Source organism: Marmota monax, unplaced genomic scaffold (assembly GCF_021218885.2).
Source record: "Marmota monax isolate L192 unplaced genomic scaffold, Marmota_monax_Labrador192_F-V1.1 WCK01_AAM20220418_F8-fsc01033, whole genome shotgun sequence".
In the NCBI taxonomy this organism is placed as follows: Eukaryota; Metazoa; Chordata; class Mammalia; order Rodentia; family Sciuridae; genus Marmota; species Marmota monax.
Window position 1 is genome coordinate 1 of NW_026693187.1, and position 72,089 is coordinate 72,089.

At 40.2% G+C, this 72,089-nt stretch overlaps 2 protein-coding genes across 9 annotated transcripts; both read right to left on the reverse strand.

Moving 5' to 3' along the window:
* Nucleotides 1-42: 42 nt before the first annotated feature.
* On the reverse strand, nt 43-40,961 carry LOC124100498 (uncharacterized). 8 transcript variants are annotated; one of them, XR_009227953.1, is made up of 8 exons: nt 40,633-40,961; nt 36,286-36,460; nt 29,914-30,012; nt 27,130-27,272; nt 26,186-26,380; nt 12,695-12,766; nt 5,201-5,275; nt 43-900 (listed from the first exon to the last, which is right to left on the reverse strand). XR_009227953.1 is itself a non-coding variant. In XM_058583045.1 (6 exons), exons 2-6 carry the CDS (start codon nt 36,360-36,362, stop codon nt 849-851), a joined length of 375 nt encoding a protein of 124 aa, XP_058439028.1. In that variant the 5' UTR covers nt 36,363-36,460; nt 40,784-40,961; the 3' UTR covers nt 43-848. The 8 variants fall into 8 exon arrangements, 4 of the variants coding, with proteins under 4 accessions (XP_058439028.1, XP_046311986.1, XP_058439026.1 ...); XR_009227954.1 differs by lacking the exon at nt 27,130-27,272; XR_006854326.2 differs by lacking the exons at nt 27,130-27,272; nt 29,914-30,012.
* A 20,290-nt stretch (nt 40,962-61,251) lies between these two features.
* LOC124100495 (olfactory receptor 9G19-like) lies at nt 61,252-62,178 on the reverse strand. Its single transcript, XM_046456028.1, has one exon. It carries the CDS (start codon nt 62,176-62,178, stop codon nt 61,252-61,254), a length of 927 nt encoding a protein of 308 aa, XP_046311984.1.
* Between the last annotated feature and the right edge of the window lie 9,911 nt (nt 62,179-72,089).

Consider the following 72,089-nt stretch of genomic DNA (forward strand, 5'->3'; position numbering starts at 1 on the left):
ACAACAAAAAAAAGCAAATGACATTTTCAGATATGTGGACACCAGAGGCTGAAAGGAAGGGAATACAGGAAGTGAATGCTGATGGGTGGAGGGTGTGAAGGGGGTCTCTTTTTGTGGTGGTAAAAATGTTTTAGCATTAGATACTGGTTATGGTTGGACACCATTGAGAAGGTACTAAAAGCTGAACTGTATATACCTCAAAATATTTAAAATGTTGAGTTCATTAATTTCATCTCAATCAAAAAAATCCAAAGAGCCCAAGTGCAGTGGTGCACGCCTGTCATCCCAGGCTGAGGCAGAAGGATCATGAGTTCAAAGCCAGCCTCAGCAACTTAAATGAGACCCCCTGTCTCTAAATAAAATACAAAAAAAGGGCTGGAGATGTGGCTCAGTGGTTAAGGGCCCCTGGGTTCAATCCGCAGTAACTGCCCCACCCCAAAAATTTTTTTCAAGATTAGAAATATTTCAGTGTGTTTAAACACACACACACACACACCCCCTAAGGAATTTTGACAGCAATTTCACAAAGACACAAGTAACTGTGTCAACCTGGTTTTTGTTTTTATCTCCCACCTGGTGGACACAGGTCAGGGAGAGCAAAGGAGGTGGCAGGGTGAAGAGGCAAGTTCTGACAGGTACCACCACCACCTGGAGAGGAAGCCAGGCAGACACAGCCAGGGCGGCCTCTGCATGGGGTTCAGAGTGAAAATCAGTTTTCAGTCTGCTTTCCTCCCAGGAATGAAAACCAAACAGTCCTCCACACCACAACCAACCTCCTCCATGGCGTAAGTGCAGAACTGCCACAGGAAAAGCAGAAATGTTCCTTTAGCAGAAATGTTGCTTATGCCTCAGACAAAATTACTGTTGCCGTGGGAACTGTAACTGGAGTTTCCTGGACTTCTAAAAAAAAAAAAAAAAATTCTCTAATGTGAAATTCGACTGGCAGACTCTGCTCCCATTTAACAAAAGGCTGTTTCTTTTTCTGAGAACTATTTTTATGAAATTAGCGCCCTCGCTCCAACCCAATCCTATTAAAAGCTTTCCTGGAGTTTTATGCTTTCTGATATTAAGGACAAATGGCTCTGGTATTATCCTCAGGACAAGATGCAAATAAATCTGCTCTCTGACAAATACTTTAATTGAGTTAGATCCCTTTAATCAGAAAGTATTAACCAACTGAAATTGTGCTGTAGGACCCAAGTTCCCAAAACTCTAGAACTCTCTCTCTCTCTCTCTCTCTCTCAAAGCCCTGATATTAAAGTCAGGCACAAAACAAAACCTCTTCCCAGGAGACCCTTCCAAGGGTGACACTCAGCAAAGAAGGGAACTGGAGTCTGAGAACTCAGGGCACGCCTGTGTGACAGAGAAGAAGAACTCAGCTCCAGAGGCCAAGTCTAGGATGACAGGTGTCTGAGCTGAAAACCACAAATCTGCTATTTCTGCTGAAAGACACAAAGTACAAAGAGCAGCTACTAGACAGACGGACCAACCATGTCTTCAGTGACATTGCCCCTGCCCTCTACTTCTGGGTCACCCAAGAAATCGATGCCTGATTCATCAAAAAAGAAAAAAAGGAACTTGTCCCAGGTCACACCTGCACCAGAGGCAGAGAAGGATACACACCAGATCTCCACTTTTCCTTTCTGCATTAGTCTATAAACTAGTCGCAACAAAATTGTCTCCTCAAACTCACATGGCCTCACAGTAATCATATTTTGCTTACTTTTCTGATCCTCCACCTGCTCAAAAAAGGGAAATAAACCACTGAACAGTGTGGCACATGCCTATAATTCCAGCAGCTCAGGAGGCTGAGGCAGGAGGAATCATGAGTTCAAAGCCAGCCTCAGCAACTTAGCGAGGCTTTAAACAACTCCGGGAGACCCTGTATCTAAATAAAATACAAAATAGGGCTGGGGATGTGGCTCAGTGGTGAGCTCTCCTGGGTTCCATCCCTGGTACCAAAAGTGGGGGCAGGATAAAATACTGAGGGACTAAGGACTCTCAGATGTCAGAGTACAGCTCAGTGGTACGGCACTTGCCTAATATGTGAAAGGCCATGCGTCCCATCCCCACTGCCATAAGCAAGCAAAAATGAAGTTTGTAACTATTAGCACATTTTCAGACAATGTGTCAGTGCTTCCACGTCACCTTGGAACAGCCTCTGGGACACAACTTCACAGGGCACAGGAGACACCTAATAATTACTCACAGAACACGGGACACATTTTAATTCTAAATTTCTGCAAGGCAACAGTACCTATCAGAAACACATGTTCTTCTAAGCTGATCAATGGGCACCACTTCATGGATGGAGATGCTAAAAGCCTTGTTGGGTCAGAATGGGAAAAATGTCCTTTGACTACAAAGTGACCCTCATCCACTCTCTGCTCATCCTCTGTTGTTCTCTCCTCCATCCTTCATGTAGACCACAAAGGAAACCCAGAAATGCCTGCAGGGTGACCGCAAAATCATCTAGACTCCTGTTCCCCAGAGATCACGCTGCTAACCTGTCTGCAGACACTCGGTCCAGGCATGCAGTCTGAAAACCTCCGAGAAAATGAAAATAAAGACCCTTTCATTTCTGTTGTCTCAGAGAAATCACTGCCCAAGTCAGATGGAGACTAACTTCAGGCCAGAGAGGTTGCCAATGCTAACCTGCATTTTCCAAAACTGAATCGGAGTGAGAAGGGAGTCAGTCTCTCTCTCCTATACATATTTCAACACAGTCTAATGGAATAGCAGGAACAAGGCCAGACAGCCCCACTGCTACTGGCACTGGGGCCAGGGAACAGAAATTTATTTTTAGTCAGCAGAGCAAGGAGTGATTCAAGTGCCACAGGCCCGGGGTGCAAGCTGGGGGCCTTCCTGCCTCTGGCATGGGATACCTCACAGTCACCTACCATGCTCCTTGCTCCAAGGGCAGGGGGTGGACAAAGAAGCCTTGGAAGGACACACTTGTCCCATCTCAATTCTACCTCTCCATTTTGCAACTTAGTATACATTTGGGGAGTCGCACCTTCTTCTTTAGCAACTGCAAGATATGCTCTGCTATCCTGGCTCCCTCACCGAACAAGAAAAGGAGGAATGAGTGGCCAAATGGCCTAGGAGCTTGTTAAAAATGTGGTTTTGGGGGATGTGGCCCTGCATTTCTTCGTTTGGGGTGGTGTTGGGGGTGGGGTGTGCCAGGGATTGAACCCAGGGACACTTGACCACTGAGCCCCATCCCCAGCCCTATTTTGTGTTTTATTTAGAGACAGGGTCTCTCTGAGTTGCTTAGTGCCTTGATTTGCTGAGGATGGCTTTGAACTCACCATCCTCCTGTTGCAGCCTCCCGAGCCTCTGGGATGACAGGCAGGCAACACCGCACCCGCCTGGCTGTGGCCCTGCATTTCTAATGGGCCTGATGTGGATATGATACTGCTGGTGCACAACTTGGGCTCTCAGGATTCATGAGCATCTCCATGCACTTGGCTTGAGGAACACTCTGGGGGTTTCCACATCCCCAGCTCACCTCTCCAAAAGCTGACTCATTTAATGTAGCCCACGATTAGGCACCTTGCAGGTGCTGCACACAGAACAAGTGGGCACAAAAAAGAAAGTGAACCCTCTGCTCATACTTAAGGGCCATGGTTTTCCTGCTTTCAATATTCATTCCTTCTTCACAGGGAACAAAGACCGTCCTACAATGCCTGTGGGCCTACAGTGAGGTCTCATCAAGACCCAAGGAGTTATGTGAGAACCAGCCACCATTAAGAGCCACCAAGTATCACATATTTGCTAAGTGACCCTCATGATAGCAAGTGCTTCATGTATGTTCTGCTTCCTTCTAGGCCTGGCCCTGTCCACTTGTAATCCCAGTGACTCGGGAGGCTGATGCAAGAGGATAGCAAGTTTAAGGCGAGCCTGGGCAACGTAGTGAGGCCCTAAGCAACTTAGCTAGGCCATGTCTCAAAATATAAAAGAGTCTGGGGATGTGGCTCAGTGGTAGGGTGCCCTGGTTCAATCCCTAGTATCCCTCCCCTCCAAAAAAAATGTCAGACTCACATTTTTCTTTTATGAGATTCAGAGATGACGTTAACTGTCCAGGATAGGGTGAGCCACCACCCAGCCCCTCCCCAGGCTTTCCTGAAGAACCCTCAGCAGACTGGAAAAAGGTTCAGCTCCAGAGCATGTTTCAAAAGGCTGCTCCCTGAACACAGGGCCCGCAGCCAGCCAAAATCCAAGATCAACACGCTAACCCGAGATCTTTTTAATAGTGCCTTCCTGCCGTATCCCCCTGCTCAGCCTGCTGAGTTCCAGGGTTCCAGAGAAAAGGACGCACACAGGTGAGCAAACGAATTGTAAAACTAGCAAAATCAAGATAAAGTAAAAATGTGCAGGGCTGCAGTGTGGACAGGAAATTCAGTAGGAAGGGGGTACTCTGCTCAGGAAGCTGCCCAAAAAATCTGGTGGAGCGCATGGCTGGACTCCCAGCTGGGAAGACCTGTCAGGCTGCAGGAGCAGGGCCAAGCCAGGTGCCTCGGCCCCAGCAAAGGCAAAAGGCTCAAATGATCACACCCCGGGGCTTCCTCACTGCATTTTTTGGTTAAAACCATTTATGTCCTTTTTGGTTTCCTCTGTAAGAACACCCAGATTTCACTTCAGTCTATCATTGACCATTACAATGAATTCCTCTTTTTTCTGCTGATTTCTGAGGCCAGGAGGCACTTCATTATTTTTATATATATATTTATTTATTTTATTTTAGAGCCCTAAAAGTAAACTGAGTCTCAGTCCAAAATTCACTGGCACAGAGCTGAGCCTGCTATCTTATAATTCACACAGCTTCCTTTAATTCCAGTTTATTCACCTGAGCTGCAACTTCATGGGTCAGAGAGCAAGTAGAAAAGTCCTAGCGTCCCCCAAATGGGAGACAAGTCAAGGGCTGGAGAGTGGCTCAATGGTAGGGCACATGCTTAGCTAGCATGTGTGAAGCCTGAGGTTCCATCCCCAGCACTGCTGGAAATAAATGGGTGTGGGGGGCAAAACCTCCAGCTTTTGATTCTGCAAAACCCCAGAACAGCAAACAAGGCATTTTCTGTGATGAAGGTCATTCTCCACCAGTGAGCAAGCATGCCACCACAAGTTCTCCTGCCACCAGTGTCAGCAAGCCAAAACCACGGACCCACCATGGCCCAGAGCCCCAGATGGCACTACTCACAGAAAGAGTGACACCACGTGTGGAGAGGCAGCACCCAGGGATGGTATGGCCTTCAACTCATTATTATGGAGGTACCTGCAACAAAAGCAAGAGGGAATGGATCATATGGAGCACTTAAGTTAAGCATTTAGAAACACAAACATACAAGGCCAATCAAAACCACCATGAGCCAGGCGCGGTGGCACAGACCTGTCATCCCAGCAGCTTCGGAGGCTAAGGCAGGAGGATCATGAGTTCAAAGCCAGCCTCAGCAACTTAGTGAGGCCCTAAGCAACTTAGTGAGACCCTGGCTCTAAATAAAATATAAAAAGGCCTGGGGATGTGGCTCAGTGGTTAAGCACCCTGGGTTCAATCCAGCTACCAAAAAATAGATAGATAGATGATAGATAGATAAATAGAAACCCCCTGCTGCATTCACCACAGGAGGTGTGAAATAAAAGAATCCACAAGTGAGTTTTTAAAGAGAAAGAAGTTCTACGAAGTCACAAAGCCTAACTATTCCTCACACCCCTGGTAAGAAATTAATACTAGCATCAAGTTCAGAAAAGAAATCAAGACTAACAGACATCGAGTAATGAGAATAGGCCCAGATACAGGTTCAGGTCAAGTGTGGCCCCAAGTCCATCCTGGTTGGCTCAATCAATCAGGAAGGGATCTGGAGAGGAAAGACTGTCCCCTCCTGGTTGCTCAGTGCTCTGCCTGAACCACAGGGTAACATGCAGGAACAGAAAGCTGGAGCCCAGTGGCTCACTCCTGTGGGGTTCTGAGATGCTAGTCACATATGGGACCGATTATTTCAATGTCTTCACTATGAAATAACAAAGGGGCTGGACTCAGAGATGCTCATCCATTTGAGGTTCCAGCTTCCCTGGACTCTAATGGAGTCTCTGGATGGTCTTCCAGGAAAACAAACATATACACATGCTTTCTGCACACAGACATTGTGAAAACCCTCTGCAGACAGGATGTGCTCTCCAAGTTCCCTTCCTGCTGGAAGGTCCTAAAATCTCTCTTTCCACCATTGATATCTCTTACTGGAAGGGAAAGCCCATGGACACAGCTTGCCTGGTCTGCCCCCAGAGGCTGTACAATCTGGCCTCCTTACATGGACATGTATTTCCAAAGCTGGGAAGAGAATCCAAAAATCAGACTTGCAATGTGAGCCCAAGAAACCTCAGGAAAGCCAAAGCAGTGTCCAGGCATTCTGCTGGGTGACGGGCTTGAAAGAAATTGTACTTGAGATGCAAAGTCAAGGGAATAAAACTGGATTATCTTGCTCTCGATTTTTTAAGGGAGGTACATCTTACACACAGGGCACTCTCTGAAGACAGGCCACTGGCATGACAGCTGTATTCATACAAGTAGAGAACCCACATTTGCCTGAACAGAATCGTCTGGTTGTCTGCCATCTTTTACAGAAATGAACAGAAGTGAAAAAAAAAAAAAAAAAGAAAGAAAGAAAGGCCTTGAATTATCCCATTTGCTTTCTTCGGGGCCAAAGCCAGTTAGGGATGAGGCTTGACAATTACTGGGCCGTAGGACACAGAATGCCTGTTTAAATAGCTTCATGACTGAAGCATCTGGCAGAGAGAAAGCAGATCCATATCATGTGGCAAATCCTTGTTTGTGTGTTGAAATAGGCAATTAATTATTTTAACAGTCTGTTATCTGACGGTCCCCTGAATCAGATGGTTTCTGCTTCTACCTTTTATCTCTCCCAACCCTGCTTCGAGATCCATTTCCCATCACGGTACTGAAAATTCTCCATCAGTCTTAATCATGACCAGGAAAATTTCACAGTACCTATGAGCACACATATCACGAGAGGACACCCTCCGTTTTCACCAGAGCAAGAAAAGCTCAGCTCAGGCGCCTGCTACCACCAAGGTGTCTCCTAGAGATTGACTCTTAAACAGAAGATGAGGTAATAAGAAGAGTAGCAGGTAACTTAACCAAAGGCTTACTATCTACCAGATGAAGCTCTAAGAGGTTTTCAGCCTATGGACTCATCTTTTGGACCGTAGAAGTGGGTCCCAGGAATGTTTCCATTGAAATAAGAGGTGTTAAGTAATTGGACCAACATCACTAGCAGAAAATAGCAGTGGCCCAGGAAATCTGGCCCCAAAGTCTGTCTGGGTTGTTAACTACTATCTTCTGTTTTTTTTTTTTGTTTGTTTGTTTTTTTATCATTATCCCCTCAGGGGCACTCGACCACTGAGACTCATCCCCAGCTCCTTTTTTTGTATTTTATTTAGAGACAGGGTCTCACTGAGTTGCTTAGGGCCTTGGTAAATTGCTGAGGCTGGCTTTGAACTTGCGATCCTCCTGCCTCAGCCTCCTGAGCTGCTGGGATGACAGGCATGCATCATCACACCCAGCTTGTTTCTTTACGATTGTAGTGAAACCCCTGTATGTATTATGTAAAGTAATCATCACAACAACTTTGAGTTAGTTTCCAGTTATTACTGCTGATTCCTATATGACACTCATTTCCCAAGTCAGTTTAAGTAACCGGCCAGGGGGACATGGCCAAGAGATGAACAGTGGCCTCAAATCAGAGAAGAGCAATGAGCAAACAAGCCAACAAGCATGAGGCTGGCCAGAAAGCTCCTAATCCCTTAGGTAACACTGAAGTTGTTTTTCTGCCTTGATTTGAATTGGAACCTAAAACTGAGTATGTAAAAACTCTGGCTAATGAGCCTCCAGCCCCCAAACGAAGCTGATTTCCATCAAAGGCCCTAAAACTCTTGCTGAGATATCTGGCTTCTATAAAACTTTTTCTGATGATTCAGGACCAAGAAGTGCCTCAAATGCTTCGGACTATGAATCACGGCCCAACCCAGGAGCTGGAAGGAGGTGTAAGTTAGGTCACTGGGGGCTGCGAGGGTTGCCTGACCCCAGAGCAGAACCCGGACAAGACCTGACCCACTCAATCCTTAAGGTCAGCGGGGACTTGTGGGTCCCTGAGTTTTCTCCCCAAACTTACACTTACTTAGCTCGGTTCAAGGGAAAAGTTACATTTAAATGTTACAAAGGACATTTCACAGTACATCATCATCATTTATTATCTTAATGAAGTTTGGCCTTTTAACCAACAATATAAAACCCACCCAAGGAGTACTATGGGGTTATAGCATCTTTTTTTCCTTGCCAGACTTATTGATTGAATAGCTGACAGAGGCACACAGTAAAGATTTCAAACCATTTCAAAAAAGAATACACGGAGTATACAGTGAAAAAAAAGTTCCTGTATCCTTCAGTCTCCTGGCCTGCCTCCAAGGGGAACCTCCTGCTGCAGGCTATGAGAGATGTGCATGTGTTTTTATTTTACACAAACTTGTGTCTTGTGGGCTATTCTGTACTGCTCTTTTCCCCTCAGTAATATATCTTGAGGAGGTCTTCACAAGTCTTTCAGCCAGCTGCAGAGTAGTCCTCTGCTGGTATGAGTGGTTTTAAAAAAAAAATGGACCCTTTTCTTTACTGATTTATTTCGCCAATTTGTTCTTGGTAGGCAGAATGGTTGTTCCAATTGCTCCCAACTAGACACAGATCCAACTACTAACAATTCGAGTCAGGAGGAGGGCTGGAACTTTGGTTTCCCTTCTTTTTTTCCCCTTACTTATTAATCTATTTATTTATTTATCGTACTAGGGGTTGAACCCAGGGCTTCATGCATGCTAGGCAAGTGCTCTACCACTGAGCCACATCCCCTGGTTCTTCTGTTTTTAATGTATTTTGAGACAGGGTTTTCCTAAATTGCCTAGGATGGCCTTGAACTTGCCATCCTCCTGCCTGAGCCTCTGGGGCAGTTGGGATTACAGGTATGCATCACCACATCAGCTTGGTTTTGTTTCTTAAGAGGAGAAAGCCATCAGGAGCACACAGGAACATGATTTCAAGAGACTTAATAACTGAGGTTATGCTTTATCTACTGGAGAATAATGCATACTAAATAATGGCTTTAGCAAGACTTCACGATACATAATTTCTAAAATTATTTTTGTATAATGACAAAGAATATATAGCTCTCCCTTGGTATCTGTGGGGTTAACTGTAGGAACCCCCCCTCCACCAAAATATGCCCAAGACCTTTACAGAAAACTGTAGCAGTATTTGTATAAATCCTATGCATCTCCTCATATAAACTTTAAATCACTTCTAGGTTACTCTGAATGTTATCTAATGTTGCATAAAGGCTATGGAAATAGTTGTTACATTGTATTTTTAGGGAATAATGACAAGGAGAAAAAAAAGTTTGTATATGTAAATTTTTCTCCAATATTTTCAATCAGAAGTTGGTTGAATCCATGGCCATTAAACCCATGGACATGGGGAGGACTGGCTGTGGTCACTTTAACAAGTGCATACAATAATCAGGGTGAACACGGACCCAGTGCCAGGAGCAAACCTGAATGGCAAGCCAACCCTTTCAGGAAAATAGGAATGATCATCTCACCCCAAAAGAAGAAACTGAGACAGAGTGGCAGAAAAGGAATTTTTTCAAAGAAAATTACACAGCTTGCATTTTTTGTTTGTTTGTTTTAGTTTGGTTTGGGGGTTTTCTTTCTCTTTTCTTTCTTTCTTTTCTTTCTAGTACTAGGGATTGAACCTAGGGGCACTGAACCACTGAGCCACATCCCCAATCCTTTTTCTATTTTATTTAGAGACAGGGTTTTGCTGAGTTGCTTAGGGTCTTGCTAAGTTGCTGAGGCTGGCTTCGAACTTCCAATCCTCCTGCCTCAGCCTCTGGAGCTGCTGGGATGACAGGCATAAGCCACTGAGCCAAGCCAGCTTATGTTTTAAAATCGGATCTCATCGTTCTCAAAACTTGCAGTACCTTTGTTTCCCTTTTCAACCAATGAAAATAATACAAGTGCCAAGCTTATAGGGTCTGGGCAGGTTACAGCTGAAATAATGAAACATAAAGGTTTAGGATACAGATACGTGGGAAATAACTAGCAGGTGGTAGTGATTCACAGCCAAAAATAGTGCCTCAGAGCAACCCCTACCCCACCTGTGCCCAACATACAACCATCATGCACTCTCCTCATGCATGTGCATGATCATGGGGAGGCAGCGGGCAGCAGCCTTAGATGCTGGCAGCACAGCGAGCCATAAATACCCAATAGCAGACACAGGCTAGGCTTCCTCACCCCTCAGAACATTTTAGGTCAGTGGCTCTGGTGAGCACATAGGGGTATCCACAGCAAGGAATCTCAGCCAGGCAGCAGTATCGTGAGCTGAGCACCATTTTCACAGAGGACTGTATAAACAGCCTTCCTATTATAGAAGAGCCTCGGTGTCCAGCACCCTCCTGGGTGGAGGCCCTCCTGGTGGGCCCTCAGGGCTGTGGGAAGTGCAGACCATGTGGCTTGGAAGCAGCTGTCTAAGTGCCCCCATGTCCTCCAAGTGCCTCCAAATGGCTGGCTTTCTCCCTCTAACCAACCCACAGTATTATGTGGTTCGAGGGCCTCCAAAATTAAACCACTGCTAAGCCACCCCCGGCTCCTTTGCCAGGCCTGGCTCTGACACTCCTCGGGGTTTGGGAGAACTGGCTGCCCCCTGGGAAACACTCAGGCCCAGCTAATTCTGATGCAATTGGGTATCAACTGCGATTCTTGAGGGGTTTTTTTTGTTTTTTTTTGTCTTTTCTTCCACATCCTTTCCCATCTCCCCACCACTCACCCCTGACACCTCTTATAATCTCCAGGAGTATCAGAATTCCTGCAGGAAAAGCCCCACAGGCTTTCAGTGAGGAGTTCTGCTGCTCTGGGTACCATGTCTGGAGAGTCCAGGGAGTGGCACCAGGGAGAGAAGGAAGTCACAGTAGGTAAAAGGTTCAACCTGTCAGTCTCCAAAAATGTGTTTCTAAACTAGCACTCAGCCAGGGCTGCCCAGTTTCAAAAGTAGCAAAAGAGAAATGATACTCAGTGAGCCTTTGCCATAGCCAGGGCCAAACCATCATCTTCAGTTAATAACTACAATGATACTGATCGTGTGTCACTATGTCGATGGCACAGAGGAGGCAAAGGAAACACTGAGGAGCTGTCACTTGTCCAGGGACACAGACTCAAAACGAGAACCCCAAGGGGCAGAACCAGAACTCAAATGTCAAAATCCAGTTCTGCTTGCCACTAAAACAAGTGTTTCCACCCCCACTTCACCCTACTGTGTCTGTAATAGATCACCTTGGTTTTACAAGGCCCACTCAGGAAGGCAGTGCTGGGGGTGGGGGGATTCCACTCTTAAAACAAGGAAACTAGAGGTTGGTGGTCAAGAGAGCAAAACCCAATGGAAGTCGAAAGCCTGTGTGAGCAAGGAACAAGAACTAGGGAGCTAGCAAAACCAATGCTGAGAGCACCGTCTGAAGCATCCACAAAGAATGTGTTAAAATAATGTCTCTTTTTTTTAAAATGTAAAAATGATGGTGGGATGGGGAGGCTGAGGCAGGAGGACCACAAGTTTAAAGCCAGCCTCAGCAACTGAGAGAAGCCCTAAGCAACTCAGTGAGACCCTGTCTCTAAATAAACTATAAAAGAGAGCTGGGGATGGGGCTCAGGGGTTAAGCTCCCCAGGGTTCATTCCTAGTAAGGAGGAAAAAAAAGAATGCAAAGTAAATTCCATTATGAACAAAATATCAAAAAAGTTTAAATCCAGACAGTGTCAGCAACGGTGCTATGTCAAGCCATGCTGGAGTCTTGGGCAACAGGAAAATGATCAGTAGTACTGATTCTGCCTCAGTTCAAATTTTTTATATTTTGCCCCTCGTAGATATTTTAGAGAGGGGGGGGGTTAATTTTGATTTTTTTAAGCATTGCATCAAAATAGCCATTACCTCGATTGCTGAGTTTGGGGTGCCCTCAAAATTTCTATGCCGGAGTCAAGTGCCCCACCTTCCTCTCCTGAGCCCCTTCCCCATTTTCATGTCTTATTCAGGCACCCAGGACAGTGCCTGGCATAGAAAAGGTGCTCAAAGAAGTGTTAAGTGGAAGCCCAGATGATGTCAGAGGAAATGCCCCAATTTTAATTTTTGTTCAACTCTAAAAAGAAACCACAGCCAGGCTTTGGGGCCATTATTAGGTACATAAGAGTTACTTGAACTCAAGCACTTGTAATACCATGACAGTCAACCTGAAAAGTGAGATGACTACCGAGTGACAAACGGGAAGGTAGGATATACAGCATGGAGACAATGGGAAAAGGGGTAAATCATGAACCATGCAGAGGAGCACAAGATTTCATCACACTACTCATAATAATAATTCACGTCAATTTAGAACTTATGAATTGTTTATTTCTGAAATTTTCCATTTGATATTTTCAGACTGTGGTTGACCACAGACAACTGTACTGTCTGTCATTTGACAGTAAAGGCATAATGATGCAAATACCCCTTCACACGGGAGAGTAAGGAATGCTGCAAAATGAAAGGATTTTCTCCAAGATCTCTCCACCCCTCTACCAACCATACAGAGATTTAGGGAAAGCACTCACATTTCCTGTAGATTTAGCAAGTCCTCAAAGCCAGCAGGGTCAATCTCAGAGAGTTTGTTGTAACTCAGGTTTCTGGTAAAGGAAAGGAAAAAAATAATCTATACTTGGCAATGTGCACCGAATTGACAAATTTTATCCTTTCCCACTTAATCCCTTCCCCCCAAAAATCCAAGCCCTCTTCCTCCTAATTCCCATTGTCTCATGCATTATTTTAAGTAACATTTTTGCTACTGAAATTTACAAATATACCTCTCCTGCACACTTGCATCCATAAACAAGGCACTGAAAGGCAAGCAATGAACATGCCAACCACCTGAGGCAATGGATTCAAGCAATATCATTTTATCACCTAACAACCTGTAAAGAATTCCTAAAGTGAGCCAGACCCCTATTCACATTAAGGTGTCCTGGTCCAAATACTCTGCACCAAATACTTTGCAAAGTCCAGGGCTATTCTTTTATACATACATGGAGTCTAACTTCCCATTCTTGTGGTTGGACATGATGTGGAGTTTCCCTGGTCGTGTGTTCATATATGAACATAGGAAAGTTCTGTCCCATTCATTCCACTGTCTTTCCTATTCCCATCCTCCTCCCTTCCCTTCATTCCCCTTTGTCTCATCCAATGAACTTCTATTCTCCCCCCAACCCTTATTATGAGTTAGCATCTGCATTTCAGAGAGAACATTTGGCCTTTGGATTTGGGGGATTTGCTTATTTCACTTACCATGGTAGTCTCCAGCTCCAACCATTTACTGGCATATCAAGGCTATTCTTAATGACATTTTTTATTAATGTTTGACTAATGCATCAACATCAAACAGCAGTAAAGAAATGAAGAAAAGGTGGTTCAAGCCTTTTATTGTCTAAGCCAGTGGTTCTCAATCAGGAATGATTTTACGCTGAACCCCCCACACCCCCCATGGGGAGACAGCTGGCAATGTCTAGAGACATAAAGACAGAGGCGAATGGGTGGTTCTGGTGTCTGGTGGGTAAGGGCCAAGGCTGCTATTCAACATTCTACTGTGCACAGGCACTGTCCCACAACAGAAATATCCAGCCCTACATGTTAATACTATCCTGAGACTGAGAAACCCTGGTCTACACAAGAATTCAGGACTCAAAATTGCTCAAACGCAATTTGAGTGGTTGTTACAAAAAGAAACTACAAGATTCAGAATTACAAGGCTCTTTATGAGCACAGTATCCCCATGCCACGATCATCACACAGAAGAAGGGAACCAGGTGTTAAGACATTCACACTGGTATGAACCCTAGGCAGGGAAAGCTGGCAGAGCAGCCTTCTCAGGTAATACCAGCTGTCTCACTAGCTCAGAATCACACCTTTCTTTCCATTCATCCCCAGCTGTACCCTCCAACACCAAGAAGGGTGAGCTTCTCTGATCACAGCCTCAACCTAGACCAGCTTCATCTTTTGGGGACAGAAACCATGAGATGTGATCTCCAAATCAGCCCCAGCTTCTCACTCCATACTCCTGCTGCAAAAGTTAAGTCCACCCAGCCCGAGCAGGCCAAAGTGGTTGACGTTTCTCATTTCAGCTATTCATTCCACTGACATTCCTGACAATGAGCAGCCCCAGTTATCAGGAGTTTAAAGTCTGCCTCTGAAAATGTCACCTAAGTGGCAGCTATCTTTTAAGGTTACTCCAGAGACATTTCAGTCAATACTAACCTAGAACTGAGAGCCATTTCCCTATAACATGGAAGACATTCATCTAAATAAAAGCCAAGCTGCACTGGAAACTAATGGTACCTCTGTGTTTGTGTCACAGCCTGAATTAAAGGCCATTTGTCCAGAAATTAAGAGGCCGTAAAGACTGAAGGTGGTAACTTTTAAAAAATATTTTTAGTTGTAGATGGACATAAAAATAAATAAATAAGCAAACGTGTTATGTGGTGCTGAGGACTGAATGCTGAGTCTCACACTTGTTAGGCAAGCACTCTGCTGCTGCGCTACAGCCCCAGCCCAGGTGATAACTTTTAAAGCCAGATACTGAAGTCAAGTGCGGGCTTGCTTGTACTCGGGGGTATTTATCAATGGGTAAATAGAAACCAACAGGCTAGAACTGAGAAAGAAAACCCACAAAGGGAGAATTTCTCATGTCAGAAAAAGGACTGAGATTTTCTTCTACTCTGAGTGGATTATCATGGCAGGTGAAGGGGATGGTGGCTACCATTTCTACAGGTAAAGATACCGCAAGCTTCAAGCTATAATTCATGTCATCACAGGCAACTTGAGAGATGACCTGGAGGAGACATGAGAGAAGGGCTCTCAGAAACCATGGAAGCAAGAGATGCAAAGAGCGGATACTTCATGCAGCTGGCAAAATGACCAGGACACCAGCACACTTAACAGTTGACATTTGCTCTCCATTTCAGAAAAAAGAGCCAGCATAGGTAAATCTTCTTCATTTTCCAGAAAGGCTCAAAATATGAATTCTTACGGGAAATTCTTTGTTTTTGGCGGGGGGGGGGGGGGGGGACTGAACCCAGGGGTGCTTACCCACTGAGCCCCATCCCCATCCTCCTGCCTAAGCTGCTGAGATTAGAGGTGTGTGCCATGGTGCCCAGTTTAGTCTAGAATTTTTTTTAAAATTTCCCATTCTCATAAAACCTTACGGCATGGGTCTAGGGAAGGTCGTGTTGGTAATTTCATTGGAACTTAGTGTGTACTGTGTGTAATTCCTCAGAAGGTAAAAACAGCAGAAACAGTCTCACAAGCTTAAAGGATTAAACAACTAATAGGTGATATGGTCTTCCTCACTCGCACCCCTTGAAATCTTGAAGGGGCCAGTCGCTCCTCCCCAGTTCTTTAAAAGCAGGTGCCTTCTGCAGTGAACAGGGCAGGTTCTGAGGTGGAGGAAGAGATTGGCGACTGGAGCCTGTGATGCCCCAGAAAGCATGTTTCCCAGGCCATCTCTGGGTGCCCACTGGTGCTCAGGAGTTGGGTCACTGGGTTGTCTAGTCCCCGTTTTCCAGCTGTGGTATTCAGCTGAGCAAACATCTGGAGGCTTCAACTATGCAAAAGAAGATGACGTTCAGGAGTCCACCCAGGATTGAGAAATGGGCATAGGCTAGCTGGGAAACGAGACTGAAGAGGAATACCTGGTTCTAGACTGGAAACCAGTCCTTCCACGGGGAGCTAGCATCTCATTCTTGTCCAAGATGGGACCAAGCATTTTGCTATAGAGGCAGTAGTCCATGGGCAGCACGGGTTTGTTGGGACCAAGTGGGCTTGTTTTCCCTGCCACCGGTTACTCAAAAATCAACGGAACTTCTCGTCTCTCCACTTCCAAGAAGTCAATGAATTATTGTTCAGCAGCTCTGAAGAGCGTTTGCCAAGTTTATAATATGTGGTTCAGGCCGTAATCCAGGAAGGTGCTGGTCAGATTAGGTAAATACCTATTAAGCCTATAGGATTACGCTCAGGGCAGTTCCGAGTGGGAGCATCTTGCAAGAGACTTAAGCCTTCCCGAGGCCCTTTCCCCTGTCAGGATGGTCTTTTGTGTGCTTTAAAGGGCTTGCATCAGTATACACCCCACCCCACCATATTTCATCACCCTTTTCAACAAATATCTTGAGTTATGAGGAAATGAATATTTATCATTATAATCATTGTTTTTAGCAGCGATGCAGATTGAACCTAGGGCCTTCTGCATGCCAGGCAAGTGCTCTCCTACTCAGCTACACCCCAGGCCAGGCCCCTCCTTTCTCCTCCTCCTCCTCCTCCCTCCTCTTCTTCCTCTAACCCTCCCATTCATCATCTTTCTCTGTGCTGCTGGGGAGTGGAACCCAGGGCTTCACGCATGCCAGGCAAGCACTCTACCACTGAACTACACCCTCCTACCCTTGAGATTTATTTTTAAAGTTCAAGTTTCTCCTGTAGGTGCTGTTTTACTTGAAACATTTATTGGTTATCCCCAGGTTTAGAAATACTGCTTGATTATGATTTAGATCCAGCTCAGTTGGATGGATGGTGATGATGGACAGCCCCGTCTGCATCATGGCATGAGGTCACACACAGCTCCTGAAACCTTGACATATGGCTAGTGAGGACTGGAATTATAGCTCAGTGGCAGAGCACTTGCCTGGAATGTGTGAGGCCGTGAATTCGATCCTAAGCACTATATATAAATAAGAAAATTAAATAAAAGATCCATTGGCAACTGAAAAAAAAAAAAGGAATTCATACATATTTGTTACCAGGGATTGAATCCAGGGTGCTTAACCATGGAGCCGCATCCCCAGCCCTATTTTGTATTTTATTTAGAGACAGGGTCTCACTGAGTGGCTTAGGGCCTCCCTAAGTTGCTGAAGCTGGCTTTGAACTTTCAATCCTCCTGCCTCAGCCTCCCGAGTTGCTGGGATTACAGGCCTGCACCACCATGCCTGGCTCTGAATTCATAATTTTGTGTACTCTTACGTAGTTTAACTATACATGGCCACGTGGCTAGTTGGCTAGTTTTAGAGAGAGATGGGATTTCTCAGCTATAGAAAGACTTCAGCTCTTGACATTCCGTGGCTCTGCGGGGTCTTTCCAGGAAGCCTGCTTTTTGAGCACCCTCTTGTCCTACCCTGTTACACAGTTTGCCTTTTCTGATATGCCTGGGTAAAACCTGAGCTGTTCTCTGCCGAGGTGCCTCTTGTGTGTTCTGCAAATGGTGGGCCGCACGGTCCTCTTTGAGCAGATTAGCTGAAAGAATATCTACGGCTAGGCTTGGGCTCCATTGTTCCAAGATCTCTGCGCCCTTTGTGCAAAGAACAGGGAAAATTTGTGTTATGACAATGGCTGACAAAATGTTTAACAAAAGCTGCAACTGGCAGGAACTAAATACCCCCCCCCCCCAGGTTTCTTTCCCCTCCAGCTCTGGGCTCCTTACTGAAAGGTACAGGCATGCCTTGGATGGCATCTGTCCTGCAGACAGATGAATTGTTTTGACAGGAGAATCTAAAACCTTCAACTGAAGACCCATTCAGATGTCAGGCCTGGGAAGGGGCAACCATGTTCCTAGAAATAAGTGAGATGCTTTAGATGTGTGTCATGTCAGCTGCCACCTGGAAACAGAGCCCCAGCTGAGGTTTCCACTGGTTAGCTCACTGATTGTTCCTGGGGCCTGAGATGAGAACTCACACCCTTTGTGCAGAGCATCTTTCCTTAATTGATGAGAAATGAGTTGACAGTAAGCATATTGATCAAAGAATTAAAAAACAATAAAAGAAAAAAATCGTATTTAAAAACCTCTTTAACATTTTTTTAAGAAAACACACCAGTGTTCATAACAGTGTTATTCACAGTAGCAACCCAAATCTATGGATGACTATATACACAACATGTGGGACATCCATACAAAGGAAGACTATTGAGCCTTAAAAAGAAACTCTACATGTGTGACAGCATGGGTGGATTTTTTTTTTTTTGGTACTGGTGATTGAACCCAGGGGCACTTAACCATGGAGCCACATCCCCAGCCCTGTTTACATTTTCTTTTGGGACAAGGTCAAGCTAAGTTCTTAGGTTGGCTTTGAACTCATGACCCTCCTGCCTCAGCCTCTGGAGCTGCTGGGATGACAGGTGTGTACCACTATCCAGGCATGGCTAGACCTCGAAGGCACTGATTTTAGCAAAATCAGCCAGGCACAGGAGGAAAGGTACCATCTGGTTGCAATTCAAACAAGGAACCTGGAGTGGCTGGCTTCCAAGGGTGGTGGACACATGGGGCAGAGTCCCTGTTTAATGGTGCGGAATTTCTGCTGGTGATGTTGAGAAGGTCCTTGAACTGGGTGGTGGTGATGGTTGCCTGACGTGTGAACGTAGGCATGCGCACAGCCCACTGAGAAATGGCTAAAATAGGAAGTCAACTTTATGTTGTACATATCTTCCCACAATTAAAAAAATCACATGGGGAGTTTTTCTCCCTGCACTGGGCCAATGAAACAGTGCCTGTGAGGATTGTATGTTTGTAGAAGGGAGAACACAGTCAATTATTTTCCCCGTTGCCTGATGGAGCATTTGAGGCTCAGCTGCTTGTTCTGGGTTTAGAGACCTCTTACTTCTCGAACTTGAATGCTAGGGCAGCTCCATCCCAAGGCAGTGGCTGTTCAGGAGACACGAGCTTTCGCCCTGGGTTTTCTCTATGTTGCCCACAAGCGTCCAACAGGAGACTCTCCAGGCAGCCCTGACACTTGTTCATATGTGCCTTTTCCAGTTCATTGAAACACAAAAAAATTTCCTGCTTCTGGGTTGACCCAGCGGGAGCTCATGTTTCCACGTACACAGTCTTCCTCTCTGGGGCTCTGTCCTGGAATCTCACTGTCAATCCTGATGCTGCTTGGCCTCTGGATAATCATGTTTAGGGAGGACTCTCTTCTCAGGTAGCCTGGTCCAGGAAACAGAATGTTGACAGCACTTCTGGACTTTAGGGAGATGATTTTGGCTCTTTAAAGGGAAATCAGAGGGTGGTGGGGCTGTGGATGGTTTTCTTCTAAGTAGCTGAAGGATGTAGGTAGACACTTGCTAGGGAGGAAAGAGGGAAGTGACTTCAAAGCAGAACCATCAGGAGATGGTGCAAGACCCCGTGAGTCCCAGCTATACTCCTGGCCACATAGGGAGCCAGAAACAAGCCCGTCACTCAGAACTACTTCCTCAAGAGCCAGTGGCCCAGATCAGGTCAAAAACTGGCAGTCTTCTGGCCAGATGTGGCTGGCAGACAGGTTTTGCTGGGCCTATCCTGGATTACTTTTTGTGTCCCCCCTCCCCCAAGTAATTAAAAGATTCTACTGGGCATGGTGGCACTTGGCTATGATCCCAGGGGCTCAGGAGGCTGAGGCAGGAGGATGTGAGTTCAAAGCCAGCCTCAGCAACTTAGTGAGGCTCTCAGCAACTCAGTGAGACCCTGTCTCTAAATAAACTATAAAAAGGGAGGGGGATATGGCTCAGTGGCTAATCACTCCTGGGTTCAATCCCTGGGGTCCAAAATATATTAATGATAATAATAAAATAAAAAATCCTAGATTACCAGATGTTCTTTTTTTTCTATAGTGATGCTTTCCTGCCTTTAATGAAAACCACAACCAAACAGCCTGAGAATACACATTAAAGGATTATTATAGAATGATAAAACTGTACCTTAAACTTGATCTTCTCCTAGCATCCTCATCCCAGGATTCCTGCTCAGGAGAAGATGCTGTACTTGCTGCCACTCTATTAAGTAAGCCAAGCAGTGTATGTTCCCTGCCCTGGGGTATGGAGACAGATGACATCCCGTGTAATATCAAGCAAAAGAATGAGTTCAGTCAGGTGTGGTGGTGTATGCCTGTCATTCTAGGAGCTCAGGAGGCTGAGGCAGGAGGATCGCAAGTTCAAGCCAGTCTCAGCTACTTAGCAAGGCCCTACATAACTCAGTGAGACCCTGTCTATAAATAAAAAAAAAAAAAAAGGGAGTCTGGGGGCTGGGGATGTGGCTCAGTGTTTAAGCGTCCCTGGGTTCAATCCCTGGTACCAAAAAAGAAAAGTGATTTGAATCTCAACACCATTCATACAGCTCATTTTGTGAGCTTTGGGTCAATTACATTTCAGAGAGTTCAGTAGAGAGTCATGATTATTTCAATTTGTGAAAACATGACACAGACCATTCTCTGCGGGAATGAGGGAGGTGACTCAGGAGGAGATAACACATATCAGCCATATAAGGATTCAAAGCCACTGCCTATTTTCACTCCTTAAAATCTCCTAAGCAAATCAGTGTGGGCCTCTGAAGTATAACACCTTAGACGTTAACTGCCTGTGTGACTCTGTGAGGTCCGAGGCTTCTCCACCCTAAGTTCATATCTCTCTCCCTGTCCTGTCGGACAGACACATATCTTCTTTCTCTGGTATCCAATAAAAGCCAGACTGGACAGATATTTGAGCATGCACTTACCATGTATACTTACACTGTCAAAAATTATGATATAAATTAAGGTAAGATCAAGTCCCTGACCTGAAGGACCTCATAACCTATGGGTCAGGTAAAGACTGCTAACCAAATAACCGTAGTCAAAGACCCTCGGGTGGCAAGCATAGGGTAAAATGAAAATAGGTAGCTCTTAGGCCAAAATCAGGATGCAGGGAAATTGGTTTCTGATTGAACACGAGTTGGAAACGCCTGAAGTTTTCCCAAATAAATCAATAAATATTTCAGTTTCTTTTAAAAACCACAGCTAGGACAGCATTGCTGATACCGACAATGGGCTCCGTACGCTTGGCAAGCAGCCCATGTGCCAAGACCTCACCACTCCTTACTGCCTCTCAGCCAGGCCCTCTGGGATCACTGGCAGTTAGTTATCCAAGTGGCTGTTTGAATTTGTCATCCGTGGTGTGGATAACACTGAGTCCAGGTGGTGACATCCAAAGCAGGGAAGAGCAGTTGTGATGAGAAAGGCTTATCAGAAAAAAAATGCAAGACCTCTCTAGGCTGACCCTGAAAGAAAGGAAAAACAGCACTGTTCTCTCCAGAAGAGAGCGGGGAAGGGTAAAGCAAGGCACGGAGCCTAGGAAGTAAAACTAACAAATAAAACGGCGAAGAAACCAGGACCCCCTAGAGAGGGAAGAGCAAGACACACCACCAGCGTTAGAGCCAAGAGAGAAGAGGAGCTCATGCCCCCAGACCCTCAGCCCAAGCGGCAGGTGATCCAAGGGTGCTATGAACCCCCACCAATCCCAGGGCCAAGTCCCTCATTAGTGTTCATCTATAGGGCCATTAAAGTTGACTTCCATAGCAACAGAGTATCTCCTTGTACATCTACCTAAAACCTCCAAACTAAATAATCAAGAGGCCCAAACCATTTTTCTTCCCATCACCAAAGGCAGTGGATCATACCTTAAAACAGGAGCGTCTAGGATCTGGTTTTCCTACCAAAATTGTAGTCTGGTCCATGAAGCCATTAAGTGTATCATGGGGGATTCTGTTATTTAGGAGGGCTTGGTGGAGGCTGGTCCTGGGGGCATGCGGGGGAGCCTACAAATCTCCCTAACTGTCACTCATTTACATGGTCCGTGCATCATCAGCCCCTAAAAATTAATTAATTTAATTAAGAAGAGGCACCCTGGCACACTGGCCCTGCAGCTGGTGAATACTAAACAAGCAAACGGCCTTTGGGCAGGGAAGAGCTAGCTACCTGCCACGACCTGACCCTCCCAGGGCCTGACCCTCCCAGGGAACGTCCCTGGGATCATCAGCAGTAAAGATGCACATAAAGCTGCCATTTGGGTTTGCCATTACAGGGAGGTTCAGTAGAAACGGCAAAGGAGAGCAGAGGGCCAGAAGTGAGTCCTGATGCTCAGGACTGCCTCCCTGTTCTACAGGCTCCATAAAGGAATCCCAAAGCTACCCTTTCAGAGTCTTTAAGCTCTACAGGACTTTGCAAATCTACCACTCACACCACAGTTTCCCCATCCTGGACCTTGTCCAGCAGAACTTAGGATGGCCATGCCTCCCTGTCCCCAAGGAGGCCATGCAGGCCCGAGAGGCGGCACCCATGGCACCAGAGGGGAGCCATTCTGATCCCGGGAGCACAAGGTGCTCAGCTCTGGCTCAGAAGCTGGAGGTCCTCCCAGCTGAGGGATGGAGGAGTCTCCTAAATGAAAACCATGCTCAGGAGGCAGGCAGTGGAGACTTTTGCCTCTGAAGTAGTGAAAACAACTCAAAGTAGACAGGAAGCGAGAGATAGATAAGGCTGAGGAAAAAGATGCTTCGCTCAAGTAGATAAATTTGGAATCTGAGGTTCTCCAAGTGCTTCTGCTTACAGATTATGGTTCTTCTTTCTTAACACCTCCGCCTGTACCCTCTGCCCCTATAAATGTGCACTTTCAGGAGTCCACCTACCTTCACAACCACCAGAGTAAGATTTGGTCTATCTGTTACACGTTGCAGCTTTAAAATTAATTCATTTGGGGTACATCCAGAAAGGATGCAGACCAATTATCCAGAATACAAGCAACAATAATTGTTGGCAAGGATGTGGGAGAAAAGGTACATTGCTGGTGAGACTGCAAACTGGTGCAAGCATTATGGAAATCAGTATGAAGATTCCTCAGAAAACTTGGAATAAAACCACCTTTTGACCCAGTTATCCCACTCCTTCGTTTATACCCAAAGGACTTTAAATCAGCATACTTCAGTGACACGGCCACATCAATGCTTATAGCAGCTCAATTCACAACAGGTGAGCTATGGAATCAACCTAAGTGCACTTCAAAAGATGAATGGATAAAGAAAATGTGGTACATATAAACAATGGAATATTACTCAGCCTTAAAGAAAAATGAGATTATGGCATTTGCAGGTAAATGGATGGAACTGGAGACTCTCATGGTAAGTGAAAGAAGCCAATCCCCCCAAAAAACAAAGGTCAAATGTTTTCTCTGGTATATGGATGCTAATTCACAATGAAGGGATTAGGGCTAAGAAAGAACAGAGGTACTCTGGATTAGGCAGAGGGGAGTAAAGAGAAGGGATGGGATAAGGAGGTGAGAAGGGCAGTGGAATGAATCAGACATTATTACCCTATGTGCATATATGATTAACAATCAGTGTGATTCTACATCATGTACAACCAGAAGAATGAGAAGTTATACTCCATTTATGTAGGATGTGTCAAAATGCATTCTACTGTCATGTATAGCTAATTAGGGCAAAAAAATGCAAACCAGTAACCTTTGGGAAGACTTCCTGGTACCATGCTTCAGAACTGCATACATTCTGACTCAATCACCCCCTAGGAGATCCTGTGATTGAGTTCCTTCTCCACCACTAGCACAAGTCTGTTTGTAACACTCAGGATTTCCCACACTCTGGGCCCACACCTGGGGCACAGGGAGGAAAATAACTATTTTAACATAGCCTCATAAAAGTACTCCTGGCCACAGGAACAAGATGGCAAATGCCAAGCCTGTCTTTCTGGCAGAAGGTATACCCCAGGATTTCCCTGAGATAAAAGGATAAGAAAATCCGATGCCACTAACTGGACTCTTCAGGAATTGAACCCCTAACCATGTAATACTCCTCCTCTGGGTGCCAAAGACGGAGATAAAAAGGTCCAAACAAATTTTAAAAAAAACCACTCTCTCCCTCTGAATCCTTAAAAGTCACTGTCACCCAGGAGTTTCCAGGAATCAGGAAACAGTCAAGGCATTTTGTGCCTTTTTCACTTAACCTCCATTCTGACAAATTCACCAACATAATCCAATCAGAGGAAATATCAGTGTAAAACCCTCCTATTACAGAAATGTGTGCCAAAAGATTAAAAAAAAATAAAACTTGGTGGTGACTCGATTCTGGACACACCAGTGATCAGAAGCTTTTGTTCTTGTTAGTAAAGTAAGTAGTTAGGTGGGGATTCTAGCCAGATCTACTTCTGGATTACAAAGGGACCAATGTATCATAAGTGGCCTGTCTCCCTCCCTCAAGCAGACAAAGAAGGAAATGAAAGTGGATTGTCTTAAGCAAATACATTTGTACAAACAACAGCTTACCTTAATGTTACTGGACTCTCCTTCCTCCCCCACCTCTATACCAAATTACAAAAAAAATTAAAGGACAAAAGAGTGAAGCCATTCATAAGGAATCCCCTGGAGAAGAAAGCCCACAGGCCCACAGGTGGCCCCATCACTTCCATTACTTGCCCAGGTCCTTTATCTTTAAATGTAAATCACCCCCACAACATCTCCGTGACCTCTCTTCATGCCTGTGTGAAGCCTGAGCGTCTAGAATCTATAAAGCAAATATAAAACTCACGCTGTCCTGCCCTGGATGAAGCGCGAGGTTCCTTCAAACATTTTCTAAGCTTAACCTGTCTCCCTTTTCTGGACTCTCCCACAACCAAAAAATGAAGGCCACTTAAATCCAGAGATTCAAGAGACCTTCAGCAACTCAGTGAGACTTTGTCTCTAAATAAAACATAAAATAGGGCTGGGGATATGGCTCAGGGGTTGAGTGCCCCTGGGTTCAATCCCTGGTACCCCCCCCACCAAAAAAAAGTGGATCTTAGCAGTAAATTCTACTGCCTAAACTGTATCTCAGCCAATAATTAATACTGTACCTACAATAATTAATACTGTACCAATAATTAATACTGAAAGCTCTCAACCAACCAAATGAGAAAACAGAATCTACCCACAACATTTCAAGAGCTGCACGAGTATCTCTGGCTAAGTATTTTAAAGAAGATGAAGGGCTGGGAATATGGCTCAGTTGGTAGAGTGCTTGCCTCACATTCACAAAGCCCTGGATTCAATCCACAGAACCAAAAAAAAAAAAAAAAAAAAAACAGAAGATGCAGAGGTCTGCAAGGTCAGCTGCCCAGTGAGTCACAGACTTTAGTGGCTGGGTTATCAAAGTGGGATCTCATGCTGCCCATTTTTCCGTGGGGCTTTTTAAGGTTTAAATGTGCTATGAAATGCTCAGCTGGAGCCAAAAGGCAAAAGTGTTTCTTTCTATAACACTATGACATAACCAAACACTCTCAACTTGAAAGACGATTTTCCCCACCACGGTGGGGCAGTGGGAAGACCTCAACTGCTGGGTGTTGAAATGCTAAGAAGATATGAAATCGGGTTTGACAACACGGCATTTCAGCAGGCACTATTTTACAGACTGGTTTCTGATTAAAATATGAACTTCAGCACACCTGTCATCCCAGCAGCTCAGGAGGCTGAGGCAGGAGGATCATGAGTTCAAAGCCAGCCTCATCAACTTAGCGAGGCTGTAAGCAACTCACTGAGACCCTGTCTCTAAATAAAATACAAAAAAAATGGCTGGGGATGGGGCTCAGTGGTTGAGTGCCCCGGGTTCAATACCTGCCCCCGAAAAGAAACTTCACATGCCATGAAATGACAGGGATAAAGCATCAGATATTCTGTGCGACCTCCATCCTTAAATACAGTCAAGCTTTATGTCAATTGGAAACCTGGCTGTGGTTTTCTTTGGAGTTCTGTTTGTTTTGACTCATTCATTCACCAAGGCCTCTAAAAAGATGCCTCACCTCTTCCATATGTTCTGTATCTACACTCAACAACATTCGTGTGCAGTTCCAGGTCATTTACTCCCAAGGCATTTGTCTTAAGAGTGGATCTTGTCAGGTGGGCATGGTGGCGCACACATGTCATCCCAGCCACTCGGGAGGCTGAGGCAGGAGGATCACAAGTTCAAAGCCAGCCTCAGCAACTGTGAGATGCTAAGCAACTCAGTGAGACCTGGCTCTAAATAAAATATAAAATGGGGTCAGGGATGGGGCTCAGTGGTCAAGTACCCCTGAGTTCAACCTGGTACCAAAAAAAGTGGATCTTAGCAGTAAATTCTACTTCCTAAACTGTACCTCAGCCAATAATTATTACTGTACCTACTGAATGTGAGTCCTATTTTTTTTTTTTTTAACAAACCACCTTACCAAAAGACAGTCCCACTTACAGAAACGTAAAAAACACACCCTTACCCTGTGGATCTGTAGATACTCTATCCTCACTGTGCTGACTCAGTTCACAGGGCTTCTTCACGTCTGAGCAGGAATCAAACCCCATGGTTCACACCAAGCCCAGACATCCATTGCAGCAGCTGCCCTGGGAACACTGGGAAGTCTCTGCTCACAGCTTTCTATTCAATGAACACAGTCTCCAGTTCTAGCCATCACCTTTGCAAGAAGACAAAATTAAGTCTGAGTTTGTCAAAGCCCCTGCTCATCTTGTCCTGTATCAAGGAACTCTTACACAACTTTGCTCCCACAAGAACAACAGCCTTGGGGTAAGTACCGATTGCTGCTGCATACTTCACAGGAGCAAATCCAGCACCCTCTTCCATTGTAGGCTGGTTCTGTTCCATGCCCCCAAAATATAGGAGATGAAAGCATGGTTCAGGATGCAGGCCCAGTTGGCTCAGAAGGGCATCCAGATATCAGATTCGACCCTTATTTCAGCCAAGTCTCCAGGACTGGCCTCCCACTCTGAAGTCCCCCCCCCCCCCACTCAGAGCTCCCACCCCAGATCAGTCTGTGTGGTCACACAAGCATGACTTGGCAAAACTGTGCTGTAAACATTTACTTGCAACAAACACAACTGGGATCAATAAGCCAAAGCAAGTTTAGATATGGTTAGGCTAAAGCTTGCACAAGCCCAAGATGAAAACCACCCACTCTCAAATCCCAAGTGGCAGCACAGAGCGCCCCTGCACTGACTTGTCAAGGTGGTTTATAAGGTCACGAGCACCTGAGAAAAGAGCTTTTCTTCCTAGGGGCAGGAGACAAATGGTAGGCCTGTCCCACCATTGGTGTCAATATTTATCTACGGCCTGGGCATTCACGGCCATATAAAACCAGGCACCCTTTACAATCCACTCATTCACATCATTTGCCACTACAAAGCCCCCAAACAGAGATTTATTTACAGCTTGAGTTTCCTCTCTGCCACTGCTGTAGAGGCTGGCTGGTTGGCTGCAGGGCCCGTGGTCTATGTTGGCTGTAATCCTGGCAGTTTGAGAATAATGCTCTCCAAGTATTGCAGAACAGCCAATATCAAGTGGCACTGCACCTGAGGACAATCAAGAGGCAGGGAAAGGAGACGAGGCACCTGCTCTCTCCCTTCCCAGGTCAGGCATGGCTCATGCACTGGAAATGAGCAAGGCTTAGACCCCGCAGGAAAGAAACTGAACCCAGGCATTTCTGAGTGTCACTTCCTCACCCAGCAGGCAACTCCAGCCAGCATGGAAGAAGCTATAAAGAAGCCTTCTTTATGCTCAGCTCCAACCTTCCTCAACATCTTCCTCCTTCCCCCCTTCCCCTTTAGCCTCCCATTTTCTGCCCCCCGCCACACACACCACTAGTACCACTCCCAGTAAAGGTGAGTCGCAATTCGTCTTTCCAGGTAAATGTCAGATGAAATCATTAGCCCATTAATCTCAACTGTTAACTCAATTCACAATAGCTAAACTATAGAACCAACCTAGGTGCCCTTCAACAGATAAATGGATAAAGAAAATGTGGTACATATACACAGTGGAATATTACTCAGCCATAAAGAAAAACAAAATTAGGGAATCTGTCCGTAAAGTTCCAAATGGATGGAACTGGAGACTATGATGCTAAGTGAAATAAGCCAATCCTCCAAAAATCAAAGGCCGAATGTCCTCTCTGATAGGTGGATGCTGACTCACAATAAGGGGGGCAGGTAAAGAAGAATAGAAGTACTTTGGATGAGACAAAGGAGAATAAAGGGAAGGGAGAGGGATGGGAACAAGAAAGACAGTGGAATGAATGGGACAGAACTTCCCTGTGTTCCTATGTGAACACACGACCAGGGAAACTACACATCATGTCCAACCACAAGAATGGGAAGTTAGACTCCATGTATGTATGATGTCAAAATGCACTCTACTGTCATGTATAACTAATAAGCACAAATTAAATATATATCAACTGTATGAGGCTCTGGGGACTCTGGAAATATCTGTGCATAGTGGAAACCAGGTTCACAGATGGATTTTTCCCAAGTCTCTCCCCAGGACTCAAAGTCTTCAACGGGGTGCTAAGCTGGAGCTCTGTCAATGAGCTTTCCTGGCTTCCACCAAGGGGACACCCTTCTGTGTAAATCAAAGCCATAGTGGATGGCTCTCTGTGTAGTGACAAATTAAAGAAGGACCTGCAAGCCCAGGGCAACTGACAGGACAGATTTCTCAGGCTAGCTCTCACCGACTTGCTACACTACTCTTCTGATGACACAACCTTCCCCAGCAGACGGGCAGCCCTCCCATGTCCCTGTCCAGGACTCTGGGCACTGGTAAGGAACTTATACCTTCACCTTTATGCCTCCCAACAGGCTGCAAAACACTTCCACTGCCTTCTAAGCAAAATGTGACTGCGAGTGATGAGCTGACATGATGCCTGTGTGCCCATGTGCCCGTGTGGTCTGCCAGTGGCCAGCCTCCTGCCTCTGCTGAGAGCAGGCCCACAGCCGAAAAAGGTAGCAGCCGAGGGTCTAGTCAGCTTTCATTTCTTTCCTTATATAAAAACTATATATAACATTTAAACAGCCAGTATTTCCTCATGTACACTCCTGTTAATAATTCACAAACCCACCGACTTTCACCAAGGATCAGAAATTTTAAAGGTGGTTTGTGCAAACACTCCTTTTCTTGCTCTCACTGAACAACTGGTTCATTTAACCGATGGCTTCTGTGGCCATTAGGAGCAGGCAGCACTGCAAGCATATGAAGCCAGGCACACCACAAGCCCAGTCTCTTGGCCTCTGGGTTACACAGTCCAGGTATAAACATTGCTACTAAAACCATGGAAATCTTAAGTATCATTCCCTATGAATCTGCTCCTCCCAACTGCTGGGTCCTCAGGCAAGTGACTTAATTTCTGATACCAGTCTTCTTATCCAAAAATAATGAAGAAATTCAGTAAAAGTTCTACATAGTACAAACGCTGATACAATTTTTAAAATGTTGAAGTGCAGGAATAGAAAAGACAGTACAATTAATAAAGAAATTATATACCAGACTTGAACAAAATAATTACTATAATCCTGTGATAAGACACCATAACTATGGCAGCCAAAAAAAAAAAAAAAAGCAAGATCTTAAACCACACTTTCGAAACATACATGAAAGCAATCATTGTCTGTGTCATAAGAATATTATTAAATTCTCATTCTCTAAATATTTGTATGAGCTACAAGGTTACTCTGTGAAGTAAAATATTCAAATAAGTAGTACACAACATTAAAAATCCATCCTATTGAAAAGTAAATTATAGACATGCCAGTCAAAAATGAGTGTCTAAAACTTCCAGCATAAAAATGGAAGGAGCTATTATGTACAAAAAAGCCCTCTGAGAAAATGACATTCAGGCTTTATAATTTAGCCTTGACTTCCCTAGCTCTTCTGAAGGCTTACCAATTGGGCAGGGGCGGGGGGTGGGAATCAGTAATTTGGGTATCTTCTAAAGCAAAATTATCTAAAGAACATGAATTTGGATTTTTACTCATGAAAGCAGAATAAGGGCAGCACAGGGTGGTGTGTAAAGGAATCAAACATTCGAAATGGAAACTAATTCTTTTTGGTATTCATTTGGGAAGAATTGAGAAAAGTGGGGAAGATAGAATAAAATTATTTGACCACTTTTTCTCCTATTACCCAAGAATAGAGGACACGCACATGGCAGCCAATTACCTGATGCTACTGGGTGACCCTTCACTTTTCAGATATGGTTGGAAAGTAGGATCCCATCCCTGGAGTATTGAGAGCCATGATTGGATTTTTTCCCTATAGCTGGTAAGACATATTGGAAAAAAGAATGGATTAGGTCTGTATACTTTATGCAAAGTCTGACCACATTTAATATTTAATTTCTAACTAATCAACTTTTCCAGGGAAGAGTAATTTTACAAGTTTCCATGGATTGCAGCTCTTTCTGTAGCTATCACCAACAGCATTAATTTTGCCCTCATTTATTACCCTATTGTTTCTGACACTAACTGTAAGCTGGTCCATTAAATATTATCACCTAAAAAATTAAAATCAACAATTCTCTGAAATGTCTTTATATTTTTCATTTAATGAATATAATATTTCCACCCTGTTCTACACCAAAATTACAGTCATAGAAACAAAGTTTATAAAAATATCTTCAAAAAGCTGAAATAAAATTATAGTCCATTTCAATAAGAAAAAAAAAAAGATCCAACTGTAAATGTAACTCAAAGTCTACCTTTTATGTTAAGTGAGGAGTCTGTATTTCATGAACTGCAAAATTCCATAGTCCAAACTTCTTAAAAAGGTGAAAGGTGAAAAAAGTGCTTGTTTAGAACTAAAAATATTAATTGTATGGATAATAAATGAATGAACAATAAACATTCCCTGGCTCCTACAATGTTACATGACATTGAGAATAAAACTGTCATGTGAAAAACTTGTTCTTTTCCTTTTAAGTCCACATGCTTTTCATCGTCACCTTCCCAACCAGAGCCATCTTTCAATCTCCCTCATATCTTCCTTAATCACTGCAGTGCAAATCATCTCCCCTTCCACTCGATCCTATGTCTCTCTTCCATCCTTCTGACATTCTGCATTAACTCTGATGTTACTTTTCTCTCAGCCTAATTATGTAGGCTCACCCTCCAGCTACATTCTCTTTTAATTTACATTTGTCTTTATCCAGTACAGTAGTCAGGAGAACTCACTTATTAAAATCTACTGGGGAATGGAGGAATCTAAAATATAGAATGTTTTTGTATAGTAATAATCCCATATGTATATATACACAGGACATATATGGACACTACAGTGAATAAAATAGTATGTATTTGAGACTTAAAGACATCACCCATGCTTCCCATAAACTCTTTAGAAAGTGTTGTACAGTGAAAAACAAAATTTTATTTTGTAAAAAACATGAATATTGAAGAGCACAAAGTATTAATAAAAAATAATCTCAAGTATATATGCAATTCCCTAAATATCAGGCATTTTGAGAAGAATATTAATAAGTACCATCACATTCTAGGATAGAATGTAAATTCCTAATTTATCTACAGTCATAAAAAGCTTAAATTTAAAGAGGCCTACATTTAGGACAAAACTTACAAAAAAGATATCTGTCCTTGAAAACAACACATTCAATTAATGTTAGGTGCAGAGCAAAGTATAATACAATTTCACAGCACTGGGAGATCAAGTAGATACAAAATATTTCAATAAAACTTCTAACCACGTAAGGTGACCCAAGACATTTCCTAATATCCATTATCAGGATGTTTTAGAATGTGTGTCTATGCTGCAGCATCAGCAAGAGAATATACTACATAAATAATATATTATCTAAATATATAAAGTGTACTTTTTGATATAACACAAGTAATCTGTAAATTACGAAAATAAAATTTCTCACAAATTGCTTATCAGGATTAAATTTTTTCTTCACTATGCTACATTATATGCATAAATATACATCATCATCATTATTATCCTTTTTTTTAAACTCCCATAAGCACTGGGTCATAATTTTAAAATATTAGGTACAGGCTTTCCGGTTTTCAGAAAAGAAAACCATAGACATGATTTATAAAATTCATTTCTGGTTAAGACTTCAGAAAAACACAAACCCAACTGCTTTTATGATTCAAAATTTTCAGTTACATTTGATATATTCGAATAAAGAGTTCAGGGCATAAACTGCTGAGAAAAACTTTAAAAAGGACCTAATTTTCTAATTCATCAAACATCAATAAATTCTATGTAGTTTAATATAAGTCCAAAGCTATAGTATGTGCTGCCTTACAGTTACACTGTAAGTTATATATAAACCTCGGTATTAAAGAAAAGTTTATGTTTAAAAGAATAGTTCCACTTCGTTAAATTTAAGACCACATTACGTAATTGAAGAAAGCCAATTAAGACTCCATTTTCAAGGTCTTTGTGGCTCCCAGCCCCCATTCCCCTCACCACTTCCTCACACTGTTTTTTTTTTTTTTTAATTGGGTTACAATCAGATCTTCTTGAGAAGATTTAGTTATAAGCCAATACGGGGTGAGGAATTATATTTTGTAGGGTTTAATCTTAAAAGAACAATCTTTTTTTTTTTTTTAAATATTTTATTTTTTAGTTTTCCGCGGACACAACATCTTTGTTTGTGTGTGGTGCTGAGGATCGAACCCTGGCTGCACGCATGCCAGGCGAGCGCGCTACTGCTTGAGCCACATCCCCAGCCCAAGAACAATCTTAATGTTACTTCACTGTAACTCCTATGCATCTATAACTAAAGATCTGCACAGTTAGTACAGAATAAGTACCTCTTATCTGAAAAGACTGGTACCAGAAACGTTTCAGATTTTTCTTTTCAGATTTTGGAATATTTGCATATACATAATAAGATATCTTGGGGATGGAAACTAAGCCCAAAGATTAAACCCATTAGTTTCATACATACCTTATACATGTAGCTTAAAGATAATTTTCTACAATATTTTCAATAATTTTGTATGTGAACCAAAGTTTCATGATGTAGAATTTTGACATTCAAAGTCTCATTATGGTGGTGTGTCTCGTTGACATTCAAAAAGTCTCAGACTGACTATCTATCTATACTTTCAGATTAAGGATAATTAATTCTAAGTGCAATCAGATTGCTAGACTCTAACTTTCTAAGAATGAAAAAGCTTTAAAGAGACAGACCCTGAAAGGCAATTCCTGCTGGATGAGCAGACTAAACAAAGGTAAAAATGAGGCTCAGCATCTCTAAATAACTACAGAAAAACGCCTAGAATGCTTCAGAAAGACATGGCATGAAACAGTTAAATTGGGCATGTCAAAGTTCTAAAGATCCCTGAAGGTCTAACATAAACTCTAAAATTGCTATTAACTATTTGGAGCATTTTAATTTGTATGTACCTTTTTGCAAAAGCAACATGGCTAGGAGAGTTCATTAATTTTCTTCAGAATTTCATAAAGTTATTAGATTAATAAGACTGTACAGAGCAAGCAGCTCCCAAAAGCCAAGTGCTACATCAAGAGTTCTGAACACAACAGCACACACTACACTAGGTAGAGCTAGTTGTAGCAAAAGAGGGGGCTGTCATTTTTCTATAAGAACAAATCTAAGTTGGACTGTGGATGTGGCTCAAGCAGTAGCGCACTCACCTGTCATGCGAGGGGCGCTGGGTTTGATCCTCAGCACCACATAAAATAAAATAAAGATGTTGTGTCCACCGAAAACTGAAAAATAAATATTAAAAAATTCTCTCTAAAAAAAAAAAAAAAGAACAAATCTAAGTATAGGACTGTACCAAAGCAGGCAAAGAAATATGAAACTAATCAGTTCATGGGAAAGTTGAAAGTAAAATATGCCTTATTTAGAACCAGGGACAATGAAATCCAGAAAGCTAATATTAAAAAAAGTCAACCTACAGGTAAATGGAGGAAGCTAGTAAATAAAAAAAGAATGACACTGAACAAGAATGTTCAAGAGGCACTTAAAAGAAACAGTGTGGCCAGCACTAATAGCTGCCTTAGTTCTCAGGGCTTTCTCACTCAAGCAAGTTTGCTATAAATCTTTCTGTTCTCTTGAAGTAATTTGAGTCTCTTCCTCACAAATATAAACACTTCTAAGTATTCCCTCTATAGAGTATAACTAATATGCTGACTACCCAGCTTCCCCTAAAATGGATATAAGCCTTCCTTTTCCTGCGAGAAAGAAACCATTCCATATGGTTTATATGGGGCTGGTAACACGCACCCCCATCCTCCTCAAAATACACACATTCACACTCCCTTCCTGTCAACTGGCTCTTAGACATTCCCACCCTCTCTCACTAGCCCATGAGTTCTTTTAATCTTCTACTCTCCTACACAGGCTCTCACACTCTCTCCTACACACTAACCTACACAGATTTATGCCCAAGCAATCCAAATACTCATTCCACTGGCCTCAATGCTTTGTTCAAGGCTGTGTACCAGGTCCCCAGGAAGCTAGAAAAAGTCCTCCCCATGACTTGCCCATACTAACATTACTGGCCAAACTGCCAGCCCTACAGAGCAACACAAAAAGAGGTAGAGTCCTAAAGACCCCGAGAACTTGTAGGCATACATACCACTCTTGGTATTCAGGACCAAATCCTTTTCCCTTAAACTTCGGAGCTGAAATCCTGAAGGAGTCCTGATACATCCTTTCAGGACTCTGAGTCAGAGATTTACAGCATCCCCAGGAACTCATCAAACCTCTACTTGTTTCTACCAGCAGAATGGTAAAAGGACTAAAAACTTTGTAGTAAGTGTCCTTCCTAATCACTTTTTGTAAACATAAAGTGAACAGCTAATTAAGAATTCAACATTAAAAACTGAAATTGTTTCTTCCATCCTACTCAAAGATTCCCTGAGTAGCACAAAAAGGAACAGACCCGTTCACTGTTCCAAGTTTTAAAATCTAACAATACATTTTCCTACTAAAGACGGAAATTTCTGATGAGGTGAACACATATACACAAAATTCAATAGCACTCTGGCAATTAAATTTGTCTGTGTCAGAATCCATTAGATATTACAAAAGTAGAAATTGAACTAGTCTTATTTACAGCCTCTGGCATATGGCAGGTGTGCTACAATTTCTTAAACGAATGAATAAATGTACTATGCCTATTCAGACACTTATTCTATAATCATTGCTACTTTTCACTTAGATACCATTATCTGTAAAGCACTCTACTGGGCACAGAGAAAATGCAAAGATCAGATAGGAACTCAGTTCTCAAAGAACATCCAAGCATTTTTGTGGCCAAAGACCCTTTATGAATTTTGGTGAAAATATGGGCACTCTATTCAGCAAAATACCTAAGCAGATACGATAAGATTCTGCATAAATTTCTAGGGATTCCCACAGTAAGAATTCCAGACTTAGTAAGATAAATAACACAATGATATAAATGCATTCATAAAACACTGTGGTTTTTTATTTGTTGGTTTTTATACACTAAGAAGAAACTTCTGAAAGATGAAACAATACTTTCAGAAATTAATTATATAAATTGGGAGCCTTTGTATAAGAAATATTAACATGCTGTGTAGCATGAAAATATAAACAACTATATACAAATGCAAAGGTTTTCTTTCAACACATAAAGCATAAATGAGATTAGAAACTTTTTATTATGAGAAAAAAATAACAAATATTGGCAGAATCCAGTCATGAGAAAGACACTGACTGCCCTTAGGTTTTACAGTTTTTGAAGTCTAACATTTAACTATCTTTATTGATTTAAGTGTTACATAATAATTAGGACTAGTGATCATTAAACTTTTAAATAGCATCAATAATAACTAAAATATATGGATGAATGGAGAAAGAACATACAGCAATGTAATCTACATTTTGAAATTCTGAGATGAAATTTCCTCTTGGGTTACAGGTTTCAATCAGATGACTAGCATACTCCTCAGCTTAAGAGGACATAATTTCACAAGACTAACTTTGACACCCAAATTTATCAAGCACCAAAATATACCATTCTACAATAAACAAGTTTTCTCCAACTATAATTTTAGAAAAACTTTACAATTTCAAGTGAATAGAGATCCTAAAAAGCTTAAGCTATTGAATTTTGCTTACTACCTCTCTAAAAACAACCAATTAAAAAGAAGTCAATTACTATTAAGAAAAATTTTCAGACTTGTGGACAAAACACAAAGCAAACCTATAAACCTGCATCAGTAATATCTTTTTTTTTCCTTTTTCTTAAGTGCTTTTCCAGTGAGTTATACTCTCACACAGAAATATTTTCCAAAGCAAGTGAAAAAAACAGAAAGCACCAGAATGAAGTTGATGTCCCAACAAGATCAATGGACAGATGTCAAAGTTAGAAGCAACCTCAGAAATTACCCAAACCATTCCTCTCTTTTATGTATGAAAGTCAAAGCACAGCAAAAGCATGCTCAATAAATTAAGAACAGATTCCAAATTTATGGAACAGACACAGGCCAAACATAACCAATATAAGTACCACAATAATGTATTTTAAAACATGAAAATTAAATTTAACAAATCTAAGTACTTACATTAAGAAGTAATTCATCTTTTGTTTTAAGAGGAAAATTCTTATTTTCTTTCTCAACTTGTAAATCATCATCTCCATCTGTCAACACTGGAGGAAGTGATATATGAGAGGAAGAGGAAGATGAGGAAGAAGACGATGAGGAAGAAGAGGAGCTTGAACTATCTGAATCTGTTTCACTGTTGGAGGAAAAAAGTTGAAAACTTGGTCAGTATTATTATAATGCTATTAAAATAAGATCATTCATCTACTTTACCCTGCTTACTACTCCAAGTCTAATTCAAAAGCTAGCATTTCAAAGCTTATTATAATATTGAGAAAGTAGTCTTTATTCTACCAATAACATTTTCAAAATCTCTGCTATAATCCAGACCCTTACTGCCATAGTTTCACATGTTACATGTCTAAGTATAGTTAAGTAAGTGACAATCTCTGCCTAAAGGATGCTCTAGGCAGGGCACCTTTTTTGGTCACCAATGAAAGAGTTTCTTCTGCCTTTAGACTACTGGGGAACCTTGTCTTCTCTAGTAGCTGAACAGCCTCTCCCCACAATAATCACCCCTTCATCCCACTGCTGTTATTTTCAGAATTTTATGATCCTCCATCCTAATCAGTTCATGCTCTTGCTTTTAAAGAATTGTTCAAGTACACATTAGATAAGAGGGAATTATTAATTTTATATAAACAGTATTTATGTATTAGTATTTTATTACAGTATTGTGTTTGAGAATGTTTCCCTTCAAGAACATATGCTGAAATATTTAAAATCTCATGATGTCTAATAACTTTAAAATGGTTCAGCAACATATTAAACAGTTAAAAAATGTTAAAACTGTTAAATCAAGGTGATGGCTATACTGGTTTGTACTAGTGTGTGTGTGTGTTTGTGTATACACGCATGCACACATGTGCGTATTGGGGATTAAACCCATGGGCACTGAATTGCATCCCCATCCCTTATTTTGAGACAGGGTGTTAAGTGGCCCATACTGGCCTTGAACTTGTGATCAGGACTCCTGTCTCAGTCTTCCAAGTAGCTGGGATTATAAGCATGCATCATTGTGCCCAGCTTCTTCCACTTTTCACTAGAAAATATTCAATCATATAGAAAAGTTTTAAAAGTTTTTCTATAAATTTATACTACATCCAAGATAAAAATCAATGACATTCTTCACAGGACAGTCCTAAAATTCATTTGGAAGAATAAAAGACAGAGAATAGCCAAAATCAATTCTAAGCCAAAAAAGCAATACTAGAGACATCATAATACCTGACTTCAAATTACACTGCAGAGCTATGGTAACATATGCATGATACTGGCATAAAAAGACACATAGACCAATGGTACAGAATAGAAGACACACAGACCATTGGTAAAGAATAAAAGACACAGAAACAAACCCACATATCTATAGCCCAAAACATACACTGGGAGAAAAGATAGTCTTTTTTCCAAATGATGCAGGGAAAACTGATTATCCATATGTTTAAAAAAAAAAAAAAGAAAGAAAGAAAGAAAGAGAGAGAAAAAAAAGAAACTATATCCTTATCTCTCACCCTGCACAAAAATCAACTCAAAATGGATCAGACCTAGGAATTAGACCAGAAACTAAGCAACTATTTTCTCAATAGGACCCCTAAAGCTCAGGAAATAATTCCAAGGATTAATAAGTGGATGGCATCAAATTTAAAAGCTTCTGCACACCAAGGGACACAATTAGGAATATGATGAGAGAACCTACAGAATTGGAGAAAATCTTTGTACTCTTCTGACAGAGGATTAATATCTAGAATACATAAAAGAGCTCAAAAAACTTCACACCAAAAAAGCAAATAACCCAATTAATAAATGACAGACTCAAATTAAAAACAGTTCTCAAAAGAAATACAAATGGCCAACAAATACATAAAAAACGTTCAACATTGTTAGTCATTAGGGAAATGCAAATCAAAATGAGATTTTATGTTATGCTAGTCAGAATGACAGTCACCAAGTACACAAATAATAATAAATGCTGGAGAAGATGTGGAGAAAAAAGGAACACTTTCACACTGTTGGTGTGATACTGTAAAATAGTACAAACATCAGTATGGAGGTTCCTCAAAAGACTAGGCATGGAACCACCATATGACCCAGTTGTAACATTTCTCATTATTTATCCTTAAGAATTAAAGTCATCATACTAGCATGATACATGCATACCCATGTTTATAGCAGCATAATTTACAACAACCAATCTATGGAACCAGCCTAGGTGTCCATCAACGATGAATAGATAAATAAAATGTTGTATATATACACAATGGAGTTTTATTCAGCCATAATGAAAAATGAAATTATGTCACTTACAGGAAAATGGATAGAACTAAAGACCATTATGATAAGTGAAATAAATCAAAACTCAGAATGTTGTTTTCTCTCATATGTGGAAGCTAGAGAGGAAAAAAAGGGGGGAGGACTCTCATGAAAAGGAAAGGGAAATCAGTAGAGGAAAGGGACCAAGGGGTGGGAGATGGGGTGGGATGGGCAAAGTGCTTGGGAGTGATATTGGACAAATTATAGTGTATTATGTGCATCTACAAATATAAAAAACAAATTCTATCAGTATGTACAACTATAACGTGCCAAAAAAATGTAGGAAAAAAAAGTTTTCCTGTAAATTTATACTGTATCCAATATGAAAGTCATGCTCCTTAGCATGAGATCTTAAGAGTGTTAGCAATCAGGTTCCTGGTAAACTCCACAATCCCATCTCCCACCACTTCTCACATGGATCCCATATCTAGCATACAAACTCATATAACTTTCCATAGCCCCTAACATTTTCACAACACACCACTGCTTGCGCTATTTTCCTTGCCTGCAATGCCCTCAACCCAGAAAAATTCTCTTTATAGTTTCAACTCAAATATTATCTCCTATGAAACCACCCCCACTCACCAAATTTACTTCTTTCCCTAATTCCCACAGCAATTCTCAAATTGCTACTATACTCTATTAGTACTCTAACATAATTCTTTGAAAACCATGCTGGGTTACCAAAAACCTGAAACCAAATACCACATATATGTATCAAAACGTTGTCTAACTACTAGTACAGGGCAATGGTTGTACCACTTTTCATTTTTTCAAATATTTGGTACCCCCTTCCATCATCCACATATGGTCAGTACTGTCCCCATATTGTTCGGTTTATTGGAATGACATACCCCAATGCCTGCCTTCAAAACTTGTCCCCAGATCATCTAGCACTTACTTCACTTTCCTAGTGACATGGACTCTGAAATCCCATAAGATGATTATAATCTGAGAACTGCCAAAATATCCTGCCTTGTTTATAAATGGCTTACTTGCCCCTCTCCTCTATACATTCCTTCTTGCTGTATTTAAATTCTTCATCCTTCTCCATACCCTCTACTCTTAGTTGATATTTCCCTGAAAACTCCTTTTCTCCTCACTGTGTATCCTCAGTACCTGCTCCCACCCCCAATTATTCAAATATTTGTAGGTAATGTTCAATGAGGTTTTATTACAAGCCATATACTGGAGCCTTCTCTCACAAGACACAAGGAAGGAGGGTTGTTTTATAAAACGTATTTAGAGCATAAAAAACTAAATAACTGTTTAGCTAATTTCATGAACTTGTACTCCCTACAAGGATTCTAAAATTAACATGATTTTCAAGAACTTCAGAACACACAAAATAATGCTTATGATCCTTATTTCATCTGATAAAAAAAAAAAAAAACCCAGGACTACACTCTAGACTTAACACACACACAAATAATAATAACAACAACAACAAACAACAACAAAACAACTGTAACTCAGATCTGACCCAAAAAGTTACAGCCACAGAGTATATGCCAAACTGAATAGTTAAAAGAAAAAAAGAAAAAAAAAACAGACTTCGAATTGAAAATTACACTCCCCATACATAAAACCACTTTGGCTATCAAATTTAGAAAAGTAGCGTGCAAGGCAAGAGCTAAGCAAAGGGCAGTGCAAACTCGCGGTCAACACGTGCGCCCCGAGTACCAGCTACCTCACCGCCCTCTAAGCCCACCCCGGCACCTTCTGGGCTCATAGGTGCCGCTCCCAGCGCGGGTCACACAAGCTCCATCCCCGCAGCTCCGGGGCTCCTAGGCACTCCACCTGTCGGAGTCCGAGTCCCAGGTCTCCGAGGAGTGCGGGGTCTGCGCCAGCCGGGTGGCGGCCGGCCGGTGATGCAGGCCCCGCAGCGCGGCAGTTCTGGCGCAGGCTGGGGCGCAGGGCTCCCGCCCGCCTCAGCGCTCGGGGAAGGCGGTGGTGGTTGCTCCCCTGCAGGCTGAACCTCCACGGCCTGCTCACCGTCTGGGCAACCCTCTTCCGACTGCAGCGGCGGCTGCGACCCCGGCGCGGGAACTGAGTCCGGAGACTGCACCTCTGCACCATGGTCAACCCCAGAGCCAGGGCCACTGAATTTCAGGGTTTCCAGCTGAGCGGCCGCAGCCTCCACTACCTCCATCGCGCCGCGCCAGACACCGAGACGGCCTCACGTTCCGGACCTGCAGACAACCTCTCTTCTCCCGCCAAAGAAAGTAAACCTCCCTCTGCAAGGGAGACAACCTTGCCAGATGCAAAGGTTCCGCGTTCCACAGGTGCCTGAAGACACGCCCCCGGCGTTATCCAGCGACACTTCCGGGAGAGCGTGTGACGTAACGTGACGCGACGGCGCGACGCCATTCACTGGAGGCGGGCCTACCTGGGCCCTTGGGAAGTAGGCCACAGTACTGGGAGCGCCGATTTGAAGCCTGATTAGGGAACAGGAGAGGTGCCCAAGGAGTGCTAGGTTCTGTACAGCAGAATCTTAAGCCAGTTGTTTTTGTATTTGTCCCCTCCACTCCCACCCCAACTCCGGGAACTAAGCATTGAACCCAGGCACACCAAGCCTTTTTTGAGATGGGATTTCAACAAATTTTTAGGGCCACGCTAAATTGCTGAGGCTGGCCTCGAACTTTGGACCCTCCTGCCTCAGCATCCCCAGTCGCTTTGATTACAGGTGATTGTCATCATGTCCGATTTAAACCAGGACATCTTGAAAAGACCTTTCTGGTAATTTAATTGAAGTTAGATTGGTGGACCTACAGATAGAAAGCACATTTATCAAACATCTCAAAAAAAAAAAAAAAAAAAAAAAAGCTGGGCGCAGTGATGCATGCTTGTAATGGCAGGGACTGAGGCCAGAGGATCACAATTTCAAATTCAGCCTCAGCAATTTAGCAAGACCCTGTCTCAAAAAAAAAAAAAAAAAGGACTGGGGATGTGGGTTAGCGTTGAAGTGTCCCTGGATATAACTCCCAGTGCTGGAAACAAACAAAACACCAAACCTACAATTATTCCGTTTCTCTTTTCCCCAAAGTACTCCCAAAATAGCAGTAACAGCGAGATTTTGCTGCTTGTTGATGTTATGTGGATGTCCTTATTGTAGTTGACTCTGCTTCTCAGAAAGGATGGGATGACACCAACCTGGGAAACCTTTTGGTTCCTGCATTTCCTGAGAAACCTTTAGTTTGGATTGTAAAGAGGGTAAGATAAAGTTCTTATCACAGAGGAAGATAGACTTCTCTGTTTTCCTATTAGATCTTCATTGTGATGTATCAGTTACTCGAGTAATAATCATTAGTACAATTTGCTAAGCATGCATATATTATCAAGGACTGTGCTAAAGATTTTATAAATTATTCATTGAGAATTTATTATAGACCATCCATAGTAGTAGAACTTTCACACAAATTTAAGGCAAATATAATCAATTACTCTTCAGTATCCAAGGGGAATTGGTCCCCAGGGCCCTGCAAATATCAAATTTTAAGGATTTTGATGTAATAGTTAAAATGATGTAATAATTTATAATCTATACACATCTTCCTGTCTGTATACTTTAAATATCTTTAGGATTATTTAGATATTTACAATATCAAAAACAGTATAAACAGTATGTAAATTATTATAGTATGTTTTAGGAAATGACAAGAAAACATTCAGTGTTGACAAAATTTTAAGAACTATTTTCAAACATTTGTTGGTTGAATTTATGGATGTGGAACCTACTGATAGGGTCAACCGAAGAAGGCAGATAACCATAATTTTAAGGAATTTACAATCTAGTAGAAGTAAAAAAAGGTAAATGTACAGGAGATAACTAGAAAGAAATTTAATAGAAGATGCAAGTGTTGCAGCAAAGGGAACTTAGGTAGGGCTGGTGAGCTGTATCATGGAAATCCTCCCAAGTGAAACAGGAATTTAAATTTGAAATAGTACGTAGTATTGTAGTGATTTAGTAGAGCTCAGAGTTTCCAGACAAATATAACTTCAAATATCACTTTTACCATTGTGTTCAACTTTCAGTTTTACTATTGTTGTGTTGGTGTAACTCACCTTGAGTGGTAAGTTATATACCTAAACATCAATTTCCTTATCTGTAAAATGGAAAAGAAAAATACTATCTCATTTAGTTCTTGGCATATTAAATAAGTTTGTATTGAGGAGAATGGCATGTTGTGTATATTTAGTGTGAAAAATTGAACAATGCATACATAAACCTATGAATCAAATAACACATCATTGACAATGACAAAATGTCTGATGCATTTTTCCAGGAATTAATTGATAGAAGTCTGAATCAAGGGATGAGCCCATGAAATAGAGGAAAGGTAATTCTAAATATCTGGACTGAATCAGCACACTCTAAAATTCCTGACCAATGGAACTAGAAAGTTGATATTACCAATAAAAATGAAGTAGTTGGAAAGAGATAATAAGCACATGAATTTGAGTGAAAACTGGTCAGTCATTTGTGCCATTGGACATTGAAGAACAGATTGGAATTCAATAGAAGGGTTAAGACCAGAAACAAATTCAAGAATAATTCAATCACTATGAACTGTGAATACAGGCAGGTAAATAAATCATAGTCCTTGCCCTTAAGAAACTAAGCTAGTTTCTTAGTTTTATAAAAAACAAGTTGAAAAACAAGTAATATGTACTATATTAGAGGCATATAGAGGAATGTACATATGGGAAAAATAAAAAAGAAGGTACTGGGAAAGCTAGGGAAGGTATCGAATATTACTAGAGATATGTCATGACTGTAAGATTAATGACAGTCATAAAGCCACTTAAGCATCTAACAGGCCCATAGTACACATCACACAGCAGTATGATTACAAACTGGCCCCAGGAACTTCCAGGAGACAAAGGCACCCCCATACAGATGAAACTTCCATGAACCTTAAGAAAAAGTTTATCCTTAAGCGAATAGCTTAAACTCCCTTTATGAAAGAAATACCTTGTAACTGATATTTTCCAAAATATAGGAATAAGAGGAGAAAAGGAGCACCAAAACCTGAGAGTGGTCATGGTGAAGGACATATGTAAGTTGGTCATCTGACACCCTTATTGTTATCTGGCCCATGCCACTGGTCTGCTCCCGCTTTCCACCTTGGAAGACCATAATAACCTGTTTGAGAATCACAGCCACTAAGACTCAACTTTGACTAAAATGGAACCAAAGGGAAGAAGGGGCCACTGGGAAAGTAAACCAGGATCACCCTGTCCTCTACCCCGTGCCTCTGCAACAGAAGGCTTTACAATGAATGTGATATTTGTGCTGGGACTTTAAAGAGAACCATTAATTTGTTCATCAGAGAAAGTAGGAAAACTCCATACAGGAAACTAAATAGGATCGTTTAATTTCTTGCTTCAAACCCTGAATATTTGATAACACTTGAAATAAAATCCAGACTCCCAGCTTTGATTTTCAAAACTCTATCTGGGGTGGAGGCTACTTCCGCTTCTATATTTTACCATCTCGCCCTCCTTTATTGCCACAAATTTACTGGTCTTGATCGCCCTTCATCTCACCAAGTTTATTCTTTGCATGTGGCATTTTCACTTAGTTTTTCCTATCCCCATAATACCGTGGCTTATTTACTCTTATCTCAATTTTATTTTATCTCAACTCAAATATAACACTCTAAAGAGAGTTTTCCAGAATATCCAATCTAAGAGTCCTTCAATACCAGTCACCCTCTAAATTATTGCTCATTGTTTCCTTTAAATAGTACTTATCTTCAAGTTGTTGTATTTGTTTACATCTTCCTTGTCTCTGTTTTCCCATAAATTAAAGTCTCATGAACCCAGGAATTTTGTCTAAATTCACAGCTATTTCTTCAACTCTAGAATCATAGTAAATCCTATAAAGGTTTCTGAATAGAAGAATGAAAGAAAGAAAACAAATAATAGAGCTTTATGGGACAATTGCAGTAAGGAAGATGCTTCACATATAAAGGTACAGAGAATATTAAGTTTATCTGTTCAATTTAAATTAATATGATTATATAAGGAATGCTACAGTTGCAGATAAAAATTTTTGTTTATGAAATGGGGATGGTCTCTGGGTTGCAGAATAAGAATAACTGTACCTATGCCTAGCTTCAAAATAGGTCACTCTTTCACAATGGGTATTTTTTCTAAGTGCCTGAATGTTCCAAAATGTCCTGAATTTACCTCCAGCACTTCAGAGCCTGCCTGTCTACTGCATTATTTCTAACAGCTGCTAAACTTAGCCTGAAGTCTTTAGCCTAAGGCTAAATCTAACAAAACTCATTGAAAGACTGAGGAGCTTACAGGATCACTAAAATTAAAAGAGAATTTACAGTGAATTAAATTTTGAGTTAAAGGCCAGTCACATTTCAAAGTGAACATGTAAAATAGTCTTTAAAGTTCAAAAATAAAGTTCATGAGAGCATACATTTGAGTTTACCAATCTCTATGTATTCTAAATATTGAAAAATTTTATGAAAAAAGACCCAATAACTTCTTAAAGCCATTTTTTTCACTGTTTTGGAGTGCTTTCGCTACTTAGAAATGCTGTGGCAGATAAGCAGCTTTGAATCATATGGAAATATGATGCAGAATCTTAGGCCTTATACACTAGACCTTTGACATCAGAAACTGCATTTTAATGAGACTTCCCATGTGATGTGCATGCATGCTAAAGTTTAAGAAACTCAGTGGCTGTGTCAGGGAGAGAACATCCCTAGACTAGCATACTGCTTGAAAATAAAAGGAAGTGAACCCTTTTGTAAAAGAGTAGTTAAAGTGCTGAGCCACTGAAACTAAGATGAAGAGACTGAATGTCTGTCTATTGATACCCGTAACTTGGATGCCCTATGAGTGAGATACATAAATACATAAATAGCATTTGTGTGTGTGTGTGTGTGTGTGCGCGCGCGCGCGCGCGTGTGGTGCGTGCATCAGGTACAGTTTTTCTAAGCACTTTGTAAATTTAAAACTTCTTTCCACAAAACTTTAAAGTAGACATAATTATTATCCCCATTTTCCAGTTCAGGAAGTTGAGGCTCAAAGAGGTCAGTTTTGCATTGGTGTGACCAAAAGACCTGACAGGAACAACTTAGAGGAGTAAACATTTATTTTGGCTCATGGTTTAAGAGGTTCAGCCCATGGTTGGCCGAACCTAGAGCTCTCTGGGCCCAAGGTGAGGCAGATCATCATGGTAGAAGGTCATGGTAGAGGAAAGCAGCTCAGGACATGGCAACTAGGGATCAGAGAGAGAGAGAGAGAGAGAGAGAGCGTGCACGTGCTCCATTCACAAAGACAAACTATAAATTCCATAGACATATCCCCTAGTGACCTACTTCCTCTAGCTACAACTTACCTAACTACCCACAGTTACCACACAGTTAATCCACTGATTATGTTACAGCTGTCATAATTATTTCACCTGTAAGCATTCCTGCATTGTCTTACACATGAGCTTTTGGAGGACATCTCATCTAAACCAAAACAGAGATTGAATGAATTTTCCAAGGTTATACAGCTGGTAAATATTTTTTATGTTCCTCCAGAGGAAGCATGAAGATTCTAGCTGATACAGTGACTAGGAAGGCAAGACTGTCTAATTATAAATGTCCATTTTGCTACAGATTTAAAGCCAGACTCTAAAATCATTTTTATCAGTAATTAAGATAATTTTTTCCCATCCAACTATATCTTGAGTCATATTTCCAGACTGCTCTGTACTCAAGAGGAGAATAAAGGAATGTTATTTATTGGCTAACCAAAAGTCCATCATTTAAGACCAGGGACTAGAAAAAGCAAAATATATAGAAAATAAGTTTTCAGTAGTAAATACAATATTCCACCTCTTCAAAAACAAATAACCCACATAATGTAATATTCTCCAAATGATAATTTCCAAATTAGTGTTGTCCAGTTGAAAATATGCAATCATGGGAATGCTATATATATTCATTGCCCAGTGTAGTGTTCACTAGCCATATTAACTATTAAGATCTTGAAATATGTCTAAAGCAATTGAGAAACTAAATTCTACTTATATTTAATGTTAATTACTTTAAATGTTAGTGTTTCTACAGATGAGGTCTGAAGATTCTAACTAATAAGGGACCAAACAGTCAAATACATCTAGACCCAATAGACTATTCTGTTGCAGCAGCTACCATATTGGACTGTTCCATTTGAAACCTTTAACATCCTTTGCAAAAACTGTCAAATGTTTCTGTTAAGGTCAGCACCCTTCAGAGTTTGCTGTGGATAGTCCTGTGGTCTACAGTTATTATGTTTTTCATCCCTGTGTGATCATGGCTAGCACTGATTTTCAAATGTGTCCCATGTTGGATACTAAACTTTGAGGTCAGAATGTTTTGGGCTTTATGTCCCATGGAAGCTAGTCAATTTTCAAAATGGCTCATGCATTGGAACCAAATGTCCAAGTTGCCAATTTGTTCTTTTGTTTTTAACTCTAATTTTATTTGGTTAGTTTTCATTTTATTTTCACAAAAGCCATAGAGTATGTTTCACTTGTCCTACCCCCCTCACCAAAAAAAGATCACCAAAATAAGAGGGATCAAGTTTTCACAAATAAAGAGTGCTCCCATTGGACAGATTTAATGGAATAGTGGAAGACAAAAGCTGTTTTTCAATTACATGGCATGAGTCCATATTCAAAGTGCCAATTACACAGTTATAGCCTCCAGACATCCCTGACCATCTGCCCATTAAAACCTCGAATAGGTCCCACAGCAGCATACCCTTATAGCAAAGCCAAGAACCCACAAAACTTTGCTGAGAAGCATGCTTCTCAGAGCAGAAGATGATTCAAACAAAGGCACAAATTAGTGCAAAGTGACCCCCAACAGTGATGGAGTGTTAACGATCTCATCACTTTCTTGCTTAAAACCTTCTGTTTTGTATATTGATCTTATTTTTCTCACCTTATACTTTGCATTATGGTTTGGATATTAGGTTCATCCTGAAAAGCACAAAACCAGAATGTTCAGAGGTAGGTAAAATGATTAGATCTTGAGAGCTGTAATCCAATCAGAAAATTAATTCATTTGCTAGATTAATAATTTTGTGGTGTGTGGTGCTAGGGATTGAACCCAGGGCCTTGAGCATGCAAATCAAGGACTCTACCAACTGAGCTATATTCCCATCCTGGATTAATAATTTGAATGGCCCATTGGGTAGTAACTGAGATAGGAATTTAGGATAAAGACAGAAAAATACTAAGTCTAAAAGGAAACGTCACTGAGCCATCAAGAGGAAGAAGACATACTTGTAATCTTGAGCAATAGGCTCTTGGCCCGTACCCTTGTAAAATGAGGGAAATACAAATGTGCAGGGAAGGGGGCCGGGGTTGTGGCTCAGCAATAGAGTGGTTGCCTAGCATGTGGGAGGCCCTGGGTTCGATCCTCAGCATCATATATAAATAAAGGTATTGTGTCCAACTACAACTAAAAAATAAAAATAAATAAATAAAAGTGCAGGGAAAACTGACACAGAATTGTTCAGCTCTATCCTGGCTCCAGTCACGCTCTTAATACAACCCTTCTATAAATACTGGACCCCCAGCCCAAGGCAGGCTTCTCACTCTTGAGATAGCCCTCATTCTCCCTTAAATGTATATCTACTTTTCTAAATAAACATCTGTCTATGTCTTTGACTGTCACATACTGAATTTCTTTTTCAACTTGTATGCCAAGATCCCTGTTGTTTCTGGATTGAATTCCCCCTTCTCTCTAGGAACTCCTTGGACCATTCTCCAAAACCAGCTCTTCTGCTGTGATAGTTAACTATAGGCAGGTAGGACATGGCTGGAGGAAGAGCAGTGGAGTCCACCAACCATGAACTGGTCCTCTGAAACTGTGGGCTCAAAATTACTTTTCCTCCTCGAAGTTGTTCTTCTCAGGTAGTTCACAAAGATGAAAACCTGACTGACACATTATGAATGTTTTCAAAATTGCCTCATATGTTCTATCCCAGGCCAGTCCTAAAACTCAAATTCAATGCCTTTAGCAGCACACCAAGGACTTACTCCTCTCCCCAGTCACACACCAGACCAATCACATCAATGGCTACTATGGAGGGATCAAGTAATTGAGGGGAGAGTGACTGTGCCTTGCATGTCAGTAAATAGAGGAAGAGATCTGGTTGAAAGGACTCTCAGAGACATGCTGAACTGCTACACCCAAATCATACTCTGTAGTCTTCTTTGTTTCTTCTAGCAACCTCTTATAATTTTTTTCCAATTATATCTCCTCAGATTTTGCATCCATGTGCATATATCTTTTAACACTTTTGTTACTTGTCCTTATTAAATATTGTCTTTTTACTCAACCTGCACATCTCAGAACTATCTTGGCTAATACTGCTTCAGAATTTCTTCTTAATCTTAGGCATCCTCTAACCCACCAGCGCATCACTGTGAGCAGGGCTGCCACCCACTTGGCTCACCCATGCTGAACTGAGACAGGAATAGCAGGCACAAAGGCATAAGAGAAGACGACATTAAGACACTGAGGTTTTTAATTGGAACTGCTTTAACAGAGGGTGGATTCAAAGGTAATGCATTCAACACATTTTTTACTCTTGATTTTTGTTTATTTTCAATCCTGTCTGAAGCCAGGGTTAATGTTCCCCTTTTTCTAAATTGTAGTTTACAGGCCAATTTTGGTATTTCTATTTGCTGTCTATAATTCAATCTTGGGGACACTAAAATTGATTTTGCTTTTCCAAGAAAAAATAATTTCTTTTGAATGAAGCAATATCAAAGTTAAACAGAGGTCAATCAATCATTGAATAGTTTCATGAAATACCCAATTAGAATGTAGCAGCTGTCAACCCTTCCAATTTGGGAAAGAAACTGTAAAACAGATGTTTGTGCTTTGTTTGCTGGATGAGAGAAAATTATTTTCATCCTGCTTTGTTGAGATTTCCTGATGATTGAGGGAAAGTTCTTATAGGAAATATTTTATTTTTCCTCTATATTCTAAATTCAAATATGTCAAGGTCACTGAATTAAGGATGATGGCAATCAGCGGATTATTTACTGTATGCATCATTGGAAAGGTAATACTTGAATGATAGAGTAAGGAAGTGGTACTTTGGCCTAATTGGCTCTGCAGTCTATTTGTCAAGGAAAGTCTGGTGCTCTGATAAAATTAGACAAGAGCATTTCGCATTTTTCAGGGATCATGTGATTAACTCCTTCGTACTTCCCAGTCATGCCTGAATATGAGAGTAGTTTATCCTGGATTCACCCCTCAAAACTTCCATTATCTCTGGAATCTTGGTCTTAACAAATCTGCCATTTGGCAGCTTTCTTGCAGCTTCAAATAGATCTTATTTTATTTTTGTCCAGAACTTCTAGTTCTAAGTTAGGATTGGAATTACTGAAAATACTATTTTTTTTCTTTTCCAATAGGACCACAAGGAGTTATAACATTTGTTAGTTTCTGTATCTTAGTAATCAGAAATTTTGGTGCCATAGCAATTAAAGTATCAATAAACTATGACCCAGCAATGGAATACTTGCCCTTTGCACCTTCCCCCATAATACTGGGGATCTAAATCACTTAGTTTTTTATGATATAGTCTTTAAATTTTAACCAGAAGTCAGTGTCATATGCATGAAATTTCTTTTTGTAATTTTCCTTGCAAACACCAGTTCTGCCTAAGGCAACAGAGTTTTATGGCATCTAACAACTGCAAAGTAGCCTGTGAAGTTAAATATAGCTGCCTGTGGTTAAGCAAGCTCTATAGGTGATAGTTTCTTCTTTAAAGCTCTAGAGCTAGTTTGTTTAATTTCATGATTCCACAAACTCTAATGATTTTTACATATTTGGAGGTCATCTTGGTGGAAAACTAGTGAACTTTCCAAAATTGCATTAAATAGATTCCAAACTCCTAAGGAAGATGTCTCCTCACCTTAATTAATGCCTTTTATGCTTCCTGGCCCATGTAAATACTCAGTAAGTATTTGACATATGCATGAGTGAGTGGATACATGCAAACAAAATGTATTCTCCAGATTTTCAATGTTCTTCTGATAATATTAAACCTCAAACTGAGTACAATATTAACATCTGTATTCTTACCAATATCAAGTGGAGAAAGGGAATCATTTCGGAAATTTTGAGACAATTTTAATTGGAGGAAAAAAAATAAAAGGAACAGAATGCAAATAACATAGTAGCTCAAGTTAAAAGTCAGACTTGATTGATTTTGGTTCTGGCAATTATTTGCCTTCAGGGTTTAAAATAATTTCTGAAGGTTTATATATCTGAAATCTATTACAAATTAAGCTGAAATATTCTCATCATAACTTATTTTTCTCTAGAAAAATATATTGCATTCTCTGACATTATTACCCTATATACACATATGAGTACATGACCAGCATGATTCTACATCATGTACAAATGCAAGAATGAGAAATTACACTCCATATATATATATATATGATGTGTCAAAGTGCACTCTACTGTCAAGTATAACTAAAAAGAATAAATTTTAAAAGTGCAAAAAAGTTGCTAAAATGAATTTTGCCTTTTAAAAATAAACCAAAATGTTCCAAAATCTAAAATTTTTTGAGTGTCAACATGATGCTACAAGTAAAAACTTTCATACCTGACTTCATGTGACAGGTAGTGGTTAAAATGATTGCATAAAATTGTTTTTAGAAACATAAATAAATTTCATGTTTAGACTTGGAAAAAATGAAAAAGATATTGCACTTGTTATCTTTCTATAGTATTATCAAAATGCAAAGATATACTAAAATTAGATTAAATTGGGAAAAATAGAAATTTGAGGAGCATTTAATGATTTCCAACCATATCTTTCTTCAATATGCTAAAGCTATTCTATGTCAATATTTTACTTATTACATTCTATCTACTCCTTGAAACTTTTTTTTAAATTGGTGAAAATAATTTATGAGAGAGAATGTGTATGTTTGATAGGAGATATTTAGAGTACTCATTATTTCTATTTCTTTAAACTTAAATACATTTATATTATAGCAACTTTTTTCTTTTTAAAAAATTCTATCTGATAGCAATACTTTGAACTGCTAAATTAGACTAACTTTATAATGTTTCCCAAACTGGCCTCAAACTTGTCATCTTTCTTCTCAGGCTCCCAAGTAGGTATGCATCACCATACCCTGCTAATAACCAGTTTTAAGAGACCTTTGGATATGGTTTGTAACTGTTTAAACAATAAAATACCTTCACAATTTCAAGTTGTATTTATAAGTTTAATGTCTTGATTTCCTTCTGAGGTACTGCAGTTTTCTTCAAATAGATCCTGTTTGATTACTTATATAACTCTTATAAATTTAATAATTTAATTCCTAAGAATGATGAGCCTTAAGTTCTCTGAGATGTCCTAACACAATACACAAATTAATAAAATTTCATCTTAAAAATTATCAGTCTAAATTATCCAGTTTTATATATTGAACTTAAATAATTAGACTTTCATTTTAATAAACCAAATTCTTGTTAAATTACTAAACTGTAAGATTTTGGTGAACACTTTCCTTCTGAACCCAAAAGTATTAATTCTAATATGCTGCTTCTCTTTCTTATATCTTTAAATTCTCAATCCATCTTATTCCTGTGATTAAAGGATGCATCTTACCTATGAGAAAATAAGATCTAACTCAGTTCACACCTTCTCTCCCTCCTTTGTTCATTCAGCCAGCAGATATTTCCTGCCTATCTACTAAGTGTCAAACACTTGTCTGGGCACTGTTTTTGTATGATGAGCAAAGTAGGGTAAAATGTCTGCTCTCATGGGTCTTAAGAGAGAGGGCAAATAATAAACAAGATAAATAAGTACAGTTTATAGTATGCTAAAAGGTCATGGGAAAAGCTAAGCCTGCAAAGTGGCTTGACACAATTTTAAATATGATCTCCAGAGATCTGAGAACTGAGGTTACTTCCTCAGTTGCAATTTTGAGTAGAGCAGGAGATACCAATCTGCAGATATTCAGAAATTTTGGTTTCACCATCTGTCATCTGAGCCTCTCTGAGGTCATGGACTACAAAATTCGTATAGGGATTGGTTTCACAACTTACCTTACCTGATTTTTCTTTCACTTGCAAGCAGATCACTTCTGAGAATTTTACATATTTTTAGTTTTTAAGATGTGTAAATTATCCCTTCTAGGTGCTAAAAAGTCCTGGGATTGAGTTTATCTACCTTAAGAAACGTATAATTTTCTTTTTGAATGCACAAAATATAGGTATTCTTTGAGATTGTAGTGAGGGATATTTTTCCTGAGAAGATCTATTTATTGCATTTAAAAATGATACTTGGAATATATTTAAAATGCTAATATTTTCTCAAAATAATTATATTAGATTCACATAAACAAAAGATTTTCCTAATTCTTATCTAAAAATTACATTAACAGATTTTTAAGTTTCATCTGGCCAATTACATTGAAATAAGCAATATCTGCTACTACCAATGGAGTTTGATATGAGTAATAGCAAAAATTTTCCCTGCATAAATTCAACAGAAAGTAAATTGCCAATATTTCTAGGTGCATTTTTGACCATTAACTTGCTGTGTGACTTTACAAACATACTTTACAAAAAGAAAATTTATAAACACACTTGGTTAAAATTTGCTGATTACATTTTAGAAAGACATGATACAGAAACTAACAAAAATCTATAGTGCACATTAAATTACACTGCTGTGTGCAGACAAGTGATGTTATTAACAAATTTAAGCTTATTCGATTTAATGTTTGAATGGAGAAATACAGTTGTTTGACAGACAGAATATTAACTCTAAAGTAGAATATTCCTGGCACTCCTACTCCAAGACCAAAATTACATCAAGTAGCCAGAAGGAGGAAGTTGCTGGATCTGGAAAAGCTTTCCCTTCAGGACTGGAGGAAGGAAAAGCCATCTGTGTTTTGTGAGCAGTTGGAATGAGGAGGTGACAGGGCCTTCAAGGGGAGATGACAGGGCCTGCAGAGGGAGTAGCTACATGGCACACCCAAAAGGTTTGATTTAAGATTCTTAGGATTCCAGCTGAGTAGAGATCCACATATCCCAGTATGAAGAGGAATCAGCAGAGCTTCTTGTCAGGGATCCTTTCTCATATAAAAAGTTCAATTACTAGGTCCAAAACCAATTAAATGGCAAGGAGTTCTTGCATGCCAACTTAAGTTTAGGTTTTAAGATCAGATCACTTATTATTTTCACTCTAAACAACTTTGATACTGGGTGGTTTTATCAAAATAAAAAAATTAACAAATTCTTTTACAATTCTTAGGGTTTTGTTGATGGGCATCTTTTTTTCCCCCCACTGATTCTCTATTGTCAAACTACTCTTAATTTCCCATTATATCCTAAACTGTCTACGACTCCAATGACAGTTAAGGAGAAAAGAAATGACTGGGGATAAAAAACAGAAATAAGACAGAAGAGTAGCAAGTTACAAATAAAATAAATTAACAGTGTGAGCTGGGACCATGTAGTCACTCATGCACAGAGTGTGAAAGGGAGACGAAAAATTTTTAAAAAAGATGAATAATAGGACTACACTTGCCCTTCTTCTACCTCCAAATAAACTAAGTACATTACAATTTCCTAGAAGAAAATGTACTCAGAAATACATTTCTAGAAAAAGATGTAGCATTTGAGGGAATGTTTAGTTCTCTGAAATCATACTGTCAGAATTTGATACTTATAAAGGATAATAATAATTTACCAGCATCTTTGTGAAATCCTAGCTTGAGGATATACTTAAGTAGACAGTTGTAAGTTTATTTTCTTTGTATTACTGGATCATGAAGACACTCCTGGTCACAAATAGAATCAGCTTCCATGTCATATACTTATTTAATCAGCATATTGTTCTTTTTTCCTTATTTTTAGTTCTAATTATCACAAATCTGTGCTTTGCATGTGTTCTTTTTAGAACTAAAAGCTGCTCTAACCTCATTAATAGCTTAGATTAGATGCTAGCAAAAAAGAAAAATCAGAAAGTAAAATATAAGTCAGACATTTTTTCCCAGACATGCTCAAAACAGTGGTTATCTGATGATAACTACTTCAAAATAGTTAGATTTTCCCCAGATTCAAATTATGAGAAATAACTTCAAAAAATAAAAATTTATTTGTTTCAGAAGTCTTTTATGTTTGTCACTGATTTTAGAAGTATTTGGAGAACACTAGAATTTGCAAAATCCCCCTTCCATAAAGACTTTTCATAAAACCTTAGAATACATGATCAATAGAAAATTAATGTATGAAAGGGAGGAAAATCATTACCAGGAAGGAGTTACCTTCTCCATGTCCACTTCATTCTACTTTCAATCTTCCTCATGAACTTCAGGCTCGTATTCAACCACCTACTTCACATCTCATCTTGCATGTTTAATAGGCACCTCAAATTCAATATATCCAAAAAGCAAATACCTATTCCAGAAGATAGGGGAAGGGAATGAAGTTGTAAGATCATGAGAAAATAAGAAGCATTATAAACTTACCTAAGGAATTTATAAAAGCCTCCAGAGAGTTGTGAGCAGGAGACAACATGATAAAAAAAATGATAAAACTGGCCTCACTAGCAAGAGGAGGAACCCATGAAGAGGAGACAATGGAATTATTTTAATGGAGGCAGAATAGTTTAAATTAAATATGTTTGGAAGAGAAAATCAAGCACCTCTCAATGTGGATACTTAGAGTACACTAGATATTAGAGATGCAGAGATCATAAAACAGAGAATTTGCACTTTAGTGGGAGAAAAAGCAAAAACCAAATAACGATAATACCTTGTGCTGGGGTAGTGGTCATGACATATAATTGTAATTTCTTTGTTAGATTTGCCAACTGGACTGAAATTCTAAGTCAAAGACTGCCTATTTTGTATTCTATTTTGTATATCTCCAGCTTTGAATGCAGTGAATATGATTTAGTGAATATAATATATATATATATACAAGTGAATGAGCAAAACTGAAGGGAATCTCAAAGATGTAGATGGGTAGTATACAAACACAAAGGGAACAGATATCAGGTAAGATTTGAAGAAGTGGGAGCAAGTTTAGCATTTCAGGAAAATAGAACTGTTTACAAAATTCTGGAACACTTGGTTTGTGGTTACAGAATATAATTGAGACATAGAGAAAAGAACAAATAGAGTTCAAGAAATATGAATGCATCATGTCATGCATGCATTTGTAAGCCACTTCAAGATTTATTTCATATACATATGGTGGGGAGTCAGCAGAGGTTTCTTAGCAAAGAAATGATATGCTGAGGCAGATACATATGGCACTGATCTGGAGAATGGATTTGAGAAAGTCAACAGGCTAGTAGCAAGATGTTTTGTTGTCTCTTAATTTGGAGTTATAGAGTAGAGGCAAACTGGAACATGACATAATGACTTCTCTAATTATTCTCTCCCTTTGTTTTATACTTGAATTGGAGCCATTTGAATCCTACCTTCAGCACTGCCTTTGCCCCAGGACTTAGGAGCCAATCTGTCTATATTGAGAAGTAATTAAGAAGGGAGATCTGAGAGCCTGGAAGACAAGCAGGAATACTCTTCTTATTCTGACTTCGTGTCCTAAATTTAATAATCTGGCTGCTGCTTTGTTCTCACAATCATGCCCAAAACTCTACCTGTGTGTCCGCTGGGGTTGGGGCTATGTGTCACTTGCTAATTACCCTAATTGTATAGCTATCACTAGTATACATAATATTTTTGAGGGAATTAGAAAAAAGTTATCCTCTCTGGGAAGAAAAGCTAGGGTTTGGAGAAGTACAGGATTGGAATTTAGCCCTTACTGACTCCCATATTGGATAACTTTGTGTTCACAACTGTATAACTGTACATATTGGTCTTGCCTGAATCCTATGTCTTATCCCTGAACCTCAACTTCATAACCCTCATATTGCTACCAGACCTCTAACACTGTTGATCACCAGCCTGGATTTCTAACCATTTCCTTCTCCTTGAAACTCAGCTGAGCTTCTCCTAGCTACAGGATAATTTAGGATCTTGGGGAGGGAAATGGTTTTAGTTGAATTTTTATTTTAAAAGAATACTCAAAATTTTTTTCAATTAGATTTAGCAATTCTATATTAAGAATTCAAGCTACATTTCTTTTTTGTAAATTCCTTACACATTATTATTAATTAATATCTGGTTTTATCATGTAGTTAAGATTCCATTTGGTAGTCTCTACTATTTGCTTTTCTTCCTTAGGAGGTATATTTAAATCATAAATCTGGCATTCATATATGTGTGGATCTCCTTCAGTAACCTTTATTCTGTTTCATTGTCTGTATGTATATTGTTTCACCAATATCACATTGTATTAACTACTTAACTTTATAAAAAAATTCTTTATAATATATATGTGAGAGAGACGTGTGTATGTGTATATTATTTATACTAAGATTTTGTGGTTTTTTGCCTGAAAGTCTACTGGTTTTATTTTAATACATTCACACAAAGCTTTTAGATAATGTTTACATGGTATATCTTTTCAATACCTCTTTTCTTAGCTTTCTTTGACATATTTTATGTGAATAACCTAGAAGCAGTATGTAGTTGACTTTGTTGTTACTGTTGTTCAATATGGTAATCTTTGCATTTTAATTGAATAAATAAGTTCAATTTTATTTAAGTTAATAACTGATTTGTTTGTGTTTCATTCTATCATCTTTCTATTTGTTGAGTAGTCATCTTGTTTATTTTATATTTTATTTTCTCTCATTTAAGCTAGTGAGTTGCTCCAAATATATATGATTTCAATTATCTTAGCAGAATCCCTTCACTATAATACTACTATCCTAGGAAATGTAGAACTTTAGCAAATGTAAAAGTATACCTTGAGTGAGATAGATGTAAACTGAACAGGGAAGGGTCAGAGGAGACCACAATTTGAGAAACAATGGGTAGGCAGCTATTAAGGAGACAAGTAAATCTTAAGAAACAACATATATTAAATTCCAGTGTTGAAGGGGCTAAGCTTTTGTTTTTTGGTACCAGGGATTGAACCTCGGGACACTTAATCATTGAGCTGCATCCTCAACCCTTTTTGTATTTTCTTTTGTGACAAGGCCTTGTTAAGTTGCTGAGGGTGGGCTGGGGATGTGGCTCAAGCTGTAGTGCACTCACCTGGCATGCGTGTGGCACTGGGTTTGATCCTCAACACCACATAAAAAAAATAAAGGTATTGTGTCCACCTAAAAACTGAAAAATAAATATTTTTTTTAAAAAAAGTTGCTGAGGGTCTCACTAAGTTGCTGAGGCTGGCTTTGAACTTGTGATCCTCCTGCCTCAGCCTTCTGAACTGCTGCAATTTCAGGCTTGTACCACAATGTTCTGCTTGAAGGGGCTAAGTTATATCTAACAGAGTGTCTGAGAAGAAAATATTGAGCACTCTGATTAATTTTTAGGTATTTATATTAGTCCGTTTGGATGGTACATAAAACAACCCTGTAATTGCTGTGTCATGAAAATAAATATTTATTCTCATATTAAAGACTATGTGAATCAATTGATAGGCTCTTTGTCAGAGGTGGCTCTAATCTATGTGTGTTCATTCTGGAGCCCCAAAAGTAAAAGAGGTCTGAATTGTCAAGAGGAATACGTAGAAATAGATAATGACATTTAATATCTGAAGTAAAATGTGCACACTATCACTTCCACCCACATTCCATTGACCAAAACAAGTGCCATGGTGAAGGCCACGATCAAAAAGGATAAGGAGGTCTCTTTCTCCCGAAAAGGTAGGGAGTGTAAATAATAAGTATGTGCTTAACAATGGTCTAACCAATCTGTGTTTAACTAGAAAATGCTTTTACAGCACCCATCATTTTCTGTGCTTTCTGTTCATGGCAGCAAAAATGTTATCCTTGGGCTTCTGTACCTTTTTTATTTTGATCTTTATGAATCTTTAAATGAAATCTAGAAAGCAGCTGAGTCCTTTCCTTATAAATTCAGCTTTCAATAGATTACCATACATTTCAGAACTTGAAAAAATTTATATAAGATGCTTAACTCCTTCCCATCCCAACCCCACAACAGGAATTCTGTACTGCTCCTCAGATGCAGGAAATGTCTTTTTCAGCAAGCAATTTCAACTGGATTAAGTCTGATGTAGTAGCAAATACTGAGGACAAATCTGTTCCTGGGCCTTAGGGTGTTTGCAATTATAGTATGAAATTTTTCCGTTTTGAAACTGATTAATATGATAGGCATTTGAATAAAGTAGATGTTCAGAATGTAAATATAAAGATATTATTTAATCATCTTATTTACTTTTTACTCTTTTGCCTTTTTCCATGTTATATTTAATTTTTTTAATTGGCATGGTGTTCGTGCTTATTTATAGAGTTTAACATTATAATTTGATACTCATCTACAGTGTGTTATTAAATCAGGGTAATTGATATTTTATGGTTTTTACTATTAGAGAAATATAACAAATTCCCAATGTATTAGAAATAGCATCAAAGAGAATAAGATGAAGGCACTTCCAATAAGATACTCACGTAATAATAATGTATAACACTTTCTCCTTGCTGAGCATACACATATAAAACCTCTGCATGCAAGAAGTACTAGAATTAAAGATGAATGCAGAAAGACACATATCCAAAAGACCACAAATAAAACAAACATCTTCAGTCAAATGAATATATGTAGCAAAATGAATAGTACAGAATAAGGTGGCAGAGTATTGGAGCAGGTATTATCAATGATGGAAGTTTCATTAACTTATATCTTTAGATAAAAGGAATTCATAATAGGTACTTCAAAAGAAAAAAAAAACTGCAAAAAAGTATGACAATACTAAAGATGACATTATAGTTTTTTAAGTTAAGAAAGAGCAAAACAAACTCAATAAAAGTTTTCAATGGATTTTGTTGACTCAGAAGGGTAAAGATGATTGATGCTGAAAAGTTACCAGCAGCAAAAACAGCACAAATTAGCCATGAAGACAGAACATAAGGTAGGAAAGAAACTGGGAGAGTTAGAAATAAGAGATATCCAACCTGTAAAAAAAAATCCAGAAGTTTCAGAAGAAATATATAGCAAAGGAAGGAATAATTTTTTTAAAAAACGGACAGGGGATATGGGTCAATGGTTAAGTGCCCCTAGTTCAATACCAGGTATATGTTTTATTAATCTGTTATAACTTTTGTGGTTAACTTGAATGTGGTAACGTAGATATTTTCCATCTTTAGATGCCCATTAGTTCAAATTCTCTCTTTTTGTTTTCACTTGACTCAATTTTTTTTTTTTTGTGGCAGTGGGTACTGGGGTTTAAACTAAACTAAGAGGCACTCAGCCACTGAACCACATCCCCAGCCCTATTTTGTATTTTATTTAGAGACAGGGTCTCACTGAGTTTCTTTGAACCTTGCTTTTGCTGAGGCTGGCTTTGAACTTGTGATCCTCCTGCCTCAGCCTCCCAAACCACTGTATTACAGGCATGTGCCACCACTTCCTGCTGCTTAGTTTTACTTTTCTTTCTTTTTCTTTTTCTTTTCTTTTCTTTCTTTCTTTTTTTTAACCATTTTATATGGTTTTATTTTGTCAGTGTTTTGTCCTTGAATTCCTAACATACATTTCAACTAACTTAGGCCCACTTTCAACGAGCACTTTGTCATTTTTTGTGCATTGAGAAAACTTATAGAATAAAGTAACTTATAATATTCACACAATAACTACCTTGTGGGAAACAAAACCTGCTTTATATTTATTTGACTTTTAAAAAATTGTCAATCATTTCATCGCCAAATCATGTGATTGTCAATTCTGAATGTTCATTGCACTCTATCACATAGATCACAACAAAACTTTTTATTTTATTTAACTTGATGCTATTGCAAAGAAGGAGCTGTCAAAAGCTAAACAATGTCTAAACTTAGATTATTGGGTCTGGGATAATAGCTAGTGGTAGAGCGTATGGATAGCTTTCCATTTCCATTTCCATTTCAATATGGCTTTCCATTTTCAACAACTTCAAAGATGAAATGAGAATGGGTTCTACTCATTGGCTTCAAGATCTAAGCAGAGTATTATTCTAAATAACTGAATTAGGAATAGTAAGGCAGTTTGAAAGAGAGTGAAAGGAATAAGTAGATTTTAGAAAGGTTAAAAATGTGTTTCTTATGTTACATTCAAAGACACGGTGTCAAGAGAGAGATCAAAATTCAAGATTAGGGGCCATTACATGAGAATGATGATAAATATTTGAGAGTACCATATAAGAAAAGCTCAGAGGAAAGAAAAAAGAACATGAATTCTTACAGATACACTGGATGGAAGAAGAATTTTTTATAGACACAATAAAGATATTGTGTCCAACTAAAAAATAAATATAAAAGAAGTGATTTTTAGGGTACTAACTGAAGAAATAAAAATTTGTTTTTCTGTGGTGGAAAAGTATATAAAACCACTGAAGCAAAAGACCATCTGGAGAGAGAGGAGAAGCAGCAGGTGGCTGTGTGGGTGAAGAATCAAAGAGAGGAATGGGGTAAGGTTTGTCTGCACCCCCTGGTCATCAGACCCCTGGACAAGAGCCCACACTGTGCGGTCACTAGCACTCAGAACTTTCTCTGACAGTACAGTCTGTGTAGCGCGACCTTCATGTCTCGGTTCCTCAGACAGTAGATGACAGGATTCAAGGAAGGGGTGAGGATGGAGTAGAAAATGGATGCCAGGCGACCCTGGGTGGGGGAGTACTGAGACGCAGACTTCAAGTAGGTGAAGCTTGCATTGGTGTAAAACAGAAGGACCGTGGTCAGGTGGGAGGAGCAGGTGGACAAGGCCTTCCACCGGCCATCCACGGAGGGCATCCGCAGGAGGGTGGAGATGATGTGGATGTAGGAGAGGACCTTGAGGGCAAAGGAGCTCATGATGACACAGCTGCCCACAGCGAAGACCATCTCCTCGCTGGAGTGGAAGTCAGCACAGGAGAGTCTCATGAGAGGAGGAATGTCGCAGAAGAAGTGCTCAACAACATTAGGCCCACAGAAGGGAAGGGAGAAGGTGTTGAGGGCCAGGAAGGCTGCACAGAGGGCCCCACCCACCCAGGCCAGGACCACCAAGGCACAGCAAAGCCTCTGGCTCATGATGGCCCCATAGAGCAAGGGCCTGTAGATGGCCATGCACCGGTCATAAGCCATGGCCGTGAGCAGAAAGCACTCTGTCGTAGCAAGTGTAAAAAACATGTAAAACTGAGTGACACACTCAAAGTAGGAAATGACCCCAGATCCCTGAAGGGTGGTTTCCAGTGCCTTGGGGATGGTGACCGAGGTGTAGCTCAGATCCACAAAACACAGATTCTTCAGGAAGAAGTACAAGGGCGAGTGGAGGCGGCTGTCTCTAACCACAGCTATGATGACGGAGATATTCCCCAGGAGGGCAAAGGCATAGACCCAGGAGAAAAATAAGACCACCACTAATCTCCATTCTGGGATGTCTGAGAAACCCCTGAGGATGAACTGGGTCACTCTGGTTTGATTGAACATTTCTCCCTCTCTGAAGTTGTGTTCTGATGCAGTGGCCACAGAGAGCTAAGAAAGAGAACAGAAACAGGAGATGAACTGGAAACCTTGTCCATGAAGGTCTTTTGTCTACAGAGGTACATCTTCTCTCAATGAAGAAACACCCAAGAAGCAGCTTATGTAATGATCATAACTCAGGGAATTATGTGATGATTTTGATGAACCAATCTGCAGCCTGTGTCTAAGTCAACTGCTCTCATCACATTGCTGGAAAACAGAGCCTCATGGAAGAGAGGGAGAGGGGAGGACAAAGGGGGAGAGGAGAGGAGAGGAGAGGAGAGGAGAGGAGAGGAGAGGAGAGGAGAGATGTCTCATCAATTTTTCCTCCCCCTTCATTTTGGATGGCTTCGGGTAACAAGTTTCATGTATTTACTTCATACATTGCCACAGTTCACCACTTTGGGGTGTTTCAACATTAACTCCATCAGTGATGTTTTAGCCAATGGAGAGAGGTGTATTTTTTAACTCCTTCCTTTCTCTTGGTGTGACTGCCTATAGATTCCCCAAGCACTCCTAGATTTTTTTTTGTATGATTACCTTCTTTCCCAGTTCCCTTTACTGGTGTCAGTTTTGCTGTCTGTCCCTAAACTATTGATTTTCTTGTTTTTATTTTTTGGAAAGTTAAATGATTTTATTGGTTTTTTTTGGTAGTTTCAGGATTTACTAAATTAGTAAATGTTTTTTTTAATTTGTGAAGTACAATTAAAGTATTGATCAGAAAATATTTAATATGTTAAAACCCGAAAGATAACCTCAACTTCTAGATCAACTTCTAGGTAATAATATAAAAACAAAACAACAACAAAAACCAATGACAAGGAACAAAAGATATGGAGGAAGGAGGACCAGACCAGGAGGAAGAGGAGAAGGAGGTGGGGGCTAAGACAGAGAATTAAATGCAGTCCCTCTTCAGTAAAACTACTAACAGAACATACAGGAGAGAACAGGAATTTGTTTCACTGCCACTCAGGATTCTGTCTGTCTGTGAAGTTTGGCTGGGTCTCTCTTTATACTGCAAATGTTACCTGAAAGGAGGTAGGATGAACCTCTTTTCTTGGAAAGAATAAAGTAGAAGCCCATTCTTCAGAGCTCAGTCTATGACCTGCAGAAAAAGCCTTCTCCTTTAGAAGATTCTTGTTCATTGTGCTATGTGTAATTCAGACAACTGGATTTTGCAGTATGGACATAGCCACATCCCTCCATGTTTACAGCATGACTCCCAATAGCTAAGATATGGAACCAGCCCACGTGCCTATGAAGAGTGAATGGATAAAGACAATGTGGTCTATATATGCTATGGAGTTTACTCAACCATAAAAACGAATGAAATGATGTCATTTGCTGGTCACTGGATGGAACTGGAGGAAAGGGGATGGAACTGGAGAACTTCATGCTAAGTGAAATAAGAGAGTAAGAAAATCAACAGTGGAATGTTTCCTCTGATATGATTAAATACATCCATGTAAATTTTTGTCCACTGTCATCTCATGTGGAAGAGTCCTAGAATTATTTCATATCCTCAAACACATTGAGGTTAAATTGATCACAATAAACATATTGGAGTTAGAATACCTAAAAACAGTTTTGAGGGATCTTTTATAAAAACAAAACCTCTGCTAACGCCCAGGGAAATTGTCTTTTACTGAATGCATAAACTTGATGTAAGCCTTGATTCTAGGTGTGCGTACCAAATCCCTGCACCTTAGAGGTCTGGGTTTAGTATTTATTTCCTACTTGCCATTTTTTCCCTCTGCAAGCATGATCCTTCTGAGCAGGATGGGACTCTGTCTTTCACTTTATGCAGTAAGTGCTCAGGACCAAGCCCAGTTCGTGCTCAGTGGATAATAAAGGAGTGAGCAGCCTGAGTGCAACCTGGGGCGTTGCCCTTCACACACTTGGCTTTTAGATGTGGTGCTGCAGGAGCTCGCTCTAGCATTTCCAGCAGCGGGAGTGCACAAGCTCCTGCATAAGGACAGTTAGGAATCTTGCAGACACTCAACAGAACCACACTATGAAATATGATCATACTGATTATTAAATATTATTGAATGGTAGAAGCTTATCTGCTGTTCTGAGCCTGCCCTTCCCCAATTTACCCCAAACTCCAGAGAAGGCATTCCCTAACTGCAGCAGAACTGGAGAGCCAACAACACAGTCCATCTCTGATTCCCACAGCTCCTCTCTGTATTCAACATTAGTAAGAATTGAAAGAGGACAGTTGACTGAGACCCTCCAATCATTGACTCCAGGCCAGTCAGTGGGCAGATAGAATCTGGACTTGGAGAACACTAAAGAGCATTGACATAGGTTGGCTGCTGCCAAAGCTATGATCCTGAGCAGCTATTGGAGGCAGTCCTGGAATTTTCAGTTGGATGGAGACATCTGTGGAATACTTGGGGAATGGCAAGTTGTGCATAATTCAACCCCTAGAGTACATATAGTGTGGGAGAGGTACCTTCGGGTCTTCTCCTTCCTAGAATTCCTGATGCAACCTGTCACATATATCCCTTGTCAAGTGCAAAGAAAAATAATTCAAAGAATGGTGTGGGGATGGGTGTGCATAGAGGTCCTTGGGGAAACCCAGAAGGGTGTGAATGCTTAGGTGGTCAGGGATGAAGCAGCAGTTAGCAGAATGCCCACCTGGCTCATGCCAGAGACACCCAGGTGAGTCTATGGCTCCTGCTTCAAGGTTCAAAGAATAGATGAGAGTGTGCGCCTCGGCTGAGGCTAATCCTGGAGAGTTGGGAGCCAGATGTCCCCCCTTTCCATCCCTTAACCACTTCCTCAGTCCTCATTTCAGGAAGACCTGAGGAACCCTGGATGGTAGGTCACCCCTGGGATTTTGGAAGAGAGAGGTCAAATCCTGAGTGTGGGATGCATGCTTGGATGGATGGCGAAACCTTTGTTACCAATTGTACGTGGAGGTGAATAGAATATAGAGGGTCTCACCAGGAGTCACTGAAGTTCAGATTTTTGCTAATATTAGTAGTTCTGGAAATTAAAATTGTGCTAATGAACATTTGCAATGTGAAAACTTGTGCCTTCGGAACAGTAAAACATTATTCCCCTGAGAATGTCTTTGTTAACAAAATTAAGCTTTAACCCAGTATCCTCAAATACTCTTCTTTCTAGAGGATGCCAACCAATGAAAGAAATGTCCTGTGGGAGCATTCTACTGCTCTCACTGGCCCATGAATACATTTGTTCCCAATAGCCTGCTTATGGGCTGGGGATGTGGCTCAAGCGGTAGTGCGCTCGCCTGGCATGCGTGCGGCCCGGGTTCGATCCTCAGCACCACATACAAACAAAGATGTTGTGTCCGCCGAAAACTAAAAATAAATATTAAAATAATAATAATAGCCTGCTTATCTGCTTTTCTGCTTCAATGTGTATGTAATTGCAAAAGAGAAAGCATCGTTTCCATTGCCAAAAAATAAATCATGAAAACCACATATGAAACAATAGTTTAAAACAGGTGTATCAACCCAGCAGTGTGCATCTCACTTTCCTGCATCTTCAGGAATCTGTGTGCTTTCCTTTAGAGTGTTGCTAGGTGTTGGAGGGGACATGTAGGTGGTCCTGAACTGACGCTCCTTAGTGCAATCCAAATCAGAGGCATATTCTTCAGATGGAGGCACTGCTGTTGTTGTCCCTGGGATCCCAGCTGCCTCTGTCCTGCCTGAATTCTTCCTTCCCACTCCCTCCTCTGGTCACCCATTGCCCCCCGCCAAATGACCCAGGCTGCCTTCTGTCCTCTGTTCCCACTTCAGCTTTACAAGGACAGACACAATCAGTCTTTTGGTTTCTTTCTTATTTTTTTTTCAAATATCCCCCACGAAGACCATATACCTCACAGAAAGGCTATCTGTGTCCTGCTCACAGCTGGTCATTCAAGGACTTCAGACCTGCAGTGTCTACATGGTTATGATGTCTTGAGTGTCCACATGCTTGTAAATAAACTCCTGCTTAAACAGGATTCACGGGCAATTCTCTAAGAGCATCTGGTGCATTATTCATGCTCAATAAGTGTGAGTACTTTATATCTTTTCTCTGCATATTTGGGTTTTTCTGGAGACACATTCACCCCATGCTTCCCCAGTCAGATCTGACTCTATGATAGCAGTTGGAGGTGTACATGAAGCAAATGGTCCCCTACTTCTAAGGTGTGTTTATCAGAGGCAGTATGCATTAGCTCACAATTCCTGCAATATTGGAAAGCTAAAACAATGTCATTTGTGGATATCTTCAAGAAAATCATGATAGTGAAACGTGATTCTTTATTCTTATCTTTACAACAGAAAATAAAGAGGAGTCACCTCTGTGGAGTGAGCCATTTGATGCTGTCAACATTCCCCAACAGATTTGAAGTTATTTAAACAGCACAGAAGTAGGAATTTGCAGCGATTCCCATCTGGAATATAAATAAGACTGTTTAACTAGAAGTAGACATGTGTTCTTGTACATAACTGATATGCAGATGTGGTGGGGAATTTAAACTCTGACTGGTTGTAAAATGCAAATAAACCACCCATTTAATCTGAGCCTTTGTCTGATTTTTAGCCCTGCAACATTCTAAAATAAATGACAAATTAAAGATGTCACTTGCAGTTAGGTACCCATGAGGTTTTACCTCAACTAATCAGATCTTACATGGAGCAAGACTTACTTTTTGCATCCAGACACATCCAAGTGAGGGCAGAGCAGAACCTCTTCATCAGCAAGTCAGCAAGTCCTAGGGAGGAGAAGGCTGCAGAGGTGGGTGGAGTGGCTGGTTCTTCTGCATGTCCATTAAATAATGGGCCTTGTTAACACTTCTACACCATCAGGGAAAATGAGGTAATGTGATTGGAGCTCTCTAGGGAGCTTGCCCTGGGAATATTTTTGGTGCCTATCACTGGATATTTTATTTCTAGATAACATTGATTGAGAATTCCTAGGGGCACCTTGTGTTATTTGAGAGAGCTTGAGAAAGAACAACCTGGGAAACATGGAAATGCCAGTTAGTGAAAGAAATTTTAATAAATTCATAGTAGAGGTTGATAATGTAGGAGTTTAATCTGGCTGCAGAACAGGAGCTCATGGGGCCCTGTGGAGGGTCTGTCAGATTTTTGGAGGGAAGGTGCTTAGATATGTAGATTGTTTAGAGATTTACATATATACACACAGGTATATGTATGTATATACATTAATGTCTACTCTGCCAAAGAATGTACTTCTTGAGTTGTGCTAAGTATATTTGTCTTGTAGAGTATAAACAATAAAGAAACACACACAGCTTGACCTGTGTTGCATGTGTGCAATTCCAGCTACTCAGGAAGCCAGGGAGGAGTGTCCCAAGTTTGAGGCCATCCTGGGCAATTTAATGACCCCTGACTCAAAATATAATTTTTTTAAAAAGGACTGAGGATATGGGTCAGTGGTTAAGTGCCCCTAGTTCAATACCAAGTATATTTTTTATTAATCTGTCATAACTTTTGTGGTTAACTTGAATGTGGTAATAAAGATATTTTCCATCTTTAGATGCCCATTAGTTCTAATTCTCTCTTTTTTTTTTCACTTGACTCAATTTTTTGTGGCAGTGGGTACTTGGGATTAAACTAAGGGGCACTCAGCCACTGAGCCACATCCCCAGCCCTATGTTGTATTTTATTTAGAGGCAGGGTCTCATTGAGTTGCTACGTGCCTCGCTTTTGCTGAGGCTGGCTTTGAATTTGAAATCCTCCTACGTCAGCCTCCAGAGCCACTGGGATTATAGGCATGTGCCACTTCATGAGGCCACTCGATACAAATTTTAAACAATTAAGAAATTAGATCTGTCAATTAATTCATTGTGGTGTTTATTGCTTTAAGCAGACCATGTTGTTAACATCACATAATACATATTCTACATCACTGTCATTCTGTAAATGTTGATGAGCATATGTATCCTGAATTCAAATGATTTAGAATTTATTTACCTGGAATACTTGAAAAAAAAAAAACAGAAGATGTATCCCTGAACATTCACAAGCCTGCATCAACCAAGGCCCTTTTACTGACAGGAGGAGTACCTGCCCTTCCTCACTGGATAGCGCACATCTTAACAGTGAACACAAGAGGGCGCACAACCAAAGCAAGCACTTGGCCTTGGCCTAGGCATTCTTGGCTATGTCCAAATTTTCACTAAATTTCTAAGCAGTGACCTGAGACTGCACAGTTTACTGGACTTTATAGGCATCACTGCTTACTCTTGGCCTCTCATTTTACTCAGAATATCAAGTGACAAGATCATGCCACCAGTCATTAGAAACAGGCAAGCACAGTGTCTTTGCAAAGTAGCATCAGTTTTGCATGTGCCAACAAGGGGCCTCAGAAAATGCTGATGATCACCCCTCAGCTGTCATTGCTGTCCAGACACTGCAACTGAAGCCACCATCACAATGAATAGATTTATGAAGATTCTTCTCTGGATGTTCTGTGTGATTTTAACTAATGTCCTTCCCACATAATTTTCCTGAGCAGAAAATAAAAACTCACGAAAAATAGCAACACCTGGAGCACTCCTATGAGAAAGCATGGTCCCAGCTATCAGAGTGAGATAAGGCCATGAGCTGGGTGCCCATGCCCCTAAAGGTGGTGGTGTCCCCTGCTACAGGTCTGGTCTTCAGAAGGCTGGCTCCCTGTGATGTTAGTGGAGAGAGTGGCCAAAGCTCTATATTCATATATGGTCCAATCATCAACTACATCTTCTGCTTGCCATTTATATTTATATTTTCAAACAGTGAAATAAATATATTTATAAATGTAAAAAAACAAATATTTCAAATGACAACATTTTTATACATTTATAGAAAATTTAATTATATTAAATGTTGCCTTTACAAAAATACATGAAGATTAAAGGACTAATGGGGGCTGGGGTTGTGGCTCAGCGGTAGAGCACTCGCCTAGTATATGCAAGTCCCTGGGTTTGATCCTCAGCACCACATAAAAATAAAATAAAGATATTGTGTCTATCTACAACTAAAAATAATAATAGTAATAATAAAATATTTTTTAAAAAGGACTAATAGGAAAATAAATGAAAAAACATGTGTATCCAAAGAGTAGAGAAAAAAAATCATAGATGAAAATTACAAAAATATTCAGGCAAAAGATTTTTAAAATGTAAACTATATTTTTATTGGAAAAAATCCATCTGGTGTGATAACAAATAAAAATAGGAGAAAACAGCAACTAAAAATAATGATTGATAGCCAGAACTATCCCAAGTCCTAAATCTGTGTCCTAACAAGTCCTAACTATCCCAGTCCAGTGGTCGTAGAGTTTAATCAAATGCTTTTCCTTGAAGATACAAGCACTAAATTTGTTTTTGCACATGAGAGTAAATTGAAAATGTTTCTTCTAACATTAAACGTGGCTATGAAACCTTTTTATCCAAATGAGACCAGATCTCACCCAATATATAAAAGTATATAGGGAAGAAACTCACTTATGTGCATTGGTAGAACATTCTACCAAATTTCTAAATAAAGTAGGAGACCCACAATGACTCATATACAGACAAATGACTATACACACACAGAGAACTCAGCAAGTTGGAGATTCATCTGCAAAAATACAAGGTGGCTACATTATAGAGCACAATATAACGTGTGCCTGGGCTTTTAAGATGGTGCCTGATCTCCACATACCTGTTGTCTCCTGAATGGAACAGCAATTCTCTTTTCACCCTGAGGATAATGTCAGCAGGAATTACTGAGGGTGAAGAATGAGAAGGGTATGATCTCAACTCAGCTTCCAGCCCCTTTGAACATATATCTATTAATTCTAGAAAAGAAAAACATTTGAACATCATATCCAAGAAGATGTGTTGTAAGAAATTGTGGAAATAACCAGCAAGAAAAACCAAAGCTCAGATTCCAATCTCGATGCAGGTTAATCTTAGGTTAACTTCTTTATATTCTCTTGCATACTACACACACCATGAACATCCTTTAATATTCCACAGTGCACAAATAAAATTCTTGTGTGGAATTTAAATTATTTTTTAAAATTTGAAAGTTGGTGAGTTTATCTTGTGCATATGAAATATCATCTACATTGCTGTTCTTTTTCATTCGTTTCCATATTATAATTGAAAAACAAATAATGCTATGTTTGAATGTGTTTTGAATATTTCCTGGAAGTTTAGTTTAACAGTATGGATTGTATTATCCTAAAGAATTAAAGTCAGCACACTGTACTGATACAGACATACCCATGTTTATAGTAGCACAATTCATAATAGTCAAACTATGGAACCAGCCCAGGTATCTGTTCATGGATGAATGGATAAAGAATATGTAGTAATATACACAAAATTGTTTTCAGTCATAAAGAATCATGAAATTGTGTCATTTACAGGAAAATAAATGAAACTTGAAAAAATTATATTAAGCAAAATAAGCCAAACACAGAAAGTCAAGGGTTTTATATTTTTTTCTCAGATGAGGAAGCTAAAGAAGATAAAAAGGTATGTGTCGGGAGGTGGGTCTCATGAAAATCAAAGGGAGATCAGTAGAACAGAGGAAAAATTCAGTAGAGGAAGGAGGAGAGGGAAATGGTAAAATTGGGGAGTGATATTGACTAAATTATATTGCTATATACACATACAAATATGTAACAATGAATCCCATTATGTACTACTATAATGCTCCAGTAAAAAAATATGAAACAAGCCAGGCATGGTGGCACACGCCTGTAATCCCAGCGGCTCAGGAGTCTGAGGCAGGAGAATCACAAATTCAAAGCAGTTGCTAAGCAACTCAGTGAGACCCTGCCTCTAAATAAAATACAAAATAGGGCTGGGGATGTGGCTCAGTGGTCAAGTGCCCCTGAGTTCAATCCCTGATACAAACAAACAAACAAACAAAAAATCTCAAAAACATTCTTTACAAAAATAGAAAAGAAAAATTCCAAACATTTGTATGAAACCACGAAACCCTGAAATGTTTGCAGAGATGCTGAGAAAGAAAAACGAAATTGGAGGCATTATGCTTTCTAATTTCAGATATTTTTACAAAGCCATAGCATTCTAGAGTATAGCACTGGCATAAAACTAGGAACATAGATAAATGGAACAATGTAAAGAGCGCAGAACTAATCTAAACATTAGTTCTGTTTTATGTGCTGGAAGTTTAGTTTAACAGTATGGATGGTATTATCCTAAAGAATTAAAGTCAGCACACTGTACTGTGGTCAGGTGGACAAATTTTCAACAAGAGCACCAAGAAGACACGTGGAGGAAACAGAAGTCTCTTCCATACACATGGCTAAGAGAAAAATGAATTTCCACAAGAAAAAGAATGAAACTGGGCCCTTATCTTATGTCACATATAAAATCAACTTGAAATGGATGAGTGACATAAATGTTAGGCCTAAAACAATCAAACTTCTGGACAAGAACATAAGGGAAAATATCTTCAGCACTGTTTTTTGACAGTGATTTTTGTTTTTTGGATTTCCACCCTGGTATCTTGCAGACACACTGCTTACTGTGAGCAGTAAGCACTCCCAGCCCCCTCTGGGCACAGTTAGAGGGCCACACAGGACAGAGTCATAATCAAGAGCAAAACATAGAGATAATTGATGGCTGGAATAATTAGGGGAAGTTTTGGAATCTGGCAAATTAAGTTTTTGAAGAACAGTCATGGAGCTCATTAAGCTAAAAAGATGGCAGATAACCTCTGGGAACTCATCTTCAGAGTTCTGTCTCCTGAGAATTCCTCCCACATTAACCTGTGCCTCTAGCACACAACACCCAGAGGCAACTGATGTAAGCCTCAGATGTCTGGTGCAAGTAGGGACCTCTGGGGAAACTAAGAGACCAACAAAAGGACTGAGAAAATTAGTGC

Bases quoted from the DNA above. Each gene is read 5' to 3' on its own strand.
- LOC124100498 (XM_058583045.1), bottom strand. From the start codon at position 36,362: ATGGAGATGATGATTTACAAGTTGAGAAAGAAAATAAGAATTTTCCTC. The intron at 30,013-36,285 runs GTAAGTACTTAG...ATGTCTTACCAG, and splicing joins AAGATGAATTACTTCTTAAT to CTATAGGGAAAAAATCCAAT. The intron at 901-5,200 runs GTGAGTAGTGCC...TTTTTTTTTTAG, and splicing joins CACGTGGTGTCACTCTTTCT to AAGTCCAGGAAACTCCAGTT.
- LOC124100495 (XM_046456028.1), bottom strand. From the start codon at position 62,178: ATGTTCAATCAAACCAGAGTGACCCAGTTCATCCTCAGGGGTTTCTCA.